This window comes from Salmo salar, chromosome ssa14 (genome assembly GCF_905237065.1).
Source record: "Salmo salar chromosome ssa14, Ssal_v3.1, whole genome shotgun sequence".
In the NCBI taxonomy this organism is placed as follows: domain Eukaryota; kingdom Metazoa; phylum Chordata; class Actinopteri; order Salmoniformes; family Salmonidae; genus Salmo; species Salmo salar.
Genome location: NC_059455.1, coordinates 36,448,124 through 36,520,212, shown reverse-complemented (window position 1 = coordinate 36,520,212; position 72,089 = coordinate 36,448,124). Strand labels below are relative to the sequence as shown.

Below are 72,089 nucleotides of genomic sequence, written 5' to 3'. Positions count from 1 at the left end.
TCCTGGCAATATGATGCCAAGATAACAACCTCTATCTCAATGTCAGCAAGAAAAGGGAGCTTATTCTGGACTACAGGAAACGGAGGGACGAGCATGCCCCCATTCACATCAAAGGGGCTGTAGTGGAGTGGGAAGAGAGCTTCAAGTTCCTTGGCGTCCACATCACTAAGGAATTAACATGGTCCACACACACCAACACAATCGTGAAGAAGGCACAACAACGCCTCTTCCCCTCAGGAGGCTGAAAAGATTAGGCATGGGCCCTCAGATCCTCAAAAAGTTCTACAGGTGCACATTTTGAGAGCATCTTCACTGGCTGCATCACCGCTTGTTTGGCATGGCAACTGCTTGGCATCCGACCACAAGGCGCTACAAAGGGTAGTGCGCACGGCCCAGTACATTACTGGGGCCATGGTCCCTGCCATCCAGGATCTTTACACCAGGTGGTGTCAGAAGAAGGCCATACAAATTGTAAAAGACTCCAGCCACCCAAGTCGTATAGTGTACTCTCTACTACCGCACGGCAAGCTGTACCGATCCACCAAGTCTGCATCCAACAGAACCCAGAAGAGTTTCTATCCCCAAGCCATACGACTGCTAAATAGCTACCCAGACTATCTCTTTGGACTCGTAAAATATGCTGCTGCTACTGTTTATCATCTATCCTTTTGCCTAGTCATTTTACCCCCACCTATATGTACATACACTATACAGTATATACAAAGTATGTGAAAACCCCTTGAAATTAGTGGATTCAGCTATTTCAGCCACACCCGTTGCTGACAGGTGTATAACATTGAGCACACAGCCGTGCAATCTCCATAGTACACATTGGCAGTAGAATGGACTTACTGAAGAGCTCACTGACTTTCAATGTGGTACCGTCATAGAACACCACCTTTCCAACAAGTCAGTTTGTCAGATTTCTGCCCTGCTAGAGCTGCTATTGGGAAGTGGAAACATCTAGGAGGAACAATGGCTCACCCACGACGTGGTAAACCACAGAAGCTCACAGAATGGGACCGTGAGTGCTGAAGCGCATAATGCGTAAAAATCGTCTGTCTTCAGTTGCAACACTCACTACAGAGTTCCAAACGGCCTCTGGAAGCAATGTCAGCACAATAGCAGTTCGTCGGGAGCTTCATGAAATGGGTTTCCAAGGCCGAGCAGCCGTTCAAAAGACTAAGATCACCACGTGCAATGCCAAGTGTCGGCTGGAGTGGTGTAAAGCTCGCCACCATTGGACTCTGGAGCAGTGGAAACGTGTTCTCTGGAGCGATGAATCACATTTCACCATCTGGCAGTCCCACTGATGAATCTGGGTTTGACACTACCTGCCCCAATGCATTGTGCCAACTGTAAAGTTTGGTGGAGGAGGAATAATGGTCTGAGACTGTTTTTAATGGTTCGGAGTAGGCCTCTTAGTTCTGGAGAAGGTAAATCTTAATGCTACAGAATACAATGACATTCTAGACAATTCTGTGCTTCCAACTTTGTGGCAACAGTTTGTTTCAGCATGACAATGCCCGCATGCACAAAGCAAGGTCCATACAGAAATGGTTTGTTGAGCTCAGTGTGGAAGAGCTTGATTGGCCTGCACAGAGCTCTGACCTCAACTCCATCCAACACCTTTGGGATGAATTGGAATGCTGACTGCGAGCCAGAACACATTGTAAATAAGAATTTGTTCTTAACTGGCTTGCCTAGTTAAATAAATAAAATAAAAAATATATATACTGCTTACACAGACAAGTTATATTAGCATGATTTAGCTCATTCATTATTCATAATTAATTCATTAACGTTTGGTTAATGACTGACCAATACCTCACGAGGCTTCTTCTCTCCAAGCTGAGACCTTGAAACTGAGATATCCCTTTCCATTCTCCCAAAAACATTCTGGGGGTACTGCCAAATTGCAGATACTGATAGTGAGGATTCCTCTCAGGCACGTTCAGTCAGTCACTTGCATGAACACAGAAATTGGTTATTAGAAAAGCAAACATAAAATGTTGCATCAAATGATCATGTGTTTGTATGTGGCTTCTATGAAAGCGAATTGTTTGCATTCGATCAGGAGTGTATTCATTCCGCCAATTCTGTTGAAAAACATTTCTTCAACAGAATACTTAGGCATTTGTATTTATATGGATAATATGTTTAAAAAATATATAGATAAGTTGGTTAAGAAGCTAAGATTTGAAGTTGTCTTTTTCTATAGAAACAGATTGTGGCTTTCTCTAAACAGTAGGAAGCAGATTATTCAGTCAACCTTTTATCTGTTCTGGATAATGGTGATATTATTTATCAAAGTGCAGCTGCTACTACTCTTAACACGTTGGATGCCATCTATCATAGTGACCTTAATTTTGTTACAGTTGACAGTTTTGATAATCACTGCATTCTGTATAAAAAGGTTATCTGGACTTCACTAAAGACCCATAGATATTTACATTACTCCCTTATTGTTTTCAATGCCCTACTTCATAAACTTCTGTCTTATCTAACTTTGCTGTTGAAGTATAGACACCTGAGTGGCCTAACCCTTTCACAGGATTGGTTAACTCTTGAGGTTCCTAGGGTCTCCACCTAGCTAGGTACGTCTGCTTTTAATTTTAATGCACCATATTAATGGAACTAAATTCTAAATTAATTTCATCTTGATGTTCGGGTGCCGCTCAGGCACTTTAAAGTATTGATTGGTAAATTATTTGTGGAAGAATGTAACTGTTTTCTTGGTGATTTGTGAGATTTTATTTGTTATTTATTTGTGCTTACCATGACTGTGTTTTGTATTAATATATATACACGGTATATACAAAAGTATGTGGACACCCCTTCAAATTAGGGCTATTTCAGCCACACCTGTTGCTGACAGGTGTATAAAATCAAGCACACAGCCGTGCAATCTCCATAGCAAAACACTGGCATTAGAATGGCCTTACTGAAGAGCTCAGTGACTTTCAACGTGGCACTGTCATAAGATGCAACCTTTCCAACAAGTCAGTTCGTCAAATTTCTGCCCTGCTAGATCTGCCTCGGTCAAATGTAAGTGATTTTATTGCGAAGTGGAAACGTCTGAGAGCAACAACGGCTCAGCTGCAATGTGGTAGGCCACACAAGCTCAGAGAATGGGACTGCCGACCGCTGAAGCGAGTAGCGCGTACAAATCGTCTGTCCTCGGTTGCAACACTCACTACTGTAGTCTACCTAAATACATATTCTTCCGGTTCTTCACGGCTGAGGCAATCTGACTGTGTTGCAGGATGCAACCCAGCATATTTTACGGCCTTCAGGTTTTCAATGGTGTTGATGCTTTGCCTCCAGTCATTGCTGACTTCTGCCAGGGAGTTCTGGATGTTCTTCACATCCCCCAGGGCATTGTGGAGCTGATGGAGGCCTAATGGACCCCATCTAACTGGGAGTGGATTGCTGCCTGGAGAGTGGGGACGGACAATTGTAAATGGTTTAGATAGGGCTTTAAATTAATCAAAGGGCAGTGCAGATTCATAGAATACAGCCAATGTCAAAGCTAAACAAATTATTTTTTACCTTCAGTCGTGCTTCCACTAAAACGCCATAGCTTGCTATTCTGTATGGATCCATACAGAATAAAGCTAGCTAGTTAGCTTAAAAATAGCTTGCAAAATAACTTGACTTGGCTAATCGATTTCGGTAGTTAGTATCTGACTACAATGTTAGAGTTATAAACACTTAATAACAATGACTTGGACAATAGCTTCCAATAACATATTACAAAGAAGAAAAAAGTTTGCTACCTAGCCATAAAATGAACACATTTAAACATACTAGCCATGACAGCTAACAGTTGGGGTTTGGTGGACATTGCACGTTCAGTCTCAGTGGTAACCTGGTAATGTTCGTCGTGATTGACCAGTGGTTGTGCCAGACAACATGGACCATGTGAGCTGTCACCAACCAACCAGTGCAGAGTATGCTGGTGTACTGAAAGCCTCATCTGATTGGTTAGAAAAAAGAGGTCCCACCTTCCAGAGCTCCTGCTTACTCTCTCACTCTCTTTGCTTGCAAATTGCTGTTTTCACATCTACAAATCTTTTTGTCATGGTAGGGTGTTAAAGTACAACCGAAGTCTTAGCACACAAAATTGACATACGCAGGTGTACAGATGCAATTATTGCTCGGAAATGTTAAGTTACAAGTTTACGAATACAATTATATCTACAAATTAGTTTTTTTCATGTTCACAGCTCACCAGTTACAGGTTTGAGAATGTGTTTACAACTAAAAATATATTGTACATGCTCAAATCATTATTAACTTCATAATTCTCACATCAAATTCCATTTTTATATATACCAACTTTTGTGTAAAAACTGGCGCTCGCATGTTTTGGGGTATATTTCTTATGTACACAATGTTTAAAAATGAGTCTCCTGAATGCAGAACCTTTACCCTCACACCTTAGTGTAGGTTACAATGTAGGTGTTTTAGTCAATCATGTCCCTTAATTTTATGCTACTTATCATTTTATCTATACAACATCTCGCACAACTAGCTACATTTATTTGTACTACTTTGAACATTTATTTTGGGATTCCACCCCTGTAAACATAATTTGCATGATGACGTGGAAGTTCAAGCGCATTTGTTTCCACATTTCCTCTCCTCCCCACCCCACCTCAATTACCTTTAACCTTTTTCAAAAGAATGCAAGGAGAGGATGGAGGAGTCAAGCAAAACCACTTGAGAATCTGCCAAGGAAATACAAGTGAGATTCACCCACAGAGAATGTTAAAGGACTCTAGCGCCAAAAAGCCCATTTAGGCATGGGCAGCACCATTGAGGACTTTCATCATTTTAATGTAGTCAACTGGGTGGGACTTCCAATCAGTTAAGGGAGAATCACATAATTCCCTCCAGGTCATCAGGAGGGTTCAGCCAATTAATTATACTAGTGAGTAAACATTCCTTAACTACAGGTGGCAGTAAATCTCCAACCTTGGCTTTTACCTGTTTAAACAACACACTACAGGTGGCAGTTTGCACTCCTTCAGTTTGTTTAGCAACTCATAGAAGTAGTAGATGAAAAAATGTACTACTTCAAAATGGAGATGGTCACAACTGCGCTTCCAATGTGCTCACAGACACACAGGGAGACCTACAGGACAGCTACAAAGATGAGTCCTCTATTATTCTCTATGGATTCACCCTTTGTCTTTCCCGCAGGGAGGGAGTAGAGCAAGCCTACAGTGCACCCTGGTGGCGGTGGTGCAATTCCCAATTACCCTCTCCTGCCCAGTCCTCCACCTCCAAGGCCAACAAACAGTGAATGGAGCAAGAGAGAGTTAGGGCAGCTTTGACGCTGTGGCAAATATTAAAGGAGAGGTCCTCTTTCTTTAAGGGTAAGACAAATACAACACTAGTGACACTAGCATTGACAATGTGTTTACACAATTACACAAACATACATGCTTAGTTGAATGGCTTATTTTGTCTGCAGAATTACCTTCTTAAAAAAACAAAATCTATATTGTATTGACAATGAAGAGGTTATATGGAAGTATTGCCTCTGGGTGTGCTCATTAGCTAAAAGGGGTTGCCTACATGGGCAGAAATATTGCCCAGAAATTAACTCATTGGACAGAAAGGGGCACACCTACCCATGCCTATTAGCAAAATCATATTATTGGCCTAATAACTAAGGATTTTGCAGTTTCATGATTTGAAACATAGATTTTTGTTAAATTATATATGAAACACACAGGCAACACTCAAGCCCAATTGACGTAAACAATTAGCCGTTAAAATTTCCACACAGCTTCTTTAATTATTGTGTTGCTTGTTTCAGGTCCACATCCCTGGAGGATCAAGAAGACTAGTTATCTGTCCTCCCTCAACCCAGCCCTGATTAGACATTTCTGGATGGGGCTCCCACTGGAACCAACAAGATCGATGCCTTTTACGAGATGAAGAGCAACAGCTGGTAGTCCCTCCCTGTTTCAGTCTGTTCTCTTCCATTTGGTGCCTAATGAACATGTCTCTAGTTCGAGTTAAAAAAACATCAGAACTAAACCATACTACAGTGGCTAATATCCTTATGAATGTGGTTGTTCTTGTGTTGTAAATCAAAGGTTTTTCCTCCTCCTTTCTATGCCTGTGGAGGCGCTCAGTACTGGGTGTTCAAAGACGCTGTGGCCCTCCCGGGCTACCCCAGGCCTCTGGCAGAGTAGGGGATGAGGTTCAACGATGGCAGGGTGGTGGAGAGAGTGGAGGCTGCCTTCGTGTGGGCCCACAACAGGAAGACCTACCTGTTGAGCATGGGTGAGTTCTGGAGGTTCCAGGAGAGTCGCAAGGAGGAGAGGAGGAAGCCGGAGAGGGGCTACACCAGAGCTGCCGGCCTCTGGAGATGAGTGCCCATGGACCCTGATGACAGCATCAGCTGGAGAAAGACTTGAGACTTGGTGAGATGGTGGGCTCAAGTGTTAATATTGAGAAAGTGACACCCCCACACGTGCCCACACCCCACCTTCTAGCAAATCATAATCTATGTGGAAGAGATTACAGCTGTGCCTTGAGCAGAGCATCTGCACTGCCATTTGCATTTGGCTGATCTGATATTGATACAGTATCTCTCACCTTAGTATTCACCCACTGGATTTGTTTTAAAGGTGCAACAAGCAGAAATTGCTGTGGCATTTCGCTTCTTGCTAACATAGTTAATAATAATAGTGTTCCTAATTTCAGTTTATGTGACAAAACAAGCAATGTATAGTGTAGAGAATCACTGTACCATCTGAACTGCTGTAAAATATATTTATAACCAAAAATATTGTATTTTCAGCTGTTTGAACCTGGTGTATAAAACTGAAAGTAAAAGACACAAAAATGAAACTCAAGAATGTGAACCATAGAAATAGTGCACACAGAACATATCTTCTTAGACTTACTTTCAATTAGAATGACAAATCTATAACTCACATTTCTATGTGAATTTGGTCGGGTCATCCCAAAAAGTTACATATTGCAGCTTTAAATTAAAGAGTTGGTAGTGTAACACAGTCATGTCTGCTCCTTTGGGAAATGTTGAATGATCATTTCAAATTGATGTTTTCAATAAAGAGGGATTCTCTCTCTCTCTTCTGTAGTCCTGCCCTTATACCACTGGAGGGTAACATTGTCCTTCAAGGTAAAACATAGGCAAATGTGCAAATGTTGATAATAATGATTTTTGAACGTATCCTGTCCTGGGGTGGGTTTCCCAAATGTATAAAAATCATCTTTAGCACTATTCATCTTAAGAGATCTTTTAAAGTTCCAAAAAAACATCTGAACCCTATGTTAACCCTATTTCATTTAGAAAAAAAAACATTCATGCTTCATGCCACATCATGCTTATATGGTTTCACTCTCCTACTGTGAAGGACAAGCATTTTATTATATTGTGTGTAAAAGGCAATGTTTTGAAACAAGACAGAAACACTTGTCACGACTTCCGCCGAAGTTGGTCCCTCTCCTTGTTTGGGCGGCGTTCGGCGGTCGACGTCACCGGCCTTCTAGCCATCGCCGATCCAGTTTTCATTTTCCATTTGTTTTGTCTTTGTCTTACACACCTGGTTTCAATCCCCCAATTACTTGTTCATTATTTAACCCTCTGTTCCCCCATGTCTGTTTGTGAGTAATTGTTCATTGTAAATCGGTCCGTTATTGTGACTCTCTACACCAGCTACACACAGGACCTTTACAGAATTACTCACCTGAAATGGAGTCAGCAGGAGCAGACGGCCCCCCTTTCTCACTCGAAGAGTGCGTCCAACAGCACACGACCGAGTTACAACATCTGGGCACCGCCATGGATCGTTTGCTGCAGACGATGGATAGATGGGAGAGAGAAGGAGGTTTTCCAACGTCTCCACCAGCCCCACAACAGCAGGCTCCACGGTCCACCCCTCCTTCACACGGTCCCAGCGGGATCTGGCTCGCACTTCCGAGGGAGTATGATGGGACGGCTGCCAGATGCCAGGGGTTCCTACTCAAGCTGGAGCTCTACTTGGCGACCGTCCACCCGGCTCCCTCGGGACATGAGAGTGTTTCCTGCTTCTCAGGCAAAGCCCTGGAGTGGGCCGTATGGAGTTTGGGATACATGGACCATTACGCAGAGTTCACCTGCCGCTTTCGGGCAGTGTTCGACCACCCACCTGAGGGTCAAGCGGCGGGTGAACGTCTGTTCCACCTGAGGCAGGGGACGAGGAGTGCGCAGGATTCCCTTTGGACTTCCGGACCCTGGCCGCCAGCGCGGGATGGAACGACAGGGTCCTGATCGATCACTACCGGTGCAGTCTACGCGAGGACGTCCGTCGGGAGTTGGCCTGCTGAGACACCACCCTCACGTTGGACCAGCTGGTGGACCTGTCCATCCGGCTGGACAACCTGCTGGCTACCCGCGGACGTCCGGATCGGGGCCTGTCAGTTCCATCCCCCAGCACCTCCGCTCCGACGCCCATGGAGCTGGGAGGTGCTGCGCTTAAGGCGACTGGAGGAGGGGCCATTCCCTGCACCATCTGTGGCCGCAGAGGGCATACTGCTGGTCGGTGCTGGGGGGGTTCCTCAGGGAGTCGAGGCAGCAGGCAGGGCACTATTGTGTCACCCCAGGTGAGTCGGCACCAGGCTCACGCAGAGCCCTCTGTTGCTCACATGTTTTTGTTTATACAATTTCCTGAATTTTCCCCACATTCCCAGCATAAGGCGCTCGTAGATTCAGGCACAGCTGGGAATTTTATTGACCGTTCATTTGCCCATAGTTTAGGGATCCCCCTTGTTCCTGTGGATATGCCCTTCCCTGTGCACGCCCTAGATAGTAGACCATTAGGGTCAGGGCTGATTAGGGAGGCCACCGCTCCACTAGACTTGGTTACGCAGGAGGGTCATAAGGAGAGAATCAGCCTCTTCCTTACTGATTCTCCTGCATTTCCCGTGGTGATGGGCCTACCCTGGTTGTGCTCGGGGAGGTGTGTAGGAGTTTCCATCGGTGCGACTACGGTGGAAAGTCCAGACCAGGTCTTCACCGTGCGCATCCCCTCAGAATATGTCGATTTGGCTCTCGCCTTCTGTAAGAAGAAGGCGACTCAATTACCACCCCATTTACGGGGGGATTGTGCGATAAATCTCCTGGTAGACGCAGCACTTCCCACGAGTCATGTGTATCCTCTGTCACAGGAAGAGACGGCGGCTATGGAAACATATGTCTCTGAATCCCTGGGGCAGGGATACATTCGGCCCTCCACTTCACCTGCCTCCTCAAGTTTCCTTTTTGTGAAGAAGAAGGATGGAGGTCTGCGCCCGTGTATTGACTATCGGGGTATCAATCAGATCACAGTGAGGTACAGCTACCCGCTGCCTCTAATCGCCAGTGCGATCGAGTCAATGTACGGGGTGCGCTTCTTCACAAAATTAGATCTCAGGATCGCTTACAACGTGGTGCATATCCGGAAGGGGGACGAGTGGAAGACGGCATTTAGTACCACCTCAGGGCACTATGAGTACCTCGTCATGCCGTACGGGTTAACCTGTTAGGGCTAGGGGGCAGTATTGACACAGCCGGATAAAAAACGTACCCGATTTAATCTGGTTACTACTCCTGCCCAGTAACTAGAATATGCATATAATTATTGGCTTTGGATAGAAAACACCCTAAAGTTTCTAAAACTGTTTGAATGGTGTCTGTGAGTATAACAGAACTCATGTGGCAGGCCAGGGTGTCACGTCCTGGCCAGTAAACGTTTTTTTTAGTCATTGTAGTTGGTCAGGGGGTGTTTGTTTTGTGTGGTTGGGTATTGTGGGTTTAGGTTCTAGTTTTCTTATTTCTATGTTTAACTAGCTTTTCTAGTTCTATGTGAGTTTTGTCAATGACCTCCAATTAGAGGCAGCTGGTTGTTGTTGTCTCTAATTGGAGGCCATATTTAGTTGTGATTGTTTTCACTGGGTTTTGTGGGTGGTTGTTTCTAGTATAGTCTATGCACCTTACTGGACTGTTTTCGGCATTTGTTTTGTATTGATTAAGTGTTTTCTTTAACCTCTCTGGGCTAGGCGGGACGAATTCGTCCCACCTACGCAACAGCCAGTTGAATCCCGTGGCGCAATTTTCAAATACCTTAGAAATACTATTACTTCAATTTCTCAAACATATTACTATTTCACAGCATTTTAAAGACAAGACTCTCGTTAATCTAACCACACTGTCTGATTTCAAAAAGGCTTTACAACGAAAGCAAAACATTAGATTATGTCAGCAGAGTACCCAGCCAGAAATAATCAGACACCCATTTTTCAAGCTAGCATATAATGTCACAAAAACCCAAACCACAGCTAAATGCAGCACTAACCTTTGATGATCTTCATCAGATGACAACCCTAGGACATTATGTTATACAATACATGCATGTTTTGTTCAATCAAGTTCATATTTATATCAAAAACCAGCTTTTTACATTAGCATGTGACGTTCAGAACTAGCATACTTCCGGGGAATTTACTAACAATTTACTAAATTACTCACGATAAACATTCACAAAAAACATAACAATTATTAGTCAGAATGCACTCCCAGGACTGCTACTTCAATAACAAATGTTGGTTTGGTCCAAAATAATCCATCGTTATATCCAAAAAGCGGCGTTTTGTTCGTGCGTTCCAGACACTATCCGAAATGGTAAATCAGGGTCGCGAGCATGGCGCAATTCGTGACAAAAAAAATCTAAATATTCCATTACTGTACTTCGAAGCATGTCAACCGCTGTTTAAAATCCATTTTTATGCCATTTTTCCCGTAAAAAAGCGATAATATTCCGACCGGGAATCTCCTTTTAGGTAAACAGAGGAAAGAAAACAAAGCTTTCGGTCGACGCGGGCACGAGCCTGAGTCTCACAGTACTGTAACCAGCCACTACCCAAACGCGCTACTTTGTTTCAGCCAGAGCCTGCAAAGCCACGATTCAGCTTTTTGCCGCCTTCTGAGAGCCCATGTGAGCCGTAGGAAGTGTCACGTAACAGCAGAGATCCTTTGTAATGGATAGAGATAATCAAGAAGGGGAAGAAATGGTCAGACAGGGTACTTCCTGTACAGAATCTTCTCAGGTTTTGACCTGCCATTTGAGTTCTGTTATACTCACAGACACCATTCAAACAGTTTTAGAAACTTTGGAGTGGTTTCTATCCAAAGCCAATAATTATATGCATATTCTAGTTACTGGGCAGGAGTAGTAACCAGATTAAATCGGGTACGTTTTTTATCCAGCCGTGTCAATACTGCCCCCTAGTCCTAACAGGTTAATAAATGAGAGGATGAGCACTTTACCCGCTGCGTTTTGGTCCCCTTTCAACGACGAGTGTTACACAGGGGCTGGGATTAAAAAGAAAAAGAAATTAAAGAAAAATATAGTACAAAACACACATCACGACAAGAGAGACAACACAACATTACATAAAGAGACCTAAGACAACAACATAGCATGGCAGCAACACATGACAACACAGCATGGTAGCAACACAACATCACAACAAAATGGTAGCAACACAACATGGCAGCAGCACAACATAGTAGCAGCACAAAACAGGGTACAAACATTATTGGGCAAACACAACAGCACAAAGGGCAAGAAGGTAGAGACAACAGTACATCACACAAAGCAGCCACAACTGTCAATAAGAATGTCCATGATTGAGTCTTTGAATGAAGAGATTGAGATAAAACTGTCCAGTTTGAGTGTTTGTTGCAGCTCGTTCCAGTCGTTAGCTACAGCAAACTGAAAAGACGAGCGACCCAGGGATGTGTGTGCTCTGGGGACCTTTAACAGAATGTGACTGGCAGAACGGGATTTGTATGTGGAGGATAAGGGCTGCAGCAGATATCTCAGATAGGGGGTAGTGAGGCCTAAGAGGGTTTTATAAATAAGCATCAACCAATGGGTCTTGCGACAGGTATCAGAGATGACCAGTTTACAGACGAGTATAGACTGCAATGATGTGTCCAATAAGGAGCATTGGTGGCAAATCTGATGGCCGAATGGTAAAGAACATCTTGCCGCTCGAGGGCACACTTACCTGCCGATCTATAAATTACGTCTCCGTAATCTAGCATGGGTAGGATGGTCATCTGAATCGGGGTTAGTTCGGCAGCTGGGGTGAAAGGGGAGTGATTACAATAGAGGAAACAAAGTCTAGATTTAAATTTAGCCTGCAGCTTTTATGTTTTATTTAACTAGGCAAGTCAGTAAAGAACAAATTCTTATTTACATTGACGGCCTAGGAACAGTGGGTTAACTGCCTTGTTCATGGGCAGAACGACAGATTTTTACCTTGGCAGCTCAGGGATTCAATCTATCAACCTTCCGGTTACTGGCCCAACGCTCTTACCACTAGGCTACCTGCCGCCCCGCTAGGCTACCTGCTGCCCCACTTTGATCTGTGCTGAAAAAACAGTGTACCGTCTTGCCATACTTCCAAGTACCGACACTTACTGGGTAAGTAACGTGCTTTCTTCAGTGACCTACTGGTAATACAGGCTTGCAATTAGCTTAAAAGTACAATGTTAGTACCTTTGTGTTGTTTTTTCTTTTCTTTGTTACAGTAAGTGCCTTCATCAGGGTTGGGGAGTAACTGATTACATGTAATCAGTTAAATGTATTCTGATTATGATTATGAAAAAAGAAGGGGAGGGAGGTTGGAATGGTTTACAGGGAGGGTTTTCTGGGTGGGGAACGACCAATGGGTGAGTTTCCCTGTGGGTCCTGTTTTTTGCCACACATCCATGGGCTTATCAACACTAAAGATAGCAATTATACAGTTGAAGTCGGAAGTTTACATACACTTAGTTTGGAGTCATTAAAACTCATTTTTCAACCACTCCACAAATTTCTTGTTAAATTTCTACATTTCTTGCCAAACATACCCTCGTAAAACTGACCATCCTACCGATCCTCGACTTCGGCGACGTCATCTATAAAATAGCCTCCAACACTCTACTCAACAAATTGGATGTAATCTATCACAGTGCCATCCGTTTTGTCACCAAAGCCCCATACACTACCCACCACTGCGACCTGTACACTCTCGTTGGTTGGCCCTCCCTTGATTCTCGTCGCCAAACCCACTGACTACAGGTTATCTACAACATTTACATTTACATTTAACCTGTTAGGGCTAGGGGGCAGCATTTGCACGTCTGGATAAAAAAAATGTACCCGATTTAATCTGGTTACTAATCCTACCCAGTAACTAGAATATGCATATACTTATTATATATGGATAGAAAACACTCTAAAGTTTCTAAAACTGTTTGAATGGTGTCTGTGAGTATAACAGAACTCATTTGGCAGGCAAAACCCTGAGACATTTTCTGACAGGAAGTGGATACCTGATGTGTTGTATTGACTTTAAACCTATCCCATTGAAAAACACAGGGGCTGAGGAATATTTTGGCACTTCCTATTGCTTCCACTAGATGTCACCAGCCTTTACAAAGTGTTTTGAGTCTTCTGGAGGGAGATCTGACCGAACAAGAGCCATGGAACGATGATGTCCCATTAGACACCTGGCGCGCGAGTTCATGTTGGGTACCCTCGTTCCAATACGTTATAAAAGAGTATGCATTCGTCCACCTTGAATATTATTCATGTTCTGGTTAAAAAAGGCCCTAATGATTTATGCTATACAACGTTTGACATGTTTGAACGAACGTAAATATATTTTTTCCCCTCGTTCATGACGAGAAGTCCGGCTGGCTTAGATCATGTGCTAACAAGACGGAGATTTTTGGACATAAATGATGAGCTTTTTTGAACAAAACTACATTCGTTATGGACCTGTGATACCTGTAAGTGACATCTGATGAAGAGAATCAAAGGTAATGGATTATTTACATAGTATTTTCGATTTTAGATCTCCCCAACATGACGTCTAGTCTGTATCGCAACGCGTATTTTTCTGGGCGCAGTGCTCAGATTATTGCAAAGTGTGATTTCCCAGTAAGGTTATTTTTAAATTTGGCAAGTTGATTGCGTTCAAGAGATGTAAATCTATAATTCTTTAAATGACAATATAATATTTTACCAATGTTTTCTAATTTTAATTATTTAATTTGTGACGCTGACTTGACTGCCGGTTATTGGAGGGAAACGATTTCCTCAACATCAATGCCATAGTAAAACGCTGTTTTTGGATATAAATATGAACTTGATAGAACTAAAAATGCATGCATTGTCTAACATAATGTCCTAGGAGTGTCATCTGATGGAGATTGTAAAAGTTTAGTGCATCATTTTAGCTGGTTTTATGGTTTTGTTGACCCTGTCTTTGACTTGACAAAACATTACACACAACTCTTGTAAATGTACTGTCCTAACATACTCTAAATTTATGCTTTCGCCGTAAAACCTTTTTGAAATCGTAAAACGTGGTTAGATTAAGGAGATGTTTATCTTTCAAATGGTGTAAAATAGTTGTATTTTTGAAAAATTTGAATTTTGACATTTATTTGGATTCAAATTTGCCGCTCTTGAAATGCACCTGCTGTTGATGGAGTGCACCACGGGTGGCACGCTAGCGTCCCACCTAGCCCATAGAGGTTAAGACATTTAGCAGACGCTCTTATCCAGAGCGACTTACAAATTGGTGCATTCACCTTATAATATCCAGTGGAACAACCACTTTACAATAGTGCATCTAAATCTTTTAAGGGGGGGGTTAGAAGGATTACTTTATCCTATCCCAGGTATTCCTTAAAGAGGTGGGGTTTCAGGTGTCTCCGGAAGGTGGTGATTGACTCCGCTGTCCTGGCGTCGTGAGGGAGCTTGTTCCACCATTGGGGTGCCAGAGCAGCGAACAGTTTTGACTGGGCTGAGCGGGAACTGTGCTTCCTCAGAGTTAGGGAGGCGAGCAGGCCAGAGGTGGATGAACGCAGTGCCCTTGTTTGGGTGTAGGGCCTGATCAGAGCCTGAAGGTACGGAGGTGCCGTTCCCCTCACAGCTCCGTAGGCAAGCACCATGGTCTTGTAGCGGATGCGAGCTTCAACTGGAAGCCAGTGGAGAGAGCGGAGTAGCGGGGTGACGTGAGAGAACTTGGGAAGGTTGAACACCAGACAGGCTGCGGCATTCTGGATGAGTTGTAGGGGTTTAGTGGCACATGCAGGGAGCCCAGCCAACAGCGAGTTGCAGTAATCCAGGCGGGAGATGACAAGTGCCTGGATTAGGACCTGCGCCGCTTCCTGTGTGAGGCAGGGTCGTACTCTGCGAATGTTGTGGAGCATGAACCTACAGGATCGGGTCACCGCCTTGATGTTAGTGGAGAACGACAGGGTGTTGTCCAGGGTCACGCCGGGGCTCTTAGCACTCTGGAAGGAGGACACAAGGGAGTTGTCAACCGGGATGGCGAGATCATGGAACGGGCAGTCCTTCCCCGGGAGGAAGAGCAGCTCCGTCTTGCCGATGTTCAGCTTGAGGTGGTGATCCGTCATCCACACTGATATGTCTGCCAGACATGCAGAGATGCGATTCACCACCTGGTTGTCAGAAGGGGGAAAGGAGAAGATTAATTGTGTGTTGTCTGCCTAGCAATGATAGGAGAGACCATGTGAGGATATGACAGAGCCAAAAGACTTGGTGTATAGCGAGAATAGGAGAGGGCCTAGAACAGAGCCCTGGGGGACACCAGTGGTGAGAGCGCATGGTGCGGAGACAGATTCTCGCCACGCCACCTGGTAGGAGCGACCTGTCAGGTAGGACGCAATCCAAGCGTGGGACGCGCCGGAGATGCCCAACTCGGAGAGGGTGGAGAGGAGGATCTGATGGTTCACAGTATCAAAGGCAGCAGATAGTTCTAGAAGGATGAGAGCAGAGGAGAGAGAGTTAGCTTTAGCAGTGCGGAGAGCCTCCGTAACACAGAGAAGAGCAGTCTCAGTTGAATGCCCAGTCTTGAAACCTGACTGATTAGGATCAAGAAGGTCATTCTGAGAGAGATAGCAAGAGAGCTGGCCAAGGACGGCACGTTCAAGAGTTTTGGAGAGAAAAGAAAGAAGGGATACTGGTCTGTAGTTGTTGACATCGGAGGGATCGAGTGTAGGTTTTTCCAGAAGGGGTGCAACTCTCGCTCTCTTGAAGACGGAAGGGACGTAGCCAGCGGTCAAGGATGAGTTGATGAGCGAGGTGAGGTAGGGGAGAAGGTCTCCGGAAATGGTCTGGAGAAGAGAGGAGGGGATAGGGTCAAGTGGTTAGGTTGTTGGGCGGCCGGCCGTCACAAGACGCGAGATTTCATCTGGAGAGAGAGGGGAGAAAGAGGTCAAAGCACAGGGTAGGGCAGTGTGAGCAGGACCAGCGGTGTCGTTTGACTTAGCAAACGAGGATCGGATGTCGTCAACTTTCTTTTCAAAATTGTTGACGAAGTCATCTGCAGAGAGGGAGGAGGGGGGGAGGGGGAGGAGGATTCAGGAGGGAGGAGAAGGTAGCAAAGAGCTTCCTAGGGTTAGAGGCAGATGCTTGGAATTTAGAGTGGTAGAAAGTGGCTTTAGCAGCAGAGACAGAAGAGGAAAATGTAGAGAGGAGGGAGTGAAAGGATGCCAGGTCCGCAGGGAGGCGAGTTTTCCTCCATTTCCGCTCGGCTGCCCGGAGCCCTGTTCTGTGAGCTCGCAGTGAGTCGTCGAGCCACGGAGCAGGAGGGGAGGACCGAGCCGGCCTGGAGGATAGGGGACAGAGAAAATCAAAGGATGCAGAGAGGGAGGAGAGGAGGGTTGAGGAGGCAGAATCAGGAGATAGGTTGGAGAAGGTTTGAGCAGAGGGAAGAGATGATAGGATGGAAGAGGAGAGAGTAGCGGGAGAGAGAGAGCGAAGGTTGGGACGGCGCAATACCATCCGAGTAGGGGCAGAGTGAGAAGTGTTGGATGAGAGCGAGAGGGAAAAGGATACAAGGTAGTGGTCAGAGACTTGGAGGGGAGTTGCAATGAGATTAGTGGAAGAACAGCATCTAGTAAAGATGAGGTCAAGCGTATTGCCTGCCTTGTGAGCAGGGGGGGGAAGGTGAGAGGGTGAGGTCAAAAGAGGAGAGGAGTGGAAAGAAGGAGGCAGAGAGGAATGAGTCAAAGGTAGACGTGGGGAGGTTAAAGTCACCCAGGACTGTGAGAGGTGAGCCATCCTCGGGCAAGGAACTTATCAAGGCGTCAAGCTCATTGATGAACTCTCCAAGGGAACCTGGAGGGCGATAAATGATAATGATGTTAAGCTTGAAAGGGCTGGTAACTGTGACATCATGGAATTCAAATGAGGAGATAGACAGATGGGTCAGGGGAGAAAGAGAGAATGTCCACTTGGGAGAGATGAGGATTCCAGTGCCACCACCCCGCTGGCCAGATGCTCTCGGGGTATGCGAGAACACGTGGGCAGACGAGGAGAGAGCAGTAGAAGTAGCAGTGTTATCTGTGGTAATCCATGTTTCCGTCAGCGCCAGGAAGTCTAGGGACTGGAGGGTAGCATAGGCTGAGATGAACTCTGCCTTGTTGGCCGCAGACCGGCAGTTCCAGAGGCTGCCGGAGACCTGGAACTCCACGTGGGTCGTGCACGCTGGGACCACCAGGTTAGAGTGGCAGCGGCCACGCGGTGTGGAGCGTTTGTAGGCCTGTGCAGAGGGGAGAGAACAGGGATAGACAGACACATAGTTGACAAGCTACAGAAGAGGCTACGCTAATGCAAAGGAGATTGGAATGACAAGTGGACTACACGTCTCGAATGTTCAGAAAGTTAAGCTTATGTTGCAAAAATCTTATTGACTAAAAATGATGAAAATGATACAGTACTGCTGGCTGGTGGAGTAGGCTAGCTAGCAGTGGCTGCGTTGTTGACTTTGAACGTGTAGCTGGCTCGGTAACCTCGATAGTTTCAGTACTACACCTTGTCATGATACAAAAGCAACTTTGTAGCTAGCGAACATAACACTAATCAAGACGTTCCTTTGTAATGTATTTAGTTTCTACAATGCTGCTCGTCGGTAATAGTTGGCTGGGTTTGGAAAAATGGCGTCGCGGGGGACGGAAATAGCTGGCTAGCTAACCTCGATAATTACTAAACTACACAATTATCAAGCTATGACAAAGACAACTATGTAGCTAGCTAGCTAACACTGCACTTGTCAAATCGTTGCGTTGTAAAGTATTAGTATCTACAGCGCTGCTAGTCGGTAATGGTTGGCTAGCTAGCAGTGGGTTAATGATGACTAGGTGTGTTGACTAAGTCTGGCGTCGCGGCTGGCTAGCTAGCCTCAATAATTACTCTAAACTACACAATTATCTTAGATGCAAAGACAGCAAAGACAACTATGTAGCTGGCTAACTAACACTAACACTACACTAATCAAGTCGTTCCGTTGTAATGTAATAGTTTCTACAGTGCTGCTAGTCGGTAGAAGTTGGCTGGTTCGCTAGCTAGCAGTGTTGACTACGTTAGGAGGACGAAGATAGCTAGCCTCGATAATTACTCTAATTACTCTAAACTGTACAATTATCTTTGATACAAAGACGGCTATGTAGCTAGCTAAGAAAAATTGCTCAGATCAAACAAATCAAACCGTTGTAATGTAATGAAGTGTAATATTACCTGTGGAGCGAAGCGTGGTGCGACTGCTCGCTCCAAACCGGAGAGAAGTCTCTGCTAGGTAAAGCCCCGCTTTATCTCAGCTCACTGGTCACCATAGCAGCACCCATTCGTAGCACGCACTCCTGCAGGTATATCTCACTGGTCACCCCCAAAGCCAATTCCTCCTTTGGTCGCCTTTCCCTCCAGTTCTCTGCTGCCATTGACTGGAACGAACTGCAAAAATCACTGAAGCTGGAGACTCATATCTCCCTCACTAGCTTTAAGCACCAACTGTCAGAGCAGCTCACAGATCACTGCACCTGTACATAGCCCATCTGTAAAAAGCCCATCTATCTACCTCATCCCCTTACTGTTTTTATTTGATTTATCTTGCTCCTTTGCACCCCAGTATCTCTACTTGCACATTCATCTTCTGCACAGTGTTTAATTGTTATATTGTAATTACTTCGCCACCATGGCCTATTTATTGCCTTATCTCCCTTATCTTACCTCATTTGCACTCACAGTATATAGACTTTTTGTTTTCTTTTTTCTACTGTATTATTGACTGTATGTTTTGTTTATTCCATGTGTAACTCTGTGTTGTATGTGTCGAATTGCTATGCTTTATCTTGGCCAGGTCGCATTTGCAAATGAAATAAGGTGAAAAGGTGAAATATATATATTTTTTAACTATAGTTTTGGCATGTCGGTTAGAACATCTACATTGTGCATGACACAAGTAATTTTTCCAACAATTGTTTACAGACAGATTATTTCACTTATAATTCACTGTACCACAATTCCAGTGGGTCAGAAGTTTACATACACTAAGTTGACTGTGCCTTTAAACAGCTTGGAAAATTCCAGAAAATGATGTCATGGCTTTAGAAGCTTCTGACAGGCTAATTGACATAATTTGAGTCAATTGGAGATGTACATGTGGATGTATTTCAAGGCCTACCTTCAAACTCAGTGCCTCTTTGCTTGACATCATGGGAAAATCAAAAGAAATCAGCCAAGACCTCAGAAAACAATTGTAGACTTCCACAAGTCTGGTTCATCCTTGGGAGCAATTTCCAAACACCTGAAGGTACCACGTTCATCTGTACAAACAATAGTAGGCAAGTATAAACACCATGGGACCGTGCTGCTGTCATACCACTCAGGAAGGAGATGCGTTCTGTCTCCTAGAGATGAACATACTTTGGTGCGAAAAGTGCAAATCAATCCCAGAACAACAGCAAAGGACCTTGTGAAGATGCTGGAGGAAACAGGTACAAAAGTATCTATTTCCACAGTAAAAGAAGTCCTATATCGACATAACCTGAAAGGCCGCTCAGCAAGGAAGAAGCCACTGCTCCAAAACCACCCAAAAAAGCCAAACTACAGTTTGCAAATGGGGACAAAAATCGTACTTTTTCGAGAAATATCTTCTGTTTTGATTAAGCAAAAATAGAACTGTTTGGCCATAATGACCATCGTCATGTTCGGAGGAAAAAGGGGGAGGCTTGTAAGCCGAAGAACACCATCACACCAACAAACTGGCTGGTTTTTCATCAGCCCCATACAAAACTGAAGGTGTAATCATAATCATACATAAGAAACTATACTGCTCAAAAAAATAAAGGGAACACTTAAACAACACAATGTAACTCCAAGTCAATCACACTTCTGTGAAATCAAACTGTCCACTTAGGAAGCAACACTGATTGACAATACATTTCACATGCTGTTGTGCAAATGGAATAGACAACAGGTGGAAATTATAGGCAATTAGCAAGACACCCCCAATAAAGGAGTGGTTCGGCAGGTGGTGACCACAGAACACTTCTCAGTTCCTATGCTTCCTGGCTGATGTTTTGGTCACTTTTGAATGCTGGCAGTGCTTTCACTCTAGTGGTAGCATGAGACGGAGTCTACAACCCACACAAGTGGCTCAGGTAGTGCAGCTCATCCAGGATGGCACATCAATGCGAGCTGTGGCAAGAAGGTTTGCTGTGTCTGTCAGCGTAGTGTCCAGAGCATGGAGGCGCTACCAGGAGACAGGCCAGTACATCAGGAGACGTGGAGGAGGCCGTAGGAGGGCAACAACCCAGCAGCAGGACCGCTACCTCCGCCTTTGTGCAAGGAGGAGCAGGAGAAGCACTGCCAGAGCCCTGCAAAATGACCTCCAGCATGCCACAAATGTGCATGTGTCTGCTCAAACGGTCAGAAACAGACTCCATGAGGGTGGTATGAGGGCCCGACGTCCACAGGTGGGGGTTGTGTTTACAGCCCAACACCGTGCAGGACGTTTGGCATTTGCCAGAGAACACCAAGATTGGCAAATTCGCTACTGCTGCCCTGTGCCCTTTATTTTTTTGAGCAGTGTATAAATCACCATATTGGATAAAGGCGAGGACCAAGAAGGCAAAATGCCTTGTTTTCAATGTATCCATAATACAAAGAAAGTTGACTTTATTCATGTGTATGCTCCAAATGTTTATGAAGTTTTTGAATTCTCTGAAAAGTATGTTGTTAGAATGACGTGAATTCCATCTGGTTATTGGGACAGACATGAATAGCATTTCTAATAAGACCAACTACAATCCACATGCAACCAAGGCTCTCCAACATATACTCTTATATACTGTACATCAAGGTCATTGATGCCTGGCGAGCCTACATTCTGCCAAAATCCTACATTCTATGACAAATTTAAATTGAACTAAATGAATTCGTAATGATCAATACAAATTCAGTCTGACCCTAGATTCTATGGGATGCCACCAAAGGCTTTATTAAAAATAATGCAAATGCATTTGCATCTGGGTGAATAAATCACAATTAACCTGTTATGGCTAGGGGGCAGTATTTTCACGGCTGGATAAAAAACGTGCCCGATTTAATCTGGTTACCACTCCTACCCAGTAACTAGAATATGCATATACTTATTACATATGGATAGAAAACACCCTAAAGTTTCTAAAACTGTTTGAATGGTGTCTGTGAGTATAACAGAACTAATTTGGCATGCAAAAACCTGACAAGGTTTCAGGCAGGAAGTGGCCTGTCTGACAAGGTGACGTTCTTCTTGTCTCTGTTTATTGAAGAGTGAGGATCTTAGCTGTCCCGTGACACTTCCTACGGCTGCCATAGGGTCTCAGAAGGCGGTAAAAAGCTGAATCGTGGCTTTGCAGGCTCTGGCTGAAACAAAGTAGCGTGTTTGGGTAGTGGCTGGTTACAGTACTGTGAGACTCAGGCGCGTGCCCGCGTCGACCGAATGCTTTGTTTTCTTTCCTCTGTTTAGCTAAAAGGAGATTCCCGGTCGGAATATTATCGCTTTTTTACGAGAAAAATGGCATAAAAATTGATTTTAAACAGCGGTTCACATGCTTCGAAGTACGGTAATGGAATATTTCGATTTTTTTTTGTCACGAATTGCGCCACGTGCGCGACCCTGATTTACCATTTCAGATAGTGTCTGGGACGCACGAACAAAACGCCGCTATTCGGATATAACGATGGATTATTTTGGACCAAACCAACATTTGTTATTGAAGTAGTAGTCCTGGGAGTGCATTCTGACGAAGACAACAAAAGGTAATCAAACTTTTATAATAGTAAACCTGATATTGGTGAGTGCTAAACTTGCCGGGTGTCTAAATAGCTAGCCCGTGATGCCTGGGCTATGTACTTAGAATATTGCAAAATGTGCTTTCACCAAAAAGCTATTTTAAAATCGGACATATCGAGTGCATAGAGGAGTTCTGTATCTATAATTCTTTAAATAATTGTTATGCTTTTTGTGAACGTTTATCGTGAGTAATTTAGTAAATTCTTAGTGAATTCGCCGGAAGTTTGCGGGGGTATGCTAGTTCTGAACGTCACATGCTAATGTAAAAAGCTGGTTTTTGATATAAATATGAACTTGATTGAACAAAACATGCATGTATTGTATAACATAATGTCCTAGGGTTGTCATCTGATGAAGATCATAAAAGGTTTGTGCTGCATTTAGCTGTCTTCTGGGTTTTTGTGACATTATATGCTAGCTTGAATAATGGGTGTCTGATTATTTCTGGCTTGGTACTCTGCTGACATAATCTAATGTTTTGCTTTCGTTGTAAAGCCTTTTTGAAATCGGACAGTGTGGTTAGATAAAGGAGAGTCTTATCTTTAAAATGCTGTGAAATAGTCATATGTTTGAAAAATTGAAGTTTTTGTATTTTTGAGGAGTTTGTATTTCGCGCCACGCCCATCATTGGATGTTGGAGCAGGTGTTCCGCTAGCGGAACGTCTAGATGTAAGAGGTTAAATAAGATATCACAATTGGAAATGTTGTTAACTGCTTTAGAGCATTCTCAAAAAATACTTTTTTTTCAGACCACGTAGAGTAGCTATTACTCTTTCCAAAGTCAAGACAGAACTTAATTTATTGATAAGACAGAGAACAGAATTTGCCATCCATCGAGTTTGATCCAAACATTACTTCCACGGTAATCGTCCTGTCGTTTACTGATCAACAAGCTACGCAGTAATGATCAATTAGCTAATATAGCAATTATTGTAACTGAAACAGAGGAATTACAATCAGAACCCAAATTAATCAATCAAAGATTCTCCTGCTTCTATAAATAACTGTACACCTTGATTTTATATCCGAACCAAGCCAGACTGTCCTTTCGAAAATACAGTGAAAACAAAATATAAACGCAACATTAAACAATTTAAAAGATTTTACTGAGTTAGAGTTCATATAAGGGAATTAGTACATTTTAAATACATTCATTAGGCCCTATTCAATGGATTTCACATGACTGGGAATACAGATATGCATCTACTGGGTACAGATACCTTTAAAAAACAAGGTAGGGGTGTGGATCAGAAAACCAGTTAGTATCTGGAGTGACCACCATTTGCTTCTTGCAGCGCGACACATCTCCTTCCCATAGAGTTGATCAGGCTGTTGATTATGGCCTGTGGAATGTTGTCCCACTCCTCAATGGCTGTGCAAAGTTGCTGGAAATTGGCGGGAACTGGTACATGCCAATCCAGAGTATCCCAAATATGCTCAATGGGTGACATATCAGGTAAGTATGCAGGCCATGGAAGAACTGGGACATTTTCAGCTTCCAGGAATTGTGTACAGGTCCTAGCGACATGGGGCTATGCATTGTCATACAGAAACATGAGGTGATGGCTGCGGATGAATGGCACGACAATGGGACTCAGGATCTCGTCACGGTATCTCTGCGCATTCAAATTGCCATCAATAAAATGCAATTGTGTTTGTTGTCCGTAGCTTATGCCTGCCCATACCATAACCCCACCGACACTCTGTTCACAATATTGACATCAGTAAACCGCTCGCCCACCCGACGCCATCTGTAGCGTAGAGTTGAAACCTGGATTAATCCGTGAAGAGCACACTTCTTCAGAGGGCCAGTGGCCATCGAAGGTGAGCATGTGCCCACTGTTACAACGCAGAACTGCAGTCATGTCAAGACCCTGGTGAGGACGACAAGCATGCTTCCCTGAGACAGTTTCTGACAATTTGTGCAGACATTCTTTAGTTGTCAAACCCACAGTTTCATCAACTGTCCGGGTGGCTGGTCTCAGATGATCCTGCAAGTGAAGATGCCGGGTGTGGAAGTCCTGGGCTGGCGTGGTTACAGGTGGTCTGCGGTTGTGAGGCCGATTGGACGTAGTGACAAATTCTTTAAAACTACCGTGTCTCTAACTGACAATGAATGGGCGACATAAACCAAATAGAAACTGATAATTGAGCACAACTTCAAAATTGAATTTCAATTAACTGAATGATGAGGATGAACAAGGTCATTGATTTTAGAACAATAGTGTAAGAATTGCTATTCATCTGTCCTGCAGCGCACACCCGGAAAAATACACATATGTTTTTGTTACTACTTGTCAGTATTACTTACTAAAACTGTTGTTACACTGAAATGTTGATTCTAAGATAAATTTAGACTACAATTAGGGTGTGTGAATATTAGGATTACTTTGCTCTTACTGTATGTAGTACTGTAGCCTATTCTCAACCGCTCATGTTGTACAGTGCCAGAGTGGTGCAGCGGTCTAAGACACTGCTTCACAGTGCAAACTGCATCGCTACAGATGCTGGTACAATACCTGTCAGGCCGCGACCGGGAGACCCATGAGGTGATGGTAGGCTCTTTACTTCTCTCCCTCTAAAAATAGAAATAAATCATTCTAAATAACAAACTGCCTTTATTTACAAATTAGTAACAATGTCTCACCCCATGTTTAAGAACGGCCTTTTTCTCGCTCACTTTACGTTATTTGAAAACAAAATAATCTCCCAAATATCGTAATTTTTAAAACAAAGCTATTATTGTTATTATTCTTATTCATTCATTTAGAATGATATAAAAGCCCCTTAGATATTCTCACAGATATATTATTTACCCTGTTTTTCAGAAGCGTAGCAGGCTGTGAATTCTGCAAACAACATTTCTAACAGGACAATATATATTGGTCATGTTGGTCATGGCTCTCGAGTGGCTCACAATGGGATTGCCTTGCAGATCTCCAGCTTTATCCACTGAGATAGTGGTAGGCACACGCGGTTCAAGGCATGAGGGCAGGAGGCACCTGACTGGCTGCAGAGCAGCGCACAGAAGACGGACATACCCCATGGAGAAGGGAGGAGGAGGAAGGGGGAGGTGGGTCCCCACCCCGGCCCACTGGGTAGCACAGAGCAACACTTTAAGGGGCATGGCATTAATAATGGCGCTGACTAGAGAAACGTTCCCGCTGTTCTTACTGCCTGTCTGCATGTTCAAACCAAAACAATGTAACTAATAATGGCGCAAAAAATGCCCCTTAGATATGAATTTGGGGCAGAAATGATTAAATATTAAAGCATTAGACCTCTCACTAATGACGTCAATCAAAAGTTATACTTAAATCCGAACTGGTTTTAACAAAAATGACATGAAAAGTGCACATTTGTAAATCCCAAACTCTAAAAGTAATTGAAAAGATAGACACAAATGATTTATGACATTGTGGTTACAATAAAGAATGTAAACAGGATGTAAACAAGATGCTGTGTTTTATTTACAGTAGTAAGGGAAGATCCCCATGAAATGGACAAAAATAAATGGGGACATATTGGCACCGCACGAATCATACACCCTAATGCCAATACCACCCAATTTGGTCCACATTCATCCAAATCATACTGCAAATTTCATATAGCAAATGCCAAGTGTCACACCCCAAAAATCCTATAGATGGCGAGCGCGCTCCACCGTGGATTTTCTTATTGCAAAAGTAACACAAGTCAACCCCCAAGAGTCAAATATTGCTTTCTGGACCGTTCTTTGAAATTTATTCGATTTTTGGGTCAATTACACATGTGTAAGAGCTGTATGAACATACTTTGGACATATTTTATTGACATCATTTTTTGGGTTGTTTTTGTTTGTGCATAAGGCATATGTTTTGTCCATTTGGAATATGATTTCATAGGAAGTCAAAAGTGACTTTTTTTCCTTTTTTTGCCAAATGCCATAAGAAATGTACAAATGAAATGTACAATAATTTCTTTTGTCAATTATACATGTATGAAAGTATTGAATGTGCCAAATCAGGATGTTTGTCCATTTGCCGTGTACAATCATAGGAAGTCAGTTTCCAAACCCAAAAGTCAGTGAACCATGTCCAAATGGCATTTATACTGCCGAAATGATATATAGCCATATGTTAAGCCATGAATCAACCTAGATGGTCTATTTGTCATGCATGATGAGGGAGAAGTGGGACTCTGTTGTTTTTTAATGATTTTTTGAAAAACGTCCAAAATGACCATTACCATCACCAATTTGACATGCTCAAAAATACTGCAGAAATGCAAAATTAACTGGCCCGATGAACTCAGGATGGCCGGGCAGGGGCTGTGGTTCCTCTCCATCGCTCGTTGTGGTGTTGTCACGTCCTGACCAGTATAAGGTTAATTGGTATTGTAGTTTGGTCAGGACGTGGCAGAGGGTATTCGTTTTATGTGGTTCGGGGTGGTGTGTTTTGTTGAAGGGGCATTTGGTTTAAGTATTCCGGGGTTTTTGGGCACTGTTTGGTTTTCAGGTATTCTATGATTTTGTCTAGTATGTCTGTTTCTATGTTTGGTTAATTGGGGTTGGGACTCTCAGTTGAAGGCAGGTGTTGTCTATCTGCCTTTGATTGAGAGTCCCATATATGAGGGTGTGTTTGTGTTTGTTATTTGTGGGTGATTGTTCTGAGTTTAGCCTTGTGCCTTACCAGACTGTCTGTATTTCGTTCGGTCACTTGTTTTGATATTTTGTACGTTCATTTTGGAAGTTAACCTCTCTAGGCTAGGCGGGACGAATTCGTCCCACCTACGTAACAGCCACGGCTATCCTGTGGCGCGATTTTCAAAACCTTCAAAATCCTATTACTTCAATTTCTCAAACATATGACTATTTTACAGCCATTTAAAGATAAGACTCTCGTTAATCTAACCACACTGTCCGATTTCAAAAAGGCTTTACAACGAAAGCAAAACATTAGATTATGTCAGCAGAGTACCAAGCCAGAAATAATCAGACACCCATTTTTCAAGCCAGCATATAATGTCACCAAAACCCAGAAGACAGCTAAATGCAGCACTCACCTTTGATGATCTTCATCAGATGACAACCCTAGGACATTATGTTATACAATACATGCATGTTTTGTTCAATCAAGTTCATATTTATATCAAAAACCAGCTTTTTACATTAGCATGTGACGTTCAGAACTAGCATACCCCCGCAAACTTCCGGGAATTCGCTAACATTTTACTAAATTACTCACGATAAACGTTCACAAAAAGCATAACAATTATTTTAAGAATTATAGATACAGACCTCCTCTATGCACTCGATATGTCCGATTTTAAAATAGCTTTTGGTGAAAGCACATTTTGCAATATTCTAAGTACATAGCCCAGGCATCACGGGCTCGCTATTTAGACACCCGGCAAGTTTAGCACTCACCATAATCATATTTACTATTATAAAAGTTTGATTACCTTTTGTTGTCTTCGTCAGAATACACACCCAGGACAGCTACTTCAATAACAAATGTTGGTTTGGTCCAAAATAATCCATCGTTATATCCGAATAGCGGCGTTTTGTTCGTATGCTTCCAGACACTATCCGAAATAGTAAAGAAGTGTCACGCGCTTGGCGCAATTCGTGACAATAAAATTCTAAGTATTCCATTACCGTACATCGAAGCATGTCAACCGCTGTTTAAAATCAATTTTTACGACATTTTTCTCGTAGAAAAGCGATAATATTCCGACAGGGAATCTCCTTTTCGGCAAACAGAGGAAAAAATCCCAAAGGCGGGGGCGGTCGGGGTCACGCGCATAAACTAGTGTCTCTTGATGGGCCACTTGAGAAAGGCGATAATGTGTTTCAGCCTGGGGCTGGAATGACGACATTCTGTTTTTTCCCGGGCTCTGAGCGCCTATGGACGACGTGGGAAGTGTCACGTTAAAGCAGAGATCCTTAGTAAATGATAGAGATGGAAAAGAAGTTCAACAAATGGTCAGACAGGCCACTTCCTGTAAAGGAATCTCTCAGGTTTTGACCTGCCATTTGAGTTCTGTTATACTCACAGACACCATTCAAACAGTTTTAGAAAATTTAGGGTGTTTTCTATCCATATGTAATAAGTATATGCATATTCTAGTTACTGAGTAGGAGTGGTAACCAGATTAAATCGGGTATGTTTTTTATCCAGCCGTGTCAATGCTGCCCCCTAGCCCTAACAGGTTAATAAATCTCAAGATGAGCATACACATACCTGCTGCGTTTTGGTCCTCCATTACCGACGACAAGCGTGACAGGTGTTTTCATCATGTCCATTTGGTGATGTTTTTCACTATTGAATCATATTGCAAATATACAATATGTTGCAATTTGTTGCAATATTTTTCAATGGGCATTTACCATCACAAATTTGACATGCTCAAAAATCCTGCAGAAATGCATAATTGACTGGCCCGATGAACTCGGGATGGCTGGGCAGTGACTCTGGTTCCTCTCCATCGCTCGTCACCCAGCAAGTCAGCGTCCATCAGTCAATTAGATGTCATTCTGACACCAAACTGATACCATCTGACACCAAATCCACTTTTTCCAACTCGTTTAGAAGCCAACTATCACATATATCAGAGCAGGCCCCTAATTCACAGCGCCTTCAGTTTAAACCATAAAAAAACATAAAACACGTAGTTAAGTTCTAGCTGCGGGTCCAGCTCTGACATTATATGTAGGCCTATGTGAGGCGACCCTGAATCCCAAGTTTCGGCTTGATAGGTCATTCGGTGCCCGAGCAACGACCTTAATTGGTGCTGAAAATCCACTTTTCCCGTAGCATTGCTACAGGGTCCTTGAATGAGCTATCGGACAGAAACGTTGGGGTCCGTCGAGGCGGTTGAAAATGCACCTAGTCTTGCGACTCTGGGACATTTCTAAATGTTGCCATTTTCGTGATGGTCAAAATGAATTGTACATATTGCAAATGTACAAGGCTGTTTCTCAGTCTGAGAAGCTTCTAGAGCCACATAACTCACCGTGCACTATCGACTTGAGCTCTAGAACAGGTTTCTAAAGTTTCAGAGCTCTAGGTCTGACGGTTCTTTGATCTTTCGAACGAAGGTAACTATTGCAGGCACTGTATATCTCTAAGCCCCACACTGTGTCACTTTGTCCTAGCTGTGTGTGTGTGTGTGTTATTTTTTTAGCAAATCTGATGGGATAAATGACTGATTTACAGTTCATGAGGGTTACCTAGTCACACATATGAAGTTTTGAAATTATCTGACTTTTTTAACCATTTGAAACAGCCCCTGTGACCCATATTTAAGGCACTTCCGGTTGGCACAGGAAGCTATAAGTAAACCCATATCATGATTGGGGTATGCTATTACAGAATCCTGAGTTTAAAGTCTTTACGTTAACCTCTTGGGGCTAGGTGGGACGCTAGCGTGCCACCCGTGGTGCACTCCATCAACAGCAGGTGCATTTCAAGAGCGGCAAATTTGAATCCAAATAAATGTCAAAATTCAAATTTTTCAAAAATACAACTATGTTACACCATTTGAAAGATAAACATCTCCTTAATCTAACCACGTTTTACGATTTCAAAAAGGTTTTACGGCGAAAGCATAAATTTAGAGTATGTTAGGACAGTACATTTACAAGAGTTGTGTGTAATGTTTTGTCAAGTCAAAGACAGGGTCACCAAAACCATAAAACCAGCTAAAATGATACACTAACCTTTTACAATCTCCATCAGATGACACTCCTAGGACATTATGTTAGACAATGCATGCATTTTTAGTTCTATCAAGTTGATATTTATATCCAAAAACAGCGTTTTACTATGGCATTGATGTTGAGGAAATCGTTTCCCTCCAATAACCGGCAGTCAAGTCAGCGTCACAAATTAAATAATTAAAATTAGAAAACATTGGTAAAATATTATATTGTCATTTAAAGAATTATAGATTTACATCTTTTGAACGCAATCAACTTGCCAGATTTAAAAATAACCTTACTGGGAAATCACACTTTGCAATAATCTGAGCACTGCGCCCAGAAAAATACGCGTTGCGATACAGACTAGACGTCATGTTGGGGAGATCTAAAATCGAAAATACTATGTAAATAATTCATTACCTTTGATTCTCTTCATCAGATGTCACTTCCAGGTATCACAGGTCCATAACGAATGTAGTTTTGTTCAAAAAAGCTCATCATTTATGTCCAAAAATCTCCGTCTTGTTAGCACATGATCTAAGCCAGCCGGACTTCCGTCATGAACGAGGGGAAAAAATATATTTACGTTCGTTCAAACATGTCAAACGTTGTATAGCATAAATCATTAGGGCCTTTTTAACCAGAACATGAATAATATTCAAGGTGGACGAATGCATACTCTTTTATAACGTATTGGAACGAGGGTACCCAACATGAACTCGCGCGCCAGAGTCTAATCGGCCATCACCGTTCCATGGCTCTTGTTCGGTCAGATCTCCCTCCAGAAGACTCAAAACACTTTGTAAAGGCTGGTGACATCTAGTGGAAGCAATAGGAAGTGCCAAAATATTCCTAAACCCCTGTGTTTTTCAATGGGATAGGTTTAAAGTCAATACAACACATCAGGTATCCACTTCCTGTCAGAAAATGTCTCAGGGTTTTGCCTGCCAAATGAGTTCTGTTATACTCACAGACACCATTCAAACAGTTTTGGAAACTTTAGAGTGTTTTCTATCCATATATAATAAGTATATGCATATTCTAGTTACTGGGTAGGATTAGTAACCAGATTAAATCGGGTACATTTTTTTTATCCAGACGTGCAAATGCTGCCCCCTAGACCCAACAGGTTAAGAATTGACTGATCTACATAGGGTTGAATGCAGTGATTTTCACAATCTGCTGGCAGGTTATAGAAAAACACCTTTAGGGTGTTTTTAACCACTTCCGGTTGCTCCAGGAAGCTTAGAATCGATACACGTAGACCTCATAGTGGCCTGATGGTATGTCAACGAAGACAGGTTCATAAGGCATCCATAACCCCCATAGGCCTCAGGTTGAATTTAGAGGAATAGGCAATGTATTCCTATGGGGAGAAAAGTCATTGCAAACGTTTTGATGTAAACACCTTCTTTTAACTGTTAAGGGTTAATGCCACATGGTCAAGGTTTGCACAGATCGGGAGGACCTCAGGAACATTCCTGAGGTCGAATTGTGCTTCTAACCCTAACGGTTTCGCCGCTGTCACCCAAAAGCACTTGAAATTTAGGGCTTCATTTTGGCTTCATTTTGGGCCTACTTTTTCTCACGGTCGCTGCGCTCAGACCGAGCGAGCTACGGTCAAGCGGGGCATCTTGTTGAACTTGGCACAACCTAGAGATAATGGTAATACCATTGCAGGCTCTGTGTGTTTTTAAGCACCGCACTGTGTCACTCCATCCTTGCTGTGTCTGTGTGTGTGTGTGTGTGTGTGTGTGTGTGTGTGTGTGTGTGTGTGTGTGTGTGTGTGTGTGTGTGTGTGTGTGTGTGTGTGTGTGTGTGTGTGTGTGTGTGTGAGAGAGCTTTTCTTTGACATCTGATGGGATAAATGACTGTTTTACAGTTCATGAGGGTTGCCTAGTCACACATATGAAGTTTTGGAAAGATGTGACTTTTTTAACCCTTCAAAACAGCTGCTGTGACCCCAATTTAAGGCACTTTCGTTTGGCATATGAAGCTTAGAATCAACACACGTTGTCATTGGGGTAGGCTTTCACAGAATCCTGAGTTTTTAAGTCTTTACCTTAAGAATTGACTGACTTACACAGGGTTGAATTGAGTGATTTTCACAATAAGTAGGTTGCATGTTGTTTATGTCGAATAAATTAGCCTTTCAATTTGAACCAAGCAAGCTATTAAAATGTTCAATTTGCATCTTAAAACAAACACTGGCTGCTATATTTAAGAACAAACATGGCAATAGTTTTAAATTATAGTCAAAACAAACATAACTTCGGTTCACATGGGAGGCCACTTTAATTACTCTGTTATCAAATCAAATCAAAGTTTATTTGTCTCGTGCGCCAAATACAACAGGTGTAGACCTTACAGTGAAATGCTTACTTACAGGCTCTAACCAATAGTGCGGAAAAAAAGGTATGTGTGTGTGTGTGTGTGTGTGTGTGTGTGTGTGTGTGTGTGTGTGTGTGTGTGTGTGTGTGTGTAGGTAAGTAAAGAAATAAAACAACAGTAAAAAGACATTTGAAAATAAGAGTAGCAAGGCTATATACAGACACTGGTTAGTCAGGCTTACTGAGGTAGTATGTACATGTTGGTATGGTTAAAGTGACTATCCATATATGACGAACAGAGAGTAGCAGTAGCATAAAAAGAGTGGTTGGCGGGTGGTGGGACACAATGCAGATAGCCCGGTAAGCCAACGGGAGCATTGGTTGGCCGGGCCAATTGAGGTAGTATGTACATGAACGTATAGTTAAGTGAGATACTTGTCATATGTGAATGTATCTGTTAACCTGTTAGGGCTAGGGGGCAGTATTGACACGGCTGGATAAAAAACATACCCGATTTAATCTGGTTACCACTCCTACCCAGTAACTAGAATATGCATATACTTATTACATATGGATAGAAAACACCCTAAAGTTTCTAAAACTGTTTGAATGGTGTCTGTGAGTATAACAGAACTCAAATGGCAGGTCAAAACCTGAGAGATTCCTTTACAGGAAGTGGCCTGTCTGACCATTTCTTGAACTTCTTTTCCATCTCTATCTTTTACTAAGGATCTCTGCTCTAACGTGACACTTCCTACGTCGTCCATAGGCGCTCAGAGCCCGGGAAAAAACAGAATGTCGTCATCCCAGCCCCAGGCTGAAACACATTATCGCCTTTCTCAAGTGGCGCTTAGGCGCGTAACCCGACCGCCCCCGCCTTTGTGATTTTTTCCTCTGTTTGCCGAAAAGGAGATTCCCTGTCGGAATATTATCGCTTTTCTACGAGAAAAATGGCGTAAAAATTGATTTTAAACAGCGGTTGACATGCTTCGAAGTACGGTAATGGAAAATTTAGATTTTTTTTGTCACGAATTGCGCCATGCGCACAACCCTTCTTTACCATTTCGGATAGTGTCTGGAACGCACGATCAAAACGCCGCTATTCGGATATAACGATGGATTATTTTGGACCAAACCAACATTTGTTATTGAAGTAGCAGTCCTGGGAGTGCATTCTGACGAAGACAACAAAAGGTAATCAAACTTTTATAATAGTAAATATGATTATGGTGAGTGCTAAACTTGCCGGGTGTCTAAATAGCTAGCCCGTGATGCCTGGGCTATGTACTTAGAATATTGCAAAATGTGCTTTCACCAAAAAGCTATTTTAAAATCGGACATATCGAGTGCATAGAGGAGGTCTGTATCTATAATTCTTAAAATAATTGTTATGCTTTTTGTGAACGTTTATCGTGAGTAATTTAGTAAAATGTTAGCGAATTCCCGGAAGTTTGCGGGGGTTATGCTAGTTCTGAACGTCACATGCTAATGTAAAAAGCTGGTTTTTGATAGAAATATGAACTTGATTGAACAAAACATGCATGTATTGTATAACATAATGTCCTAGGGTTGTCATCTGATGAAGATCATCAAAGGTGAGTGCTGCATTTAGCTGTCTTCTGGGTTTTGGTGACATTATATGCTAGCTTGAAAAATGGGTGTCTGATTATTTCTGGCTTGGTACTCTGCTGACATAATCTAATGTTTTGCTTTCGTTGTAAAGCCTTTTTGAAATCGGACAGTGTGGTTAGATTAACCTGTTGGGTCTAGGGGGCAGCATTTGCACGTCTGGATAAAAATGTTTTACCCGATTTAATCTGGTTACTAATCCTACCCAGTAACTAGAATATGCATATACTTATTATATATGGATAGAAAACACTCTAAAGTTTCCAAAACTGTTTGAATGGTGTCTGTGAGTATAACAGAACTCATTTGGCAGGCAAAACCCTGAGACATTTTCTGACAGGAAGTGGATACCTGATGTGTTGTATTGACCTTTAAACCTATCCCATTGAAAAACACAGGGGCTTAGGAATATTTTGGCACTTCCTATTGCTTCCACTAGATGTCACCAGCCTTTACAAAGTGTTTTGAGTCTTCTGGAGGGAGATCTGACCGAACAAGAGCCATGGAACGATGATGGCCCATTAGACACCTGGCGCGCGAGTTCATGTTGGGTACCCTCGTTCCAATACGTTATAAAAGAGTATGCATTCGTCCACCTTGAATATCATTCATGTTCTGGTTAAAAACGGCCCTAATGATTTATGCTATACAACGTTTGACATGTTTGAACGAACGTAAATATATTTTTTCCCCTCGTTCATGACGTGAAGTCCGGCTGGCTTACATCATGTGCTAACGAGACGGAGATTTTTGGACATAAATTATGAGCTTTTTTGAACAAAACTACATTCGTTATGGACCTGTGATACCTGGAAGTGACATCTGATGAAGAGAATCAAAGGTAATGGATTATTTACATAGTATTTTCGATTTTAGCTCTCCCCAACATGACGTCTAGTCTGTATCGCAACGCGTATTTTTCTGGGCGCAGTGCTCAGATTATTGCAAAGTGTGATTTCCCAGTAAGGTTATTTTTAAATCTGGCAAGTTGATTGCGTTCAAGAGATGTAAATCTATAATTCTTTAAATGACAATATAATATTTTACCAATGTTTTCTAATTTTAATTATTTAATTTGTGGTGCTGACTTGAATGCCGGTTATTGGAGGGAAACGATTTCCTCAACATCAACGCCACAGTAAAACGCTGTTTTTGGATATAAATATGAACTTGATAGAACTAAAAATGCATGCATTGTCTAACACAATGTCCTAGGAGTGTCATCTGTTGGAGATTGTAAAAGGTTAGTGCATCATTTTAGCTGGTTTTATGGTTTTGGTGACGCCTGTCTTTGAATTGACAAAACATTACACACAACTCTTGTAAATGTACTGTCCTAACATACTCTAAATTTATGCTTTCGCCAACCTTTTTGAAAGAGTAAAACCAATTTTTGAAAATTATTTTTTTTTTGCCCTTGAAAGCGTCCGAGGTTATTGAATTTTAACCTGTTAGGGCTAGGGGGCAGCATTGACACGGCTGGATAAAAAACATACCCGATTTAATCTGGTTACCACTCCTACCCAGTAACTAGAATATGCATATACTTATTACATATGGATAGAAAACACCCTAAATTTTCTAAAACTGTTTGAATGGTGTCTGTGAGTATAACAGAACTCAAATGGCAGGTCAAAACCTGAGAGATTCCTTTACAGGAAGTGGCCTGTCTGACCATTTCTTGAACTTCTTTTCCATCTCTATCTTTTACTAAGGATCTCTGCTCTAACGTGACACTTCCCACGTCGTCCATAGGCTCTCATAGCCCGGGAAAAACAGAATGTCGTCATCCCAGCCCCAGGCTGAAACACATTATCGCCTTTCTCAAGTGGCCCATCAAGGGACACTAGGCTTAGGCGCGTGACCCCGACCGCCCCGCCTTTGTGATTTTTTTCCTCTGTTTGCCGAAAAGGAGATTCCCTGTCGGAATATTATCGCTTTTCTACGAGAAAAATGGCGTAAAAATTGATTTTAAACAGCGGTTGACATGCTTCGAAGTACGGCAATGGAAAACTTTGAATTTTATTGTCACGAATTGCGCCAAGCGCGCGACCCTTCTTTACCATTTCGGATAGTGTCTGGAACGCATCGAACAAAACGCCGCTATTCGGATATAACGATGGATTATTTTGGACCAAACCAACATTTGTTATTGAAGTAGCAGTCCTGGGAGTGCATTCTGACGAAGACAACAAAAGGTAATGAAACTTTTATAATAGTAAATATGATTATGGTGAGTGCTAAACTTGCCGGGTGTCTAAATAGCTAGCCCGTGATGCCTGGGCTATGTACTTAGAATATTGCAAAATGTGCTTTCACCAAAAAGCTATTTTAAAATCGGACATATCGAGTGCATAGAGGAGGTCTGTATCTATAATTCTTAAAATAATTGTTATGCTTTTTGTGAACATTTATCGTGAGTAATTTAGTAAAATGTTAGCAAATTCCCCGTAAGTTTGCGGGGGTATGCTAGTTCTGAACGTCACATGCTAATGTAAAAAGCTGGTTTTTGATAGAAATATGAACTTGATTGAACAAAACATGCATGTATTGTATAACATAATGTCCTAGGGTTGTCATCTGATGAAGATCATCAAAGGTGAGTGCTGCATTTAGCTGTCTTCTGGGTTTTGGTGACATTATATGCTAGTTTGAAAAATGGGTTTCTGATTATTTCTGGCTTGGTACTCTGCTGACATAATCTAATGTTTTGCTTTCGTTGTAAAGCCTTTTTGTAATCGCACTGTGTGGTTAGATTAACGAGAGTCTTGTCTTTAAATAGCTGTAAAATAGTCATATGTTTGAGAAATTGAAGTAATAGGATTTTTAAGGTTTTGAAAATCGCGCCACAGGCTTCAAGTGGCTGTTACGTAGGTGGGACGAATTCGTCCCGCCTAGCCCATAGAGGTTAAACCATGTGAAGGGATGGTGTGACTAATGGGGAACTAATAACTTGTCTCCACAATGTCTGTGCGCAAGTCACTCCCTCCTTTGGCATTGGGGGAAGGTGTATGGCAGTGTCTGGACCCTTGCATGTCCCCTTTGATGTTGCACTTATCTTGGGATAGTGTATGACCTAGAGGCTCACTCCCCTCAGTGAGCTTGTCCAGGAGTGGAGTCAAGAGGGGGTTTACTTAAGATGGGAGTATCTAGAATTTTCAATTGATTTATGCCATTGGATGAGCTAATGGTTCTGTTCTATACCGTACCAGGGAGAGACGGTTCCAGTTTGGGGTAGGAGGACCAGACACTGGTCTATACAATGAAAACTGTTGACACAGCAGTTGCTGTCTGATATGTTTTATAGATATCTTTCATACAAAACCTAACCTTGTGACCCATTCTATGTATCTGTGGTTCGTCATGTACGTTGAGAGGGGTGTATCTTGGCTATAAAAGATCTTTGTACTTTTGTGTAGTCACTTTTCAATGGTTCATTAGAGATTGCGCATCATTGAAAGTCAAGTGCTTTTGCAAAAGCATCTTAATTATTGAAGATGTAGTTTTAAGTATAACGCTGACTGGTGTGTGAAGTTTGTAACTCTCCTCATTTGGTAATGCAGAAATTAGCCACCACACGGCATAGGAACAGTGGGTTAACCTCTATGGGCTAGGTGGGACGCTAGCGTCCCACCCGTGGTGCACTCCATCAACAGCAGGTGCATTTCAAGAGCGGCAAATTTGAATCCAAATAAATGTCAAAATTCTCATTTTTCAAACATACAACTATTTTACACCCTTTGAAAGATAAACATCTCCTTAATCTAACCACGTTTTACGATTTCAAAAAGGTTTTACGGCGAAAGCATAAATTTAGAGTATGTTAGGACAGTACATTTACAAGAGTTGTGTGTAATGTTTTGTCAATTCAAAGACAGGGTCACCAAAACCATAAAACCAGCTAAAATGATGCACTAACCTTTTACAATCTCCATCAGATGACACTCCTAGGACATTATGTTAGACAATGCATGCATTTTTAGTTCTATCAAGTTCATATTTATATCCAAAAACAGCGTTTTACTATGGCATTGATGTTGAGGAAATCGTTTCCCTCCAATAACCGGCAGTCAAGTCAACACCACAAATTAAATAATTAAAATTAGAAAACATTGGTAAAATATTATATTGTCATTTAAATTATAGATTTACATCTCTTGAACGCAATCAACTTGCCAGATTTAAAAATAACCTTACTGGGAAATCACACTTTGCAATAATCTGAGCACTGCGCCCAGAAAAATACGCGTTGCGATACATACTAGACGTCATGTTGGGGAGATCTAAAATCGAAAATACTATGTAAATAATCCATTACCTTTGATTCTCTTCATCAGATGTCACTTCCAGGTATCACAGGTCCATAACGAATGTAGTTTTGTTCAAAAAAGCTCATCATTTATGTCCAAAAATCTCCGTCTTGTTAGCACATGATCTAAGCCAGCCGGACTTCTCGTCATGAACGAGGGGAAAAAATATATTTACGTTCGTTCAAACATGTCAAACGTTGTATAGCATAAATCATTAGGGCCTTTTTAACCAGAACATGAATAATATTCAAGGTGGACGAATGCATACTCTTTTATAATGTATTGGAACGAGTGTACCCAACATGAACTCGCGCCAGGTGTCTAATGGGCCATCATCGTTCCATGGCTCTTGTTCGGTCAGATCTCCCTCCAGAAGACTCAAAACACTTTGTAAAGGCTGGTGACATCTAGTGGAAGCAATAGGAAGTGCCAAAATATTCCTCAGCCCCTGTGTTTTTCAATGGGATAGGTTTAAAGGTAATACAACACATCAGGTATCCACTTCCTGTCAGAAAATGTCTCAGGGTTTTGCCTGCCAAATGAGTTTTGTTATACTCACAGACACCATTCAAACAGTTTTAGAAACTTTAGAGTGTTTTCTATCCATATATAATAAGTATATGCATATTCTAGTTACTGGGTAGGATTAGTAACCAGATTAAATCGGGTACATTTTTTTTATCCAGCCGTGCAAATACTGCCCCCTAGCCCTAACAGGTTAACTGCCTTGTTCAGGGGCAGAACAACAGATTTGTACCTTGTCAGCTCGGGGATTGTGAACTTGCAACCTTTCAGGTTACTAGCCCAACGCTCTAACCACTAGGCTACCCTGCCGCCCCAAGTCTGGCCTACACAAGCCTGGCCTCCATTTCCTCAAGGGATATTGGTCTTTGATATCCGGGTTAATTGATTGCGTGTGTTTAAATTGCAGCCTTTTGATTCAAGACAGGTCTGAGTAGAGTGAGGAATACCCAGACAGAGGGCCTGTCCCAAATAACACCCTATTCCCTAAATAGAGGACTACGTTTGACCAGGGCCTAATAGTGCTCTGGTCAAAAGTAGTGAGTATGGTTTCCAATCAGAGGCAGGTGTTTTTCGTTGTCTCTGATTGGAACCCATACTTAGGCAGCCTGTTTTTTCCTTTGGGTTTGTGGGTGGTTGCTTTCTGTATAGTCTGTGTACCTTGCAGAACTGTTGATTGTCGGTTTGTTGTTTTCGTTTAAGTGTTCACTTTATTAATAATAAAAGAAGATGAGCACTATACCCGCTGCATTTTGGTCACGTTTCATCGACGCCACTGACAGAACCACCCACCAAAAGAAGACCAAGCAGCGGGGTAAGGAGCTGGAGAGGTGGTATCTCGAGTCATGGACGTGGGAAGAGATCCACGGTGGAAAGGGTCCATGGAGCCAGGCTGGGGAGTACCAGCGCCCGAAGGAGGAGCTGGAGGAAGCGAAGAGGGAACGACGGAGGTACGAGGCGTTGTATCCTCCTATTCAGGAGGGGGGGGGGCATAAGGGGAGTTTTGCAATGTCAGGGGGGAACCCTGACCTAACTTCCCGGGCATTTCGGAGGGAGCCATGGAGGAAACCAGAGCCGGTAGAGGAGTCAAGAGCGGATGACGACGCTGGATTCCGGAGAAAGGGACTGGTGGAAAGCGCATGACGGAGCAGACGCACAGAGGGAGCAGCTAGGCAGTATGGAGGAATGCGCACTGTGTCGCCCATATGCACTCAGAGCCCGGTGCGGTCGATACAGGCTCCTCAACGGTGTCGTGCGACAGCTAGCCGGCAGCCAGGAAAAAGTGCGCCCTGCCTCAGCGGTTCTGGCCTCCAGTGCAGCTCCTCGGCCCAGGATATCCTACGCCTGCTCCATGCACGATACCCTGCATTCCCCAGCACAGCCCAGTTCGCCCTGTGCCAGCGCTTCGCCCTTGCCGTGCTAGAGTGAGCATTGAGCCTGGACGGGTCATGCTAGCTGTAAGTGGCAGATCTCCAGTGAGAATCCTGGGCCCAGGATATCCTACGCCTGTTCCATGTATGGCGCCCTGCATTCCCCAGCACAGCCCAGTTCGTCCTGTGCCAGCGCTCCGTCCTTGCCGGGCTATAGTCAGCATTGGGCCAGGACGGGTTGTGCCAGCCCTGAGCGCCAGACTGCCAGTGCGCCTCCAAGGCCCAGTACGTCCTGTGCCTGCTCCGTGTACTCTCCGTCCAGCGACGCTCCCCAGCCAGGAGCCTCCAGCGACGCTCCTCAGCCAGGGGCCTCCAGCGACGCTCCCCAGCCAGGGACCTCCAGCGACGCTCCCCAGCACGGGGCCTCCAGCGACGCCCCTCAGCACGGGGCCTCCAGCGACGCCCCTCAGCCCGGGGCCTGCAGCGACGCCTCTCAGCCCGGGGCCTCCAGCGACGCCTCTCAGCCCAGAGCCTTCTGAAAGGGAGCTACGCCCAGAGCCAGAGCCACCTCCGTAGTGGGAGGATTGGCGAAGAGGGGGTGTAGCACAGGAACCGTCGTTGACGGAGGCCATCCTCCCTTCCCTCCCTTTACGTTTGGGGTTGGTTTTGTGGGGTTTTTTGTTTTGGAGGTGCTGTCGGGTCTGCACCTTCGGGGGTGGTTGCTTTCTGCATAGTCTGTGTACTTTGCAGAACTGTTGATTGTCGGTTTGTTGTTTTCGTTTAAGTGTTCACTTTATTAATAATAAAAGAAGATGAGCACTATACCCGCTGCATTTTGGTCACCTTTCATCAACGCCACTGACAAATCAACATTGTTTTCACATAATTTAGGTTCAAATTAAGTTAGAATAGGCGTTGAATTGACGTCTGTGCCCAGTGGGATACTTGTTGAGCATAGCTATAGCCGTCAATATTGTGTGTTTTCATGATCATCATTCACTCACTGATAAGTTTGTCAAGGTCCCAACATCAGTGTATATCTGTATCTGCTCCGGGGCTTTTGCTGTGAACATGCCACTCCAACGTGACATTTGCTTGTAAACAAAAAAGGGTTCTATAGGGAATACGGTACCATTTGGGACAAAGCAAGATAGAGTATACTCTAAGTGGATAAACCAGTTTGTAACAGGTGAGATGTGAGATGTCCATTGTTTTGGTCGAACTCAGTCTATGGCAAATTACAGTTTAAAGTGACCACAGTTAGAGAAGAGCAAGACGTTGCCTATTGCCTTGAATAGCAATTTAACTTTGAGCTCCCAATTATTTTGTCAGGATGTTAGATGTGCTGAAATTCGTAAATTAATTTAAATGGTGAATGATATTGAATGGTGTCGAAACCATTTAATTTAGCTGAACATCATTGTTCTTGCTGACTTTTCCTGTTAGAAATGTTCGATAGAAAATTAGCTATAGTATAAAACATACATGCAATAATGTAACAGGGGCTCCCGAGTGGCACAACGGTCTAAGGCACTGCGTCTTAGTGCTCGAGGTGTCACTACAAACCCTGTTTTGATCCTGGGATGTATCACAACCGGCTGTGATTGGGAGTCCCATAGGGCGGCGCACAATTGGCCAAGCGTGGTCTGGGTTAGGGGAAGGTTTGGCCGGGGTAGGCCGTCATTATAAAATAAGAATTTGTTCTTAACTGATTTGCCAAGTTAAATCAAGGCTAAATAAAAAAATAAAGAAACAGCAACATGAATTTACAGTGACTGTCTCCACTTGACAATAAACCCTTTCTCTATCTCTCCCTCATGTTTACTATTCCTGGAGATCTATGTTTCCATTTTTTTGTGCAGATAAACTCTCCATTGTATTACACATATCAGTGTTGTATAATAGTTGTTGCCTGCAGCCTCCTCAAATGTCAAAGATAACAAAACTGCCCAGACAACAAGGAAATTCACATTCTTAACATTGTTCTACAGTGCTGATCAAAGGAGGGTAGAATATCCGGCCTCCCTCGTTGCGTCTGAAAATGTTCTCAACAACTGATAATTTTGTAACTTTCAGTTTTGCGATTAAAGAAATGTACTTGACAGTTCACCCAAATTATATACTGACGTTTTGTTCATTCATGTCCATTTTCAGTTCCATATTATTTTTAAAGAGTTTAATTTCAAATGCCAAACCACATTTTCTCATGAATAAATAAAAGAATTTCACAATGTGGAATGATTTCTAATCCTAAAACAATATATTGTATTGCCAAGCACGAAGCCCAGCTCTGCTCTTTGAGGTGCAAGACTATTAATAAATGTTCTTAACATATAATCCATTCTTATTAATTACACCAAAGGGATCAAGTGCATGAAAAAAAATCCCTTTCCAAGCAAACAAAAACAACAAGGACAAATGAACCACCCACTATTGTCAATATAACAGCAGACAGGAATTTGTTTTCGTGGTTTGAAATTGAACACCCTTTTCTTCACAATATATACCTGGTTGTCACGGGAGCTTTTGTTGAGGCAGTGTTTCATGAACATTTAAAATCCCTTATTTGAAAAGCTTATAGCAAGTATCTGGGTCATCCTGACCTGATGCTGATACTGGCTTGAATAGATTAAATAATGCATTCACATTAACAATGCCATTCAGATTAACAATGCCATCTATTGAAGTTTGGGATCTAACCAGATAGAACCAGAGGGGAATTTCTTCACCACACTGGTATTTTATGATGAGCAGCCATGTTAGAAAACAGGGTTAAGAGCCCTAGTCTTGGTATAAGTGTCATGGGATGTAGAAAGACCAGAGACAGGAACTCAGTTTAATGTCAAATGAGGACTCTCTTTGCAGGGCAGTGTTCCCTGTCAGATAACATTTAGATCAGAGGTATGAGTGCCCCCTACTAGCCCCCCAACACTACTTTCAGAAGCATTTGGGTCGTATTCACTACTACTGTAGTCACCAAACGGAATACAAGTTGAATGAAACAAGGAGGGTCAACCATAAACTTGTCTAAAAGGACCACTTTCATTTAGTACCTGGGACAAATGACAAGACAAGAATCAACAATCAATTACATAATTATTCAAAAATATTAAATAATTTTTACTTGTTTGTCCACCATAGTAATTGTATACACAATAAAAAACAATAAACAAGTAGTGCTGGTACGGTAAGAAAGATAAAAACAATAAACATCAGCACCAACCTGTCTCTGGCAGGCTCACAGGCATTGCCACCTGACCAGCCCACTGGGCACAGATGTCAATTCATTGTCTATTCCACATTGGTTCAACACAATTTCATTGCATTGACGTGGAAACAATTTTGATTCAACCAGTGTGTGCCCAGTGGGAGGTGACTTAAATGACCCCTCTGAACAACCTGGTTGATCAGTGATTCACATATAAGGGAGGAGAGTCTGAAGGAAAGGATAATAGTAACTCCCTAATGCTGTGTTCATAACCAAAGGGGAAGTAGGAATATCCAACATAGAACTGGGAAAAATCACTTGAACGGCCCTCCAACTGGTAATTACGAGCGAGAAAATCATCTATCATCCCTGGGCTCCAACTTCTCCCACGTGCTGACATCACCTAATATAGAAATGTATACCATTTAGCAGACATTTTTAGCCAAAGCAATTTACAGTCATGTGTGCATACATTATACATACGGGTGGTCCCAGCAATTGAACCCACTATCCTGCCATTATAAGCACCATGCTCTACCAACTGAGCTACTGGTAGGAAATTACCTCAATACCAGAAGTTTTAGCAGTTAATTGTAACAAAACATTCTTTATAAAAAGCAATCTATGAATGTTTTTTTACTATATAATTTATTTACAAGCATGATAGATGTTATTTTAGTTTATGGTTGACACAGCTTGTTGGCAATTAGCCAATCGGCATTTCTGAACGAGTTCAAAGCACGTGAATGCATCCAACTGGTATTTACGACTTCACATCTGGTAAATTCCAGCTCCCACTTGGCTACCAACGCAGCATTACTAAATATACATAATTCATGGAGGTAATTGTGCAAACTTGGCAAATTAATTTAGGCACATTGAGGTATAAAACTGAAGTCTACCGCCACCGTAAGGCTTCTTCACTGCTGTTGACATAAGATGACCGTTCATGACAACTGGCAAAACTGCAATGACTAAAGGAATGGCTAAAACCATTTTTGCCCATTCCACTTCACGAGAAATGGCAGTTTTCAAATGTTCATCAATTGGCTTGTCATTCTATGGCAGACATCATTTCAACATCCCTTTAATCCTCAAGCTACCGACTGGGGTCATTTTGACCCAAGAAGCGTATTTATTTTTGATCATAGCCCAAAGGTGGTTTATTAAATTCTTAAAATTTTTCATGACTTTGTCATCAACTTGTTCTTAACAAATCTATATAATTGTATAGTGTTTCTGTATCAAAATTGACTTTTTTAAATTAAAGTGCTTTGGGGTCATTTTGACCCCAGCACAAAACACACTAATTCCGCCAATAGCAATTTGATAAAAAGGAACTTCATTTGCATCAAGGTTTTTCTGGAGACAAACTTTAATTACAAATGATCCATTGCACCAGATGGTGAAAGGGGACATGTATCAGTAAGACTGTGCAGATATACAGTGCATTTGGGAAATATTCAGACCCCTTGATTTTTTCCACAATGTTACGTTACAGCCTTTTAAAACAAATGGATCAAATAACTTCCTCAATCTACACACAATACCCCATAATGACAAAGTGAAAACAGTTTTTTATACATTTGTGCCAAGAAAACATAAAAAAACAGAAATACCTTATTTACATAAGTATTCAGACCCTTTGCTATGAGACTCGAAATTGAGCTCAGATAAATCCTGTTTCCATTGATCATCCTTCAGATGTTTCTACAACTTGATTGGAGTCCACCTGTGGTAAATTAAATTCATTGGAAATGATTTGGAAAGGAACACACCTGTCTATATAAGGTCCAATGGTTGACAGTGCATTTTTGAGCAAAAACCAAGCCATGAGGTCAAAGGAATTGTCCGTAGAGCTCAAAGACAGAATTGTGTCAAGTTACAGATCTGGGGAAGGGTACTAAAAAATGACTGCAGCATTGAAGGTTCCCAAGAACACAGTGGCCTCCATCATTCTTAAATGGAAGAAGTATGGAACCACCAAGACTCTTCCAAGAGCTGGCCGCCCAGCCAAACTGCGCAATCGGGGGAGAAGGGTCTTGGTCAGGGAGGTGACCAAGAACCCAATGATCATTCTGACAGAGCTCCAGAGTTCCTCTGTGGAGATGGGAGAACCTTCCAGAAGGACAACCAACTCTGCAGCACTCCACCAATCAAGCCTTTATGGTAGAGTGGACTGACAGAGCCTACTCCTCAGTTAAAGGCAATTGAAAGCCCACTTGGAGTTTGGCAAAAGGCACCTAAAGACTATCAGACCATGATAAACAAGATTCTCTGGTCTGATGTTACCAAGATTGAACTCTTTGGCCTGAATGCCAAGCGTCACATCTGGAGAAAACCTGTACCATCCCCACAGTGAAGCATGATGGTGGCAGCATAATGCAGTGGGGATGATTTTCAGCAGCAGGGACCGGGAGACAGTCAGGATCGAGGGAAAGATGAACGGAGAAAAGAATAGAGAGATCTTTGATGAAAACCTGCTCCATAGCGCTCAGGACCTCAGACTGGGGCGAAGGTTAATCTTCCAACAGGACAACGACCCTAAGCACATAGCCAAGACAACGCAGGAGTGGCTTTTGGACATTCTCTGAATGCCTCTGAGTGGCCCAGCCAGAGTCTGGACTTGAATCCGATCAAACATGTCTGGAGAGACCTGAAAATACACTACCTTTCAAAAGTTTGGGGTCACTGAGAAACATCCTTGATTTTGAAAGAAAAGCACATTTCTTTTGTGCATCAAAATAACATCAAATTGATCAGAAATACAGTGTAGACTTGTTAATGTTGTAAATGACTATTGTAGCTGCAAACCACAGATTTTTATGGAATATCTACACAGGCGTACAGAGGCCCAATATCAGCAACCATCACTCCCGTGTTCCAATTGCACGTTGTGTTAGCTAATCCAAGTTTATCATTTTAAAATGCTAATTGATCATTAGAAAACCCTTTTGCAATTATGTTAGCACAGCTGAAAACTCTTCTGATTAAAGAAGCAATAAAACTGGCCTTCTTTAGACTAGTTAAGTGTCTGGAGCATCAGCATTTGTGGGTTCGATTACAGGCTCAAAATGTCAAGAAACAAATAACTTTCTTCTGAAACTCATCAGTCTATACTTGTTCTGAGAAATGAAGGCTTTTCCATGTGAGAAATTGTTAAGAAACTGAAGATCTCGTACAACGCTGTGTACTACTCCCTTCACAGAACAGCGCAAACTGGCTCTAACCAGAATATAAAGAGGAGTGAGAGGTCCCAGTGCTAGTGCACAACTGAGCAAGAGGACAAGTACATTAGAGTGTCTAGTTTGAGAAACAGATGTCTCACAAGTCCTCAACAGGCAGCTTCATTAAATAGTTCCCCCAAAACACCAGTCTCAACATCAACAGTGAAGACGTGACTCTGGGATGCTGGCCTTCTAGGCAGAGCTGCAAGGAAAAGCCATATCTCTGACTGGACAATAAAAATAAAAGATTAAGATGGGCAAAATAACAGACACTGGATAGAGGAACTCTGCCTAGAAGGCCAGCATCACGGAGTCGCCTCATCACTTAGGTTGGAGTCATCAAAACTCGTTTTTCAACCACTCCACAAATATCTTGTTAACAAACTATAGTTTTGGCAAGTTGGTTAGGACATCTACTTTGTGCATGACACAAGTCATTTTTCCAACAATTGTTTACAGACAAATTATTTCACTGTATCACAATTCCAGTGGGTCAGAAGTTTACATACACTAAGTTGACTGTGCCTTTAAACAGCTTGGAAAATTCCAGAAAATGATGTCTCAGATTTAGAAGCTTCTGATAGGCTAATTGACATCATTTTAGTTAATTGGAGGTGTACCTGTGGATGTATTTCAAGGCCTACCTTCAAAGTCAGTGCCTCTTTGCTTGACATCATTGGAAAATCAAATGAAATCAGCCAAGACCTCAGAAAAAAATGGAGACCTCCACAAGTCTGGTTCATCCTTGGGAGCAATTTCCAAACGGCTGAAGGTACCACGTTCATCTGTACAAACAATAGTACGCAAGTATAAACACCATGGGACCACGCAGCCGTCATACCGCTCAGGAAGGAGACGCGTTCTGTCTCCTAGAGATTAACATACTTTGGTGCGAAAAGTGCAAATCAATCCCTGAACAACAGCAAAGGACCTTGTGAAGATGCTGGAGGAAACAGGTTCAAAAGTATCTATATCCACAGTAAAATGAGTCCTATATCGACATAACCTGAAAGGCCACTCAGCAATGAAGAAGCCACTGCTCCAAAATCTCCATAAAAAAGCCAGACTACGGTTTGCAACTGCAAATGGGGACAAAGATTGTACTTTTTGGAGAAATATCCTCTGGTCTGATGAAACAAAAATAGAACTGTTTGGCCATAATGACCATTGTTATGTTTGGAGGAAAAAGGGGGAGGCTTGCAAGCCAAAGAACACCATCCCAACCGTGAAGCACGGGGGTGGCAGCATCATGTTGTGGGGCATAATGAGGTAGGAAAATTACATGGATATATTGAAGCAAAATCTCAAGACATCAGTCAGGAAGTTAAAGCTTGGTCTCAAATGGGTCTTCCAAATGGACAATGACCCCAAGCGTACTGACAAAGTTGTGGCAAAATGGATTAAGGACAAAGTCAAGGTATTGGACTGGCCATCACAAAGCCCTGACCTCAATCCTATAGAAAATGTGTGGGCAGAACTGAAAAAGCTTGTGTGAGCAAGGAGGCCTACAAACCTGACTCAGTTACACCAGCTCTGTCAGGAAGAATGGGCCAAAATTCACCTAACTTATTGTGGGAATCTTGTGGAAGGCTAGCCGAAACGTTTGACTCAAGTTAAACAATTTAAAGGCAATGCTACCAAATACTAATTGAGTGTGTGTGAACTTCTAACCCACTGGGAATGTGATGAAGGAAATAAAAGCTGAAATAAATCATTCTCTCTACTATTATTCTGACATTTCATATTCTTACCCTAAAGTGGTGATCCTAACTGACCTAAGACAGGGCATTTTAACTAGGATTAAATGTCAGGAATTGTGAAAAACTGAGTTTAAATGTATTTGGTGCATATAAACTTCCGACTTCAACTGTAGATATTCCATTCAAAATCAGCCGTTTCCAGCTACAATAATAATTTACAACATAACAATGTCTACACTGTATTTCTGATCAGTTTGATGTTATTTTAAATGGACAAAAAAAAATTGCTTTTATTTCAAAAGCAAGGACATTTCTAAGTGGCCCCAAACTTTTGAACGGTTGTGCAGGTAGTGCAGCGATGCGCCCCATCCAACCTGACAGAACTTGAGAGGATCTGCAGCGAAGAATGGAAGAATCTCCCCAAATACAGTTTTGCCAAGCTTGTTGTGTCATACCCAAGAAATCCCAAGGCTTTAATTACTGCCGAAGGTGTTTCAACAAATTACTGAGTAAAGGGTCTGAATACTTATGCAAATTTTAGATTTCAGTTTTGTATTTTTATCAATTTGCTAAAATGTCTACAAACCTGTTTTTGCTTTGTCATTATGGGGTATTGTGTGTAGATTGATGAGGAAAATAAACAATTTAATCAGTTTTAGAATAAGGCTGTAACATAACAAAATGTGTAAAAACCGAATGGGTCTGAATACTTTTTGAATGCACTGTAGCTCCCCATGTAATCACCTAAGATTGTACTTTTATATACCACACATCATAAGACTGTACAAAACCTATGTTATCTTATTTTGTGTATATAAAAATCTCCCAATGGTATACAACATCTGCCAATGATAACGATTTGATAGAAACGCAATACAGAACTCAGATATGCTCTGAATCTACAAAGAGAGCTGTATTAGTGTGTATACTCCGAAAAGTAGCTATTCTAGGGGACATACGTCTTTATTTGAATCCAAGTTTCTCTGGATACATAACATTAAGTTATACAGATCATTAGATGGCGGTGGAACTGTTTCAGTGATTTTGACCAGATAAACAGATCAACTGCAGAGAAGGAGCACCTTATGTACTGACCTATGGTTAGAACTAGGTAAGACTGTGTACAAAATCAGAACAACCTTAGATATATGCTTAGTTGCAGTCAAACCAGCTCATAAATGTCTGTCAGTGTTATGAATACTTAGTAGAACTGTAATACAAAAACCAGCTACCCTCTGAATGGATACATAGTTTGTATTCTCTGAAAAAGTACTTTTCTACTGAAAAGGTTATATAAATACCAGAATTCCTATAATATCCTCCAATATTGTATATGTGCAACATATTTTGACATTGTGGATGCTATGCTATTTGGTTTGAAGTGACTTAGAGGATTCGAGGGTGCTTTCTGAAAAATGCTGCCATAGCACCCACCACTCCCATTGTTTCACCAACAGTGATGCTGGTGCTGGCTGTGGGGTGAGTAAATAAAGAAAATTAAGCAATGTTTTAAGTTAATGTCTCTCAGGATCACTTTTTGAAGTGAATTGAATGACTTTGTGTCAATAAAATTAAGTATATTTAGAATTTTGGTGTACTACTTTTTTAAAGGGCAGTTGTTTTTACCACATAAATATGAAAACATTAATATTTACTTACATTCTGAAAACTAAATTATACTTTTATCAAATTATGGTAAATTAGCCTTGTACTACCATGGAAATAATGTAGACTGTACTTTGGAAAAAAAACTGCACTTTATATAAAGGAACATTTTATATTTTCTTTTAGGAAATGTAGCTAAAATAAGTATTATTTATTTCAGATAACTTATCTAAATAATGATGTTTTAATAAGTTAGTATTTTTCTATGATTGTTGCTTTTTCCAATAGTTTCTCCTCTGGGTAAATTTGACCCTAGTTGGTAATTGGCGTATGTAAAATACGTTGGTAGCTTGAGGGTTAATGGAGACATGGCAGTGCACTTCAGGTAAGGCGTTACTCATAGACACTAAACCATCAGCAGCATCCAGGCCAGGGCCATGAGGCCCAGAGAGGAGCACTTTGTGGAGGCTCCCGACGGTGGCTGGGCTGTGGATGAGCTGCCCTGGGTCGTCACCATCCGGCCATTGACAGGCTGGATGTTCCTGAAGACGTTGGTCATCAAAGCAGAGGTGGAGTTGTGGTCAATGTGCAATGTTGTGCTGAAGAGATCAATCTGAGTGGAGAAGGTTAATTAATTACTAGATCATAGACATCAGTGTGACATCAGGCTGGCCCAATGGTTTTACCCACTGTCAGTTCAACCTCTAGTTTTAGTTGATCTGAGAAGTAACATGAAATCAACTAAACTTTGAGGCAAATTGCTCTCCAAATAAATAGATCACAAAAACAACAACTTCAATGCATGTCATTGCATTGGATCAAAACAAGACACATTTCTGAAATGTGTGTACAGAGGCCATATCTTAATTTGATCATCCTGTTGTTGCAGGAACTTTCCTGCAGAGTAAAACATGCAAACTTGTATTTTAAAAGGCTTACAAAGTTTAATTTCCACTTAAACATGTCGGAGTTGATTTTCCTTAAAGAAAATGTACCAACCCCTATAGAAAATGTCCATGTATAATCCATATAACAATTCATATTTCCTGTTGATGCAGGACTATTTTCCTGCTGTGCGAAACTGGCTCAAATTAAGATACAGGATCTGTATGTTCATGACTTCTTGCAGAGCCAATTAATAGAGTATATCACATAGACCAGGTTTTTATCCAACCTAAAGTACATGTCAGATATAAAGTTTCATGGCAGAAAATTTTGTCAGTAAACTTTCCAAATGTCAACAAAACATAAATATGTTTGCCTCTTAAGGATCTTCAATTTTCGCCTAAAATGAATTTAACTGCCTCTAGCTCAGGAACTGAAGCAAGGATATGCATATTCTTGATACCATTTCAAAGGAAACACTTTGAAATTTGTGGAAATGTGAAATGAATGTAGGAGAATAACACATTAGATCTGGTAAAAGATAATAGAAAAAACGTTAGTATTTTTTTGTACCATCATCTTTAAAATGCAAGAGAAAGGCCGTAACGTATTATTCCACCCCAATTCAGATTCTGGCCACTAGATGGCAGCAGTGTATGTGCAAAGGTTTTGACTGTTCCAATGAACCATTGCATTTCTGTTCTTTTAAAAAAAAATCAAGACTGCCCAAATGTGCCATTCAACAGTTTGGGCTCACTTAGAAATGCCCTTGTTTCCCATGAAAACATACATGAAATGAGTTGCAAAATGAATAGGAAATATAGTCAAGACATTGACAAGGTTATAAATAATGATTTAATTGAAATAATTGTGTCCTTCAAACCTTGCTTTCGTCAAATAATCCTCCATTTGCAACAATTAGAGCCAAGTAGACCTTTGACATTCTAGTTGTCAATTTGTTGAGGTAATCTGAAGAGATTTCACCTCATGCTTCCTGAAGCACCTCCCACAAGTTGGATTGGCTTGATGGGCACTTCTTACGTACCATACAGTCAAGCTCCTCCCACAACAACTCAATACAGTTGAGATCCGGTGACTGTGCTGGCCACAACATTATACACAGAATACCAGCTAACTGCTTCTTCCCTAAATAGTTATTGCATAGTTTGGAGCTGTGCTTTGGTTCATTGTCCTGTTGTATGAGGAAATTAGCTCCAATTAAGCGCCGTCCATAGGGTATGGCATGGCATTGCAAAATGGAGTGATAGCCTTCCTTCTTCAAGATCCCTTTTACCCTGTACAAATCTCCCATTTTACTAGCACCAAAGCACCCCCAGACCATCACATTGCCTCCACCATGCTTGACAGATGGCGTCAAACATTCCTCCAGCATCTTTTCATTTTTTCTGCGTCTCCCGATTGTTCTTCGTGATCCGAACACCTCAAACTTCGTCTGTACATAACACTTTTTTCCAATCTTCCTCTGTCCAGTGTCTGTGTTCTTTTGCCCATCTTAATCTTTTATTTTTATTGGCCAGTCTGAGATATGGCTTTTTCTTTGCAACTCTGATTGGAAGGCCAGCATCCCGGAGTCGCCTCTTCACTGTTGACATAGAGACTGGTGTTTTGCAGGTACTATTTAATGAAGCTGCCAGTTGATGACTTGTGAGGCATCTATTTCTCAAACTAGACACTCTAATGTACTTGTCCTCTTGCTCAGTTGTGCACTAGGCCTCCCACTCATCTTTCTATTCTGGTTAGAACCAGTTTGCGCTGTTCTGTGAAAGGAGTAGTACACAGCGTTATACGAGATCTTCAGTTTCTTGACAATTTCTCGCATGGAATAGCCAGAACAAGAATAGACCGATGAGTTTCAGAAGAAAGTTTTGTTTCTGGCCATTTTGAGCCTGTAACCGAACCCACAAATGCTGATGCTCCAGACACTCAACTAGTCTACAGAAGGCCAGTTTTATTGCTTCTTTAATCAGGACAACAGTTTTCAGCTGTGCTAACATAATTGCAAAAGGATTTTCTAATGATCAATTTGCATTTTAATTAGCTAACACAATGTGCCATTGGAAGACAGGAGTGATGGTTGCTGATAATGGGCCTCTGTACGCCTATGTAGATATTCCATTCAAAATCAGCCGTTTCCAGCTACAATAGTCATTTACAACATTAACAATGTCTACACTGTATTTCTGATCAATTTGATGTTATTTTAAATGGACAAAAAAAGTGATTTTCTTTCAAAAACATGGACATTTCTCAGTAACCCCAAACTTTTGAAAAGTAAATAAAATATTGTTATAAAATATTGTTATAAAATAAATACATGGGCTCCAACATACATATACACACACACACACACACCACTACATGACCAAACATATGTGGACACCAGCTCATCAAATATCTCATTCCAAAAGTCATGAACATTAATATGGAGTTGGTCCCGCCCTTTGCTGCTATAACAGCCTCCACTCTTCTGGGAAGGTTTTCCAGTAGATGTCGGAACATTGCTGAGGGGAGATGATTCCTTTCAGCCACAAGAGCATTTGTGAGGTTGGGCACTGATGTTGGGCGATTAGGCTGGGATTGCAGACGGTGTTCCAATTTGTCCCAAAGGTGTTCGATGGGGTTGAGGTCAGGGCTCTGTGCAGGCCAGTCAAGTTCTTCCACACCGATCTTGGCAAACCATCCCTGTATGGACCTCACTTTGTGCATGGGGGCATTGTCATGATGAAACAGGAAAGGGCCTTCCCTACATAAGGGACGGAAATGGCATTGCTGTATGATTGATGAGGATCTCCATATTGCAAATGTATGGTCCCTTACTAGACGTCCGCGAATGTTTTTAAAATTTGGGCTGTGCCTCAGGGCCGGATCTTCCGGGAAGTCATCAAATAAAGTCTCTCGGACATTTGGTTTCCGTTTTATAAAAAATGACATTTTTCCTCTGTCCCAGTAAATTCCACCAGATGGCGAATGGCTTCTTATTGCAAATGTACAAAACCTCAGTAATCATGACATGGCCATTTCTCCTAAACGGAAAAGACTCCGAAGAAGAAACTTGGTGAGCATAGGTTTGGCCTAATGGGCTGTAAGCCCAGAAACATGATGGCGTCGAGGTCTCAATGCTTTTTGAGTTAATCCCAGAAAAATGGCCTTAACCTGTTAGGGCTAGGGGGCAGTATTGACACGGCTGGATAAAAAACATACCCGATTTAATCTGGTTACCACTCCTACCCAGTAACTAGAATATGCATATACTTATTACATATGGATAGAAAACACCCTAAAGTTTCTAAAACTGTTTGAATGGTGTCTGTGAGTATAACAGAACTCAAATGGCAGGTCAAAACCTGAGAGATTCCTTTACAGGAAGTGGCCTGTCTGACCATTTCTTGAACTTCTTTTCCATCTCTATCTTTTACTAAGGATCTCTGCTCTAACGTGACACTTCCCACGTCGTCCATAGGCGCTCAGAGCCCGGGAAAAAACAGAATGTCGTCATTCCAGCCCCAGGCTGAAACACATTATCGCCTTTCTCAAGTGGCCGATCAAAGGACTCTGGGCTTATGCGCGTGACCCGACCGCCCCGCCTTTGTGATTTTTTTTCCTCTGTTTGCCGAAAAGGAGATTCCCTGTCGGAATATTATCACTTTTCTACGAGAAAAATGGCGTAAAAATTGATTTTAAACAGCGGTTGACATGCTTCGAAGTACGGTAATGGAATATTTAGAATTTTATTGTCACGAATTGCGCCATGCGCGCGACACTTCTTTACCATTTCGGATAGTGTCTGGAACGCACGAACAAAACGCCGCTATTCGGATATAACGATGGATTATTTTGGACCAAACCAACATTTGTTATTGAAGTAGCAGTCCTGGGTGTGCATTCTGACGAAGACAACAAAAGGTAATCAAACTTTTATAATAGTAAATATGATTATGGTGAGTGCTAAACTTGCCGGGTGTCTAAATAGCGAGCCTGTGATGCCTGGGCTATGTACTTAGAATATTGCAAAATGTGCTTTCACCAAAAAGCTATTTTAAAATCGGACATATCGAGTTTATAGAGGAGGTCTGTATCTATAATTCTTAAAATAATTGTTATGCTTTTTGTGAACGTTTATCGTGAGTAATTTAGTAAAATGTTAGCGAATTCCCCGGAAGTTTGCTAGTTCTGAACGTCACATGCTAATGTAAAAAGCTGGTTTTTGATATAAATATGAACTTGATTGAACAAAACATGCATGTATTGTATAACATAATGTCCTAGGGTTGTCATCTGATGAAGATCATCAAAGGTGAGTGCTGCATTTAGCTGTCTTCTGGGTTTTGGTGACATTATATGCTGGCTTGAAAAATGGGTGTCTGATTATTTCTGGCTTGGTACTCTGCTGACATAATCTAATGTTTTGCTTTCGTTGTAAAGCCTTTTTGAAATCGGACAGTGTGGTTAGATTAACGAGAGTCTTGTCTTTAAATAGCTGTAAAATAGTCATATGTTTGAGAAATTGAAGTAATAGGATTTTTAAGGTTTTGAAAATCGCGCCACAGGCTGCAAGTGGCTGTTACGTAAGCGTCCCACCTAGCCCATAGAGGTTAAAGGTCAAAAACAAAAATAGAGCGCTAATTTGATCGCGTCACGTCAAAGTACATGAACCTGCGGTGTCAGGAAAAAAAGAACCAGCCATTTATCTATTGTAATTTACGAGAAATTGTACAATGGGTGATGGTCAAAGAAATGTGTTTTTTAACCAACAAATTTACAGATCCAGTTGCGGTGTGTTCAGACGAATCCGTTAAGGTGGGTTTCGGAGCTCTATGAGATTTCTGTGATTTTCTGAAATCACACACTCATTCAACCCTCTGTAAATCAGTCAGTTCTTAACGTAAATACTTACAATTCAACATTCTGCAAGAGCCAACCCCAAGGAGGATATGTGTTAACTTTCAGCCTCCTGTGTCAACTGGAAGTGCCTTAAATTGGGATCATAGGGGCTGTTTCGAACCGTTAAAAAGGTCAGATCGTTCCAAAACTTCATGTGTGATTAGGCAACCCTCATGAACTGCAAATCAGTCATTTCTCCCAACATATGTCCAAGAAAAACACACACACACACACACACACACACACACACACACACACACACACACACACACACACACACACACACACACACACACACACACACACACACACACACACACACACACACCGGATGGAGTGACACAGTGCGGGGCTTAAAGACACACAGAGCCTGCAATGGCATCACCATAATCTCTAGGCCGTGTCGAGTTCAACGAGATGCCCAGCTTGACGGTAGCTCACTCGGTCTGACCGCAGCAACAGTGCAAAATGTAGGTCCAAAATGAAGCCTGGCCTAAATTTCAGGTGCTTTTGGGTGACAGCGGCAGAACCGTTAGGGTTAGAAGCACAATTCAACCTCAGGAACGTTCCCAAGGTCCTCCCGATCTGTGCAAGCCTAACCTTGACCGTGTGGCATTAACCCTTAACAGTGAAAACAGGGTGTTTATATCAAACAGTTTGCAATGACTTCTCTCCCCATAGGAATAAATTACCTGCTCCCCTAAATTCAACCTGAAGCCTATGTGGGTTATGAATGCCATATCAAACTGTCTTCTATGACAATCCATCAGACCACTATGAGGTCTACCTGTTTGATTCTAAGCTTCCTGGAGGAACCGGAAGTGGTTAACCTCACTAGGGTAGGGGGCACTATTTTCATCTCCGGATGAAAAGCGTGCCCAAAATAAACTGCCTGCTACTAGCTATGATATGCATATAGATAGAAAACACTCCAAAGTTTCTAAAACTGTTAAAATAATGTCTGAGTTTAACAGAACTGAAATGGCAGGTGAAAACCTGAGGAAAATCCATCCAGGAAGTGCCATTATTTTGAAATGGCTGTTTTTCCAATGAAAGCCTATACACCATTTAAAGGGATAGGACTAAGATTCCGTTCCATATGGCTTCCACTAGTTGTGATCAGTCTTTAGACATTGTTTCAGGCTTTTATTCTGAAAAATGAAGGAGAATGACAACTTTGAGTGAGTGGATAGTGGGATGTCCCCAGAGCTGTTTTCTGTGCGCGACCGAGAGAGCGCCTTTCTTGTTTTCTTTTATATTGACGACACTATTGTCCGGTTGAAAAATGTTCTATTATTTAGGCTAAAAAACAACCTGAGGATTGATTATAAACATCGTTTGACATTTCTACGAACTTTTCGGATACTATTTGGAATTTGTCTGCCTGTAGTGACCGCATTTGAGCCGTTGGATTACTGAACAAAACGCGCCAATAAAATAATGGCTTTTGGATATAAAGAGGGACTTTATCGAACAAAATGAACATTTATTGTGTAACTGGGAGTCTTGTGAGTGCAACCATACGAAGATCAAAGGTAAGTTGTTAATTGTATTGCTATTTCTGACTTTCGTGACTAATCTACTTGGCTGGTAACTGTATGTAATGTTTTGTGTGCTGAGCGCTGTCCTCAGATAATCACATGGTTTGCTTTCGCCGTAAAGTCTTTTTGAAATAATCTGACATGGCGGCTGGATTAAAAACAAGTTAAGCTTTATTTTGATGTATTACACTTGTGATTTCATGAAAGTTAAATATTTATAGTAATTTAATTTGGGCGCTCTGCAATTTCACCGGATGTTGGCCAGGTGGGACGCTACCGTCCCACACCCCCTAGAGAGGTTAAACTCAGGATTCTGTAAAAGTCTACCCCAATGAGGATATGCATTTGCTTTCAGCTTCCTGTGTCAACCAGAAGTGCCTTAAAAATTGGGGTCATAGGGGCTGTTTCGAAGGGTTAAAATGGTCAGATCTTTCCAAAACTTCATATGTGTGATTAGGCAACCCTCGTGAACTGTAAATCAGTCATTTCTCCCATCAGATTTCCAAGAAAACACACACACACACACACACACAGCAAGGATGGAGTGGCACAGTGTGGGGCTTACAGACACACAGAGCCTGCAATAGTTACCTTCGTTCGAACTATCAAAGCACCGTCAGATCTAAAGCTCTAAAACTTTAGAAACCTGTTCTAGAGCTCAAGTCGATAGTGCACGGTGAGTTATGTGGCTCTAGAAGGTTCTCAAACCGAGAAACAGCCTCGTACATTTGCAATAACTTCCATTCTTTTTGACCATCGTGAAAACAACAACATTTAGAAAAGTCCCAGCGTCGCAAGATTAGGTGCATTGAAACCGCCTCGGCCCATAGAGACAGACCCTAACGTTTCTGTCCGATAGCTCATTCAAGGACCCCGTAGCAAAGCCCGGAAAAAGTGGATTTTCAACACCAATTAAGGTCGCTGCTCGGGCTCCAAATTACCTATTGAGCCGAAACTCGGGGTCGCCTCAGCTAGGCCTACACATAATGTCAGAACTGGATTCACAGCTACAACGTAACTACGTGTTTTATGTTTTTATTATGGTTTAAACAGAAGGCGCTGTGAATTTTGGGCTTGCCCTGAAATATGTGATAGTTGGCTTCTAACCGGGTTGGACAAAGTGGGTTTGGTGTCAGTTTGGTGTCAGAATGATATCTAATTGACTGATGGATGGTGAGTGCTGGCTGACTTTTGTCCATTTGCAATATGTTTAAACAGTGATAGACCATCACCAAATTGACATTCTGAAATCAACACCAATGAGTGATGGAGAGGAACCAGAATCACTGCCCAGCCATCCTGAGTTCATCGGGCCAGTCAATTTTGCATTTCTGTAATATTTTTGAGCATGTCAAATTCGTGATGGCAAATGCCCATTGAAACATATTGCAAATGGACAGCCGTGCACCTGGTGAATGGAACGGGTTACCAGGAGCAAATTTTTGAAATGGTTTTGAATGCCTTTAGGTGGGTGCAAGGGGTCCACAGCTGGGTAGGGAGCACCCCCCACCCGTGCCCATCCAAAAAAAGCGTTTTAAAAAATGACATGAGTCCCACTTCTCCCTCATCATACATGACAAATAGACCTAGGTTGATTCATGTCTTAACCTCTATGGGCTAGGTGGGACGCTAGCGTGCCACCCGTGGTGCACTCCATCAACAGCAGGTGCATTTCAAGAGCGGCAAATTTGAATCCAAATAAATGTCAAAATTCAAATTTTTCAAACATACAACTATTTTACACCCTTTGAAAGATAAACATCTCCTTAACCTCTTGGGGCTAGGTGGGACGCTAGCGTGCCACCCGTGGTGCACTCCATCAACAGCAGGTGCATTTCAAGAGCGGCAAATTTGAATCCAAATAAATGTCAAAATTCAAATTTTTCAAAAATACAACTATGTTACACCATTTGAAAGATAAACATCTCCTTAATCTAACCACGTTTTACGATTTCAAAAAGGTTTTACGGCGAAAGCATAAATTTAGAGTATGTTAGGACAGTACATTTACAAGAGTTGTGTGTAATGTTTTGTCAAGTCAAAGACAGGGTCACCAAAACCATAAAACCAGCTAAAATGATACACTAACCTTTTACAATCTCCATCAGATGACACTCCTAGGACATTATGTTAGACAATGCATGCATTTTTAGTTCTATCAAGTTCATATTTATATACAAAAACAGCGTTTTACTATGGCATTGATGTTGAGGAAATCGTTTCCCTCCAATAACCGGCAGTCAAGTCAGCGTCACAAATTAAATAATTAAAATTAGAAAACATTGGTAAAATATTATATTGTCATTTAAAGAATTATAGATTTACATCTTTTGAACGCAATCAACTTGCCAGATTTAAAAATAACCTTACTGGGAAATCACACTTTGCAATAATCTGAGCACTGTGCCCAGAAAAATACGCGTTGCGATACAGACTAGACGTCATGTTGGGGAGATCTAAAATCGAAAATACTATGTAAATAATCCATTACCTTTGATTCTCTTCATCAGATGTCACTTCCAGGTATCACAGGTCCATAACGAATGTAGTTTTGTTCAAAAAAGCTCATCATTTATGTCCAAAAATCTCCGTCTCGTTAGCACATGATGTAAGCCAGCCGGACTTCTCGTCATGAACGAGGGGAAAAAATATATTTCCGTTCGTTCAAACATGTCAAACGTTGTATAGCATAAATCATTAGGGCCTTTTTTAACCAGAACATGAATAATATTCAAGGTGGACGAATGCATAGCCTTTTATAACGTATTGGAACGAGGGTACCCAACATGAAGTAGCGCGCCAGGTGTCTAATGGGACATCACCGTTCCATGGCTCTTGTTCGGTCAGATCTCCCTCCAGAAGACTCAAAACACTTTGTAAAGGCTGGTGACATCTAGTGGAAGCAATAGGAAGTGCCAAAATATTCCTAAACCCCTGTGTTTTTCAATGGGATAGGTTTAAACTCAATACAACACATCAGGTATCCACTTCCTGTCAGAAAATGTCTCAGGGTTTTGCCTGCCAAATGAGTTCTGTTATACTCACAGACACCATACAAACAGTTTTGGAAACTTTAGAGTGTTTTCTATCCATATATAATAAGTATATGCATATTCTAGTTACTGGGTAGGATTAGTAACCAGATTAAATCGGGTACATTTTTTTTATCCAGACGTGCAAATGCTGCCCCCTAGACCCAACAGGTTAATCTAACCACGTTTTACGATTTCAAAAAGGTTTTACGGCGAAAGCATAAATTTTGAGTATGTTAGGACAGTACATTTACAAGAGTTGTGTGTAATGTTTTGTCAAGTCAAAGACAGGGTCACCAAAACCATAAAACCAGCAAAAATGATGCACTAACCTTTTACAATCTCCATCAGATGACACTCCTAGGACATTATGTTAGACAATGCATGCATTTTTAGTTCTATCAAGTTCATATTTATATCCAAAAACAGCGTTTTACTGTGGCATTGATGTTGAGGAAATCGTTTCCCTCCAATAACCGACAGTCAAGTCAGCGTCACAAATTAAATAATTAAAATTAGAAAACATTGGTAAAATATTATATTGTCATTTAAAGAATTATAGATTTACATCTCTTGAACGCAATCAACTTGCCAGATTTAAAAATAACCTTACTGGGAAATCACACTTTGCAATAATCTGAGCACTGCGCCCAGAAAAATACGCGTTTCGATACAGACTAGACGTCATGTTGGGGAGATCTAAAATCGAAAATACTATGTAAATAATCCATTACCTTTGATTCTCTTCATCAGATGTCACTTCCAGGTATCACAGGTCCATAACGAATGTAGTTTTGTTCAAAAAAGCTCATCATTTATGTCCAAAAATCTCCGTCTTGTTAGCACATGATCTAAGCCAGCCGGACTTCTCGTCATGAACGAGGGGAAAAAATATATTTACGTTCGTTCAAACATGTCAAACGTTGTATAGCATAAATCATTAGGGCCTTTTTTAACCAGAACATGAATAATATTCAAGGTGGACGAATGCATACTCTTTTATAACGTATTGGAACGAGGGTACCCAACATGAACTCGCGCGCCAGGTGTCTAATGGGCCATCATCGTTCCATGGCTCTTGTTCGGTCAGATCTCCCTCCAGAAGACTCAAAACACTTTGTAAAGGCTGGTGACATCTAGTGGAAGCAATAGGAAGTGCCAAAATATTCCTCAGCCCCTGTGTTTTTCAATGGGATAGGTTTAAAGGTAATACAACACATCAGGTATCCACTTCCTGTCAGAAAATGTCTCAGGGTTTTGCCTGCCAAATGAGTTCTGTTATACTCACAGACACCATTCAAACAGTTTTAGAAACTTTAGAGTGTTTTCTATCCATATATAATAAGTATATGCATATTCTAGTTACTGGGTAGGATTAGTAACCAGATTAAATCGGGTACATTTTTTTATCCAGACGTGCAAATGCTGCCCCCTAGCCCTAACAGGTTAACATAGTGCTTTATATCATTTGGGCAGTATAAATGCCATTTGGACATGGTTCACTGACTTTTGGGTTTGGAAACCGACTTCCTATGATCATATATTGCAAATGGACATAACATCCTGATTTGACACTTTCATATTGCATTTGGACATATCTTATGGCATTTGGCAATGGTTCACTGACTTTTGACTTCGACTTCCTATGATATCATATTGAAAATGGACAAAACATATGCCTTATGGACAAGTAAAAAAAATATAACAATAAGATATGACAAAGGTATGTTCATACAGTTCTTATATATGTACAATTGGCCAAAAAATTGAAAGAATATCGAAAAATGGTCCAGAAAGTACTTTTTTAGAGGGTGATACATTTTTCAAACATTTTTCAAAACTTGACACTTGGGTCTTGACTTGATGTCCATTTTCAATATGACAATTTACGGTGGAGCGCGCTCGCGCTCCTTTGGATTTTTGCTATATGACATTTGCAATATGGTTTGTATGAATTGGCATCCAATTGAGTGGTATTTGCCATCGTATATATGTTTCGCCCAATGGCAATATGTTCCCATTCATTTTTGTCCAATTCAGGGAGTATTTCCTTACACAAGCTGTTATCACAAAGTTGGAAGCAGAGAATTGTCTAGAATGTCATTGTAATATACTGTATAATGGTATATGCCATTTAGCAGATGCTTTAATCCAAAGTGACTTACAGTGGCTTGCGACAGTATTTTGTTGCCTTACAACCTGGAATTAAAATGGATGGGGGTTTGTATCATTTGATTTACACAAAATCCTACCACTTTGAAGATGCAAAATATATTTTATTGTGAAACAAACAAGAAATAAGACAAAAAAATAAACTTGAGCGTGCATAACTATTCACCCCCCCCCCCAAAGTCAATACTTTATAGAGCCACCTTTTGCAGCAATTACAGCTGCAAGTATCTTGGGGTATGTCTCTAAGCTTGGCACATCTAGCCACTGGGATTTTTGCCCATTCTTCAAGGCAAAACTGCTCCAGCTCCTTCCAGTTGGATGGGTTCTGCAGGTATACAGCAATCTTTAAATCATACCACAAATTCTCAATTGGATTGAGGTCTGGGATTTGACTAGGCCCTTCCAAGACTTTTAAATGTTTCCCCTTAAACCACTTGAGTGTTGCTTTAGCAGTATGCTTAGGGTCATTGTCCTGCTGGAAGGTGAACCTCCATTATAGTCTCACATTTCTCAAAGACTGAAACAGGTTTCCCTCAAGAATTTCCCTGTATTTAGCACCATCCATCATTCCTTCAATTCTGACCAGTTTCCCAGTCCCTGCCAATGAAAAACATCCCCACAGCATGATGCTGCCGCCACCATGCTTCACTGTGGGATTGGTGTTCTCGGGGTGATGAGAGGTGTTGGGTTTGCACCAGACATAGCATTTTCCTTGATGGCCAAAATGCTCAGTTTTAGTCTCATCTGACCAGAGTTCCTTCTTTCATATGTTTGGGGAGTCTCCCACATGCCTTTTGGTGAACACCAAACGTGTTTGCTTATTTTTTTCTTGAAGCAATGGCTTTTATTCTGGCCACTCTTCTGTAAATCCCAGCTCTGTGGAGTGTACGGCTTAAAATGGTCCAATGGACAGATACTCTAGTATCCGCTGTGGAGCTTTGCAGCTCCTTCAGGGTTATCTTTGGTCTCTTTGTTGCCTCTCTGATTAATAATGCCCTCCTTGCCTGGTCTGTGAGTTTTGGTGGGCAGCCCTCTCTTGGCAGGTTTGTTGTGGTGCTATATTCTTTCCATTCTTTAATAATGGATTTAATGGTGCTCCGTGGGATGTTCAAAGTTTCTGATATTTTTTTAAAGCCCAAGTACTTCTCCTGTGGTGGTTCATTTCTTTATTATCAAATGAGGAGAGACAAACTTATCACACAAGTCAGTTACACTTAAACTAAATCTTTAATAGTGAGAGTTTTGCAATAGCAATGGCTTGTCGATGAATCACCGTCTCTTTGATGATTCATTGAGAGCAGCGTGACAAAAGTACAAAGTCTTTCATAGCCAAGATCCACCCCCTAGTCGACATAACAAACCACATATGTTTGTAACGGGTCACAAGGTAAGACTTTTAAATTAGAATTGAGTATCCCATAGCCAGATAGCATTTGCTATAAATTATCGTTCAGTTTGGCCCCTAAGACGAGGTTCCAATCTCGTTCCTGGTACTTCATAGCACAGAACACCAACTCATCCAATGGCATAAATCAATTGTCAACTCCAGATACTCCCATCTCAAGTAAAACCCCTTCTTGACCCCACTCCTGGACAAGCTCACTGAGGGTAGTGAGCCTCTAGGTCATACACTATCCCAGGATAAGTGCAACATCAGAGATGACATACAATGCTTCCAGACACTACCACACACATCCCCAATGCCAAAGGAGAGAGTGACTGGCGCACAGACATTGTGGAGACAAGTAATTGGTTCCCCATTAATCACGCATCTCTTCACATGGTTTAAGAATAGGTAGACACATTCACATATGAAGACAATGTTCCCTCCTGTCCTCTTCCCTTTCTGATATTCTGCATAGCACCAGGGACATGTGAAAGGCAAGCCTGACCTCTCCCCTCTCTGGGCCCCAGGTGACTGAGCCCCAGCTGAGGGAAGAAGTGCAACTGTCAACACCAGAGTCCGAAGGGATACATTCTAATAACAAGTATATCACATAAGCATATTATGCAGAGAAGACATCTTATTAATTAGCTATGTTACACAACTATTTCTGATTCTTCCGCCACACTCCACAACTTTGTACCTGACCATTTTGGAGAGCTCCTTGGTCTTCATAGTGCTGCTTGGTTGGTGGTGCCTCTTGCTTAGTTGTGTTGCAGACTCTGGAGCCTTTCAGAACAGGTGTATATATACTGAGATCATGTGACAGATCATGTGATACTTAGATTGTACACAGGTGGACTTTATTGAACTAATTGTGTGACTTCTGAAGGTAATTGGTTGCACCAGATCTTATTTAGGGGCTTCTTAGCAAAGGGGCCCTATACATATGCATGCACCACTTTTCCGATTTTTAATATTGGGGAAATTCTTTAAACAGGTCATTTTTTGGACTATTTTGTGTATGTCCATTACATGAAATCCAAATAAAAATCCATTTAAATTACAGGCTGTAATGCAACAAAATACGAAAAACGCCAAGGGGGTGAACACTTTTGCAATGCACTGTACAGTCATGAATGCATAAATTTAACATATGGGTGGTCCAGGGACATGAACCCACTACCCTGATATTACAAGCACCATGTTCTACCAACTGAGCTACAGTATAAAGGACCAGTAGCGTTAAAATTTCCCTTCACTGGAACTAAGGGGCCTAGCCCTAACCATGAAAAACAGCCCCAGACCACTATTCCTCCTTCACCAAACTTTACATTTAGTACAATGCATTGGGGAAAGTAGCCTTCTCCTGGCATCGCCAAACCTAGATTAGTCCATCGGAATGCCAGATGGTGAAGCATGATTCATGACTCTAGAGAACACGTTTCCACTGCTCAAGAGTCCAATGGCAGAAAGCTTTACACCACTCCAGCCGACGCTTGGCATTGCGCATGGTTACCTTAGGTTTGTGTGCGGCTGCTCGAATGAAAACCCATTTTATGAAGCTCCAGATGAAAAGTTATTGTGCTGACATTGCTTTCAGAGACAGTTTGGAACTCGGTAGTGAGTGTTACAACCAAGGACAGATGATTTTTACGTGCTACTCGCTGCAGCACTCGGCAGTCCTGTTCTGTGACCTTGAGTGGCCTACCCCTTCACGGCTGAGCCATTGTTGCTCCTAGACATTTCCACTTCACAATAATTGCACTTACAGCAGCTCTAGCATGGCAGAAAATTGATGAACTGACTTGTTGGAAAGGTGGCATCCTATGACGGTGCCACTTTAAAAGTCATTGAGCTGTTCAGTAAGACCCTTCTACTGCCAATGTTTGTTTTTGGAGATTGCATGGCTGTGTCCTCGATTTTATACACCTATCAGCAATGGGTGTGGCTGAAATAGCCGAAGGGGTGTCCAAATACTTTCGAATATATAGTGTCTATATACAGTATATGTATACACAGTTCCTTCAGAAAGTATTCAGACCCCTTGACTTTTTCCACATTTTGTTACATTACAGCCTTAAAAACATCATCCTCGAGATGTTCCTACAACTTGACTGGAGTCCACCTGTGGCAAATTTAAGGTGAAACATAGTGGTGGCAGCATCATGATGTGCGGATGTTTTTCAGTGGCAGGGACTGAGATATAGTCAGGAGTGAGACAAATATGAATCAAGCAATGTACAGAGATCCTTGATGAATACCGGCTCTAGCGCGCTCAGGACCTCAGACTGGGGCGAAGGTTCACCCTCCAAAAGGACAACAACCCTAAGCACACAGCCAAGACAATGCAGGTGTCACGACTTCCGCCGAAGTTGGTCCCTTTCCTTGTTCGGGTGGCGTTCGGCGGTCGACGTCACCAGCCTTCTAGCCATCGCCGATCCACTTTTCATTTTCCATTTGTTTTGTCCTTGTCTTACACACCTGGTTTCATTCCCCCAATTACTTGTTCATTATTTAACCCTCTGTTCCCCCATGTTTGTTTGTGAGTGATTGTTTGTATGTAGTACGGTCCGTTATTGTGGGCTAGATTATAGCGTTGTATTATTGATTCTTTGAGTAAATTACGTTTATTACTCATATCTGCTGTCCTGCGCCTGATTCCTCTACACCAGCTACACACAGGCATATTACAGCAGGAATGACTTTGGGACAAGTCTCTGAATGTCCTTGAGTGGCCCAGCCAGAGCCCGGACACGAACCCGATCGAACATCTCTGGAGAGACATGAAAATAGCTGTGCAGCAACGATCCCCATCCAACCTGAAAGAGCTTGAGAGGATCTGCAGAGAAGAATGGGAGAAACTCCCCAAATACAGATGTGACGAGCTTGTAGCGTCATGCCTAAGAAGACTCGATGCTGTAATCGCTGCCAATGGTGCTTTAACAAAGTACTGAGTAAATGTGATATTTCCCCCCCCCCAAAAAAATAATTACATTATTTTAGGATTGTGTGTAGATTGATAAGGGGAAAAAACTATTTCAAAATGTAAGCCTGTAACTTAACAAAATGTGGAAAAAGTCAAGGGGTCTGAATACTTTCCGAAGGCACCGTATATATATATATATATATTGCCAAGTCTTCGCACAACGGTAACACGACCACGTGTTATATATATATATATATTTAAACAATTCTAGGAGGTAGAAGTGTTGTTCAGTTTATTGTGAAATTGTTGCACTAACTCACCATGTCCTGGCTGACTTTGATAGGGTCCTTGAACACGGTCCAAACCACAGCCTCATTGCAATTGGGAGTGGTCAGGGAGCCAAGGTAACGGTAGTATTTGGTACGGTCCACCCCTTCCAGGAGTTCATCCAATGAAATAGCATGAGTAATGTTTACAATATCATCTTAATGAAGGAAGAAAGAAAAAACATATACTGAAATCATATGCTACTATTGAACAATAAAATCACTCATTTTGAATTCAAAGAGAAAAACAAATCCCTCTTCCAAACTTTATTTTGAGGAAGTAGTTCTTGATCAAATCATAACCAGTCAAATCTCTCCTCTCACCTTTTAGTGTGATGTTGGCCAAGTAGGATGTCAGAGTATTCCAGGCTGCTGGTGAACCAGTCACATTGCCCGGTATGGCCTGTTGCAAAAAATGTACTTTAATAACAGAAAACAGCAATAAAACATTGAAATGCCCAATCTAAAATGGAAAAATGGATGCCATTTCTAGGAAGGTTAAAGCATCCTCTCACCTCTATGAAGAAACCAAGAGCAGCGAGTCCCGTGCTGTCTGTAACGGTCATGGTCGTGTTACCGTTGTGCGAAGACTTGGCATTTACTATGTGCAACTGAAAGGTGAAGCATAACAGTTGATGTAAAAAGTTATCTGAATCCATTGGAAAATTCAAACATTGTAATGATACATTTAAAAAAAGGTAGACTACAATCTCCCATATTTACAGCTTTTCAAAGGTCATTTAAATTAATGATATATATGCCCCCTGATTCTTGAGGAATATAACTTATAAATGCCTCATAAGTTCAGTACAACCGTCAGACTATTGCACTATCTATGAAAAATCTGAGAGTGGTTACATTTACCCATTCGTCAGTTTTCTAGTAAACCAAGTTGCATGGCTGCAGTTTGGCTGGGGGGGGGGAATAGTACTAAGCCTAAACGAATAACTTGACATTGATTCATGGCAGTATGGTATATGTACATCAGTGGAGGCTCCTCCGAGATGGAAGGGGAAGACCATCCTCCTCAGTGAATTTCATGAAAATAAAAAGAGTGAAAGATTTAAAAAGTTATCCTTTTTAGATAAAACTATACTCTATACAGTATATTCACATCACCAAATAATTCATTAAAACACACAGTTTTTCAATGCAGGTCTACATTAGCCTCAACAGCACTCATTTTGGTATTACCATGGTGTAGCGAAAGGTCAGCTAGTTTTCCTCCTCCTCTGGTTCTCACCTCCTTCTATAGACTTACACAGTAATTATGACAACTTCTGGAGGATGTCCTCCAACCTATCAGAGCTCTCGCACTGACATGTTGTCCACCCAATCAAAGGATCAGAGAATGAATCTCATACTGAAGGTTTTTCTTGGAAAGGTTTTTTCGCCTGGTTACAGACAGCTGATGTGTTGTCCACTGAAGTTCACAAGCGAATAGAAACGGTGAGAGGAGGAGAGCACGTAGATGTGAGAAGGAATTATATAATGAGCAAATGAGTCATGCTGTTTATGTGGCTGCTTTGAAAGTGAACTGTGTTTATGTGTGATCAGGGGTGTATTTATACTGCCGATTCTTTTGAAAAAAATGCTTCTTAAACGGAAGCAAACGGAGTGAAACAGGAATAAACATACCTGAATTTGTCCAATAGAAACTCTCGTTTGCAACTGTTGGACTAAGGATTACACCCTAGATCAGCTATATGCAGGCAAGAGTGTGCAATGCGGTATTGAATGTGTCACTGTCTGTGACATCTCAACATTTTCTCTCAACCTGTGCACCTACTGTACGTTGTAAATACTTTATTCATAGGCTAGATTGTAGCAACCTCATGATGTGTATAGGGAACAATTGAGTATCATGTAGTAGCCTAAACCTATCGATGTTACAATGAGCTGGGTGAATGGAATATGAATGACAGTCATCCAATATGCTGTAAAAGAAATAAGGCCATGCTCATAATTTTTTTTAAAGGTCCTCCCTCATCTTAAACGGCACCAACCGCCACTGATGTGCATCAGTATGAGAAGTGTCACCCCATGTGACATGGGCTACATTCAGATTCTCTACCCTTCTCCATAACTGTACTCATACACTTCCTTTCATGAATTTCAAAGGAATGGACTAATGTTTGCAATATAGTGGAAACTCCCTCCAGCCATGCTTGCATCAATCCATGAAAGAGTGAGGGGGGGGGGTGAATGAGGGGACACTTCTGGAGAAAGGTAGAGAATCAGAATTACCTCCATGGGGTAATGGGTTCCATCCACTGTGTGCTCCGACCCAGGGACAGAGGTACCGTTGCCCCAGTGCAGGTGAAACTGCAGGCTGTCATAGGCCTCAGACAGGGCCCCGCCTGCAATCTGGACTCCACTCGTCAGCTTGACTTTGACTGAAAGAAAGAAAACACCAACAAAACGAGAGGAATTGGTTCAATTTCGAACAAATTCCATGTTTGGTACATACAGTGCATTTGGAAAGTTTTCAGATCCCTTTACTTTTTCCACATTTTGTTAGTTACAGCCTTATTCTAAAATATAATAAATAAAAAAGTTGTGATCAATCTACTTACAATACCCATACTGACAAAGTGAAAACCGTTGTTTTGAATTTTGCAAGTGTTTTATAAATAAAAAACTGAAATACCTTATTTACATAAGTATTCAGACCCTTTGCTATCAGACTCGAAATTGAGCTCAGGTGCATCCTGTTTCCATTGATCATCCTTGAGATGTTTCTACAGCTTGATTGGAGTCCACCTGTGGTAATTTCAATTGATTGGACATGATGTGGAAAGGCACACACCTGTCTATATAAGGTCCCACAGTTGACAGTGCATGTCAGAGCAAAAACCAAGCCATGAGGTCGAAGGAAATGTCCATAGAGCTCCGGGACAGGATTTTGTCGAGGCACAGATCTGGGGAAGGGTACCAAAAAATGTCTATAGCATTGAAGGTCCCGAAGAACACTGTGGCCTCCATCGTTCTTAAAAGGAAGAAGTTTGGAACCACCAAGATTCTTCCTAGAGCTGGTTGCCCAGCCAAACTGAGCAATCTGGGGAAAAGGGCCTAGGTCAGGGAGGTGACCAAGAATCCGATGGTCACTCTGTGGAGATGGGAGAAACTTACAGATGGACAACCATCTCTGCAGCACTCCACCAATCAGGCCTTTATGTTGGAGTGGCCAGACGGAAGCCACTCCTCAGTAAGAGGCACATGGCAGCCAAAAGGCACCTAAAGACTGTCAGACAATGATAAAAAAGATTCTCTGGTCTAAAGATACCAAGATTGAACTCTTTGGCCTGAATGCCAATGGGACAATAGTCAGGATTGTGGGAAAGATTAACGGAGCAAGGTACAGAGAGATCCATGATGAAAACCTGTGAGAGAGTTATCAGGATCTCAGACTGGGGGCTATGGTTCACCTTCCAACAGGACAACGACCCTAAGCACACAGTCAAGACAACGCAGGAGTAGATTTGGGACAAGTCTCTGAATGTCCTTGAGTGGCCCAGCCAGAGCCCAGACTTGACCCGATCTAACATCTCTGGAAAGACCTGAAAATAGCTGTGCAGTGACTCCCCCCCCATCCAACCTGACAGAGCTTGAGAGTAACTGCAGAGAAGAATGGGAGAAACTCCACAAATACAGGTGTACCAAGCTTGTAGCGTCATACCCAAGAAGACTCGAGGCTGAGTAAAGCGTCTGAATACTTATGTAAATGTGATATTTCCGTATCGTTTTTATTATAAATTTGCTAAAATTTCTGTTTATTATGGGATATTGTGTAGATTGATAAAGGGAAAAAACTATTTAATCAATTTTAGAATAAGGCTGTAACGTAAGAAAATGTATAAAAAGTCAAGGGGTCTGAATATTTTCCAAATGCACTGTATGTACCAAACCAGGAATTTTCCTCAAGTGGGGACTTTGAGTGTATGGATTAAGAGGCAAGGCATCCATCCATTCTCCTCACCGGTTTTGCCAGTGTTCTTGATACTCTTCATTGTATAATTGTCTCCGTATTTGGTGAAGGTGAAGGTTGTCAGGGTTGCATCAACCACTGCCGATGCGGAGACAATATTGATGGGAGACTGTCGCGATCCATTGCAATGTTCTGAGGCAATGGTGGGCCAAGTGGTGTCACCTTAACATATTATCAATCATACCGTGGTGTCAATGTACCGTATGTTTATAGGGGTCACATTATATGCTAACACATTAATTCTATAGTCTGTTATCCACCACCATCACAATCAATTCAAAGCAAATGCTTCATGTACAATTTGTGAATAAAAATAACACTGTAACCAATGGGTAAATCCAATACTTACCACAACTAGGATCATGGTAACACCACGCTGATAAGAAGGGAAAAAGTTATGCAAAGTGTCACAAAAATAATAGTAGAAGACAGTCACAGTGCAACAAAATAATATAATAATCACTTACAACCGCCTGCAGCACTGATTGCAGTGAGGACAAATAGAGCCGCATTGATAACCACAAGTCGATTCATCTGAAAGCAAGGAAAAGGCAATTATAAATGAAGCCGGACATCCATTTGACTTTTATTTCAATATCCACAGACATACAGTTTTGATTCGGTATGGACCAGCCTTGATTTCAATGTCCACAATATCCACAACGTCCAAAAACATAGACGTCTGTGATTGGTTCAGATTTGGTCCCGTCTGGACCAGCCTTGATTTGACGCAAACATAGACGTCTATGTTTGTGGACGTTGCGGATGTTATGGACGCTAAAATCAAGGCCATCTGTGGATGTTGAAATCAAGGAAAGGGCGAACTGACCCAATTTCAACCACCTTTTATCATCCTTGGCAAATTTGGACTCTACTCAACTATGTTCTACTGTACTGCCATGTACTGTGCTGTACTGTACTGTCCAAACTCTTTAAACACAGACAGTTTATGATTGGTTCAGATTTGGTCAACCAAATTTGGTCTTGTTCGGGGGTGGAGCTCATTAGTATAATACGCAGTGTACTTTGCAAGTGTTTATTTTACATTTACATTTTGGGCATTTAGCAGACTCTCTTAACGAGAGTGACTTACAGTCAGTGCATTCAATGGTAATGCTTCATTAAAGAGGTCCTTA

At 41.9% G+C, this 72,089-nt stretch overlaps 1 protein-coding gene and 1 long non-coding RNA gene across 2 annotated transcripts; one reads left to right on the top strand and one right to left on the bottom strand.

The window, feature by feature from the left end:
- Nucleotides 1-26,739: 26,739 nt before the first annotated feature.
- Nucleotides 26,740-28,432, top strand: LOC123726626 (uncharacterized). Its single transcript, XR_006758687.1, has 2 exons — nt 26,740-26,938; nt 28,402-28,432. It is a non-coding gene; the product is annotated as an uncharacterized lncRNA (long non-coding RNA).
- A 20,133-nt stretch (nt 28,433-48,565) lies between these two features.
- LOC106569481 (carbonic anhydrase 4-like) lies at nt 48,566-71,488 on the bottom strand. The gene is made up of 8 exons (XM_045693771.1): nt 71,421-71,488; nt 71,303-71,329; nt 70,945-71,115; nt 69,213-69,361; nt 67,481-67,576; nt 67,290-67,368; nt 66,960-67,123; nt 48,566-50,407 (listed from the first exon to the last, which is right to left on the bottom strand). Exons 1-8 carry the CDS (start codon nt 71,485-71,487, stop codon nt 50,201-50,203), a joined length of 960 nt encoding a protein of 319 aa, XP_045549727.1. The 5' UTR covers nt 71,488; the 3' UTR covers nt 48,566-50,200.
- Between the last annotated feature and the right edge of the window lie 601 nt (nt 71,489-72,089).

Bases quoted from the DNA above. Each gene is read 5' to 3' on its own strand.
- LOC106569481 (XM_045693771.1), bottom strand. From the start codon at position 71,487: ATGAATCGACTTGTGGTTATCAATGCGGCTCTATTTGTCCTCACTGCA. The intron at 71,116-71,302 runs GTAAGTATTGGA...TAATATGTTAAG, and splicing joins TTACCATGATCCTAGTTGTG to GTGACACCACTTGGCCCACC. The intron at 67,577-69,212 runs GTAATTCTGATT...TTCACCTTTCAG, and splicing joins GAACCCATTACCCCATGGAG to TTGCACATAGTAAATGCCAA.